Raw genomic sequence first — 72,089 nt, 5'->3', positions numbered from 1 at the left:
TAATAGAGCCTCTCTCAGCGTAAATGGTAATATCTGGTTTTCATGGGCATCCCCATATAGTTTCACCAAATGAGGTGCTAACTTATCCACAAAGGTTTTATAGAATTCACAGGTGAATGCCTTACCATTGGGCAATGACTTGATGACTTCAGTTACCTCCTCTACAGTAATTGGTAATGCCAAGTATTTTCTCCGCACGTCTGACAACCATGCTATGGTTACATCCGCCAGATATGCTAATATTTCCTCTGTAGTTACGGAGTGCTGTGTAGTGTACAAATCACCGTATGTAGACATAAATTCCTGCAGTATTGCCTGTGTATCATATTTTAGGAAGTTGGTGTCTCTAATCGCTTTCACCACCTGGGGAGTATGGCCAGAAAATATTTTGTCAGCCAGCGCTTTGCCAGGTCTCCCACATTCCCCATAGGTTCACGCAATCTGTCTTCTCATGATATATTTAAGCTCGTCAGCAGCAAACGTCTGGTATTCTGTCACGAGGACCCTTATATCACCCAATATCTTAGTCAAGCCTGTACGCCCATAATCTAGTTCCAACGCTCGCATTTGTTCTTCTCGCAGTGTTAGTTGCCTCCTGATGTCTCGGAGTATTCCTACAGAAGCCCAGGGTCCTCCGTGCTCGGCTGATTAAGCTCAAAGTATTCTGTTATAGCCTGTCTGCGTACACTGGGTCTAGCAGTGATTTTGCATTAAACCGCCAACTGTATGGTGGCGGCATGTACTGTGGTATTGTTATGTTTAGCAAGACCGGATTATGATCCGACAATGTGCGGGCCAAGTGCTTCACAGAGTTCGCCCACAACAGGACATCATCAGAAAACAGCCAGTAATCAATACGGGACCAACGATTATTTGCTACTGACATATGCGTGGATTCTAGTGACCCAGGATGACGGACCCTCCAGATATCAGTAAGTTGGTTCACAGACATAATATCCTTCAAATTACACAGAGCTCGCCTTTGTGGTTCAGTTGTCGTCCCCGAGCGGCCTTTGTCATCTTGCAATGCAATGTTAAAGTCTCCCCCCCAGATTAGTGGAATGTCTGGTAAGGCACCTATTTTCCTCTCTAGAGTGCTATAAAAATCAGGATCATCAATGTTAGGTCCATATTTATTAATTATAGCAAGTTTGCAGCCTCTTAATGTGCCTGTTAATATTACATAGCGCCCCATTGCATTAGAGTCAGTAGTATCTAAATGGAATTGTATCCCTTTTCTCACCAATATAATAACACCCCTAGCATAGGAGGAATATGACGACATATGTATGGATTCTGCCCAGCGCCTCCCCACATTGCTAGCACCTGTCGGTGTCAGATGCGTCTCCTGCAGGAGAGCAATATCTATCTGATGAAGATCTAGATATGCAAATACCTGACGTATCTTTTTCTGAGTGTTCAGTCCTCTTACATTCCAAGTTTACAAAGACAGTATTTTTGAGTATAGCAATTCAGTAGACATTACCAAACAGTGAAAATATACACGACAGGATAAAATGCTTATAGTACACTACATTTGCAACATCCAGAGTAAATCTATTGACGCAGCATTGCTTGGTGTGAACCTGTAACACAGCGATGTCTCTCAAGTGCATTGGTCTAGAAAAACTTACCCAACTCCCCACCTTCCACCCCCACCCACTTCAGCAAACCAACTATGTTAAAGACACGATCCCCTACAAATAGGTAACATAACTTAACTTTAACTTTAGTTAGGGTACACACGCCTAGGGGTCCACCAAGGTAACACAACTCCATCAAACGTAATGGATGTGGCCAGGTATAATACATAACTGCAGACATTTCTCTGTTATCCAATCTATGTATATTCTAACAACGTAGTCAAATTGTCCAGTTTAGGGTTTCAATGTGCATTGTATACAAAAGAACATACGCAACCCACACATCTGTTTAACAAACTGTTACTGCGTGGCAGCATATACTTATCTGTCCCCGCACTGCAGACGCTGCCAACTCCTAAGATCGGAAGTTATGAATGACCACCTGATGCAACCACATGTCCTTTGTTCCAACACGCGGCAGACAGGTAGAAATGTCCTGCATTTGGCATTCTCTCCGTGTCTATTCCACGTGCTGGTAGCCCTCACAGAGCAACAGAGCTGTTCATGATGAGCCGTGCTGTTAGTCGTCACTCTCTTACAGCATTGACGTACACAGTTGCAGACCCACTCACTTTGAAACAGTGCTGATAACATACAGTCTATTACTCTGAATCTTGATGTCGCTCTTCTCTGTGCTGGTCCTTCCGCCTGGTGTTGAGGTTCTTAAGATAGTCCTGAACAGCCTTCGGTGTTTGTAGAATTGTGGCTCGACCGTCATCGGCAACCCTCAGTTTGGCCGAGTATAGCATGGCGTATTCTATTCCCATGTCTTCAAGCTTCTTTTTCATGGGGTTGAACTCCTTCCTCGCCAGCTGGACCGTTATTGTGAAATCCGGATTATTATTACCCTGATAGTTTATCTTCTGTTTTCCACGAGCCATCCGTAATATTACATCCCGATCTCTGTAGTTGAGAACACAAGCTATTATAGATCGTGGAGAGGCACCTGGCTTAGGTCTTGGGGCCAGAGATCTGTGCGCACTTTCAAGTAGGAAGACAGTTGAGAGCAGTAGCGGTGGGTGAGATTTTAAAGTGGTGGGGCGCAAACTAATTAGCATACAGCACCGTAGCGAGCGAGCGCAGCGAGCTAGCCCGAACCCCAAAAGGGGGGTTTGGGGGGATAACCCCCCCCAAGAAAATTTTGAAAAAAAAGAAGAAAAATCGTGCATTTTTAAGCAAATTTGATAAAGCAGGAAGGTCAATAAAGCAATTGTGAAAGTGCAGTTATTACATTAATAGATGGCATAACATAGGTAGCTGCTTATTCAGTAATACCACAGAGCTTCATACATTCTGTCCTATTATGCTCAGGTGCTGATTCAGACTATAAGACTTTCATGGAAATCTCAGCTCTAAGAGTAGAAGAAGTTGCACAGCAGTGTAATGGTTTCCAGGCTCGTTCCGCAGGAGCGTCAGGAACTTGAAGAAAAGTCCACAGTCTTCCCCTACGGCCTTCCGACTCTATTAGACTCTAGAGTAACGAATGGCACGCAAGGGGAAAACAGGGAAACAAAACAAGGAAAGGCGGGGGAAGAAAAACAGTCTTGCAACATACTGAATATTAGACTCTAGAGTAACGAATGGCAAGCAAGGGGAAAACAGGGAAACAAAACAAGGAAAGGCGGGGGAAGAAAAACAGTCTTACAATATACTGAATATAAAAGAGGCAGCGCAATGCGCTGTTACCGTGATTCTGGTTGAGCTGAGCTTTGTACACACACTTCACATAGGTCCACGCAAATACCCCAAATATAAATGGTATAAAGGTTTTTGTAATTTGCCAAGGGGAAAGTTTTGATAGGCAACACAAGCAACGAATTGTTCACCCTGCGGGAGACAGGTCCGGCCAGTGAACAAAGGTGAGCAAATCTGTGTAGTTTCCAAATAGAACAAACACTACAAAACTTTTAAAAACAGATGCATTTCTTACCTCAATCAGAATTTTTTGTATTCAATAAACAAGTAGCAGCATTCACTTTTTGTAAATGAAATCCGCTCGTCTTTCTTTCAGTGTAGCAAACTTGTCAATTACTTTCATGTTGAAGTCCGGTATCTTTTGGACTAGCTTGCTCTCTACAGATAGCATCGCCAAAGCATTTAGTCTTTCCTCTAGCATGGTGTTCCTGAGGAATGTCTTTATGCGCTTTAAGGCTGAAAAACATCGTTCAGCTTCTACTGTTGTCATTGGAGTCGTAATCACAATTTTTAGTAAAGTCACTATCTCTGTAAGTGAGTTTTCCATATGCAGTTTATGAATTAAACTCAGCAAAGTCAAGGCGCTTTTGGCTTTTCGGTACACAGGCATTCTGTAGAGTACAGATAACTCAGTTCTCAGCTGCTCTTTTATGAGCATAGGATATGCTTCCACAGCCTGATTCAGAGCACGCTCAGGGAAGGATTCATCATATTGTGCAAACTCTTTACTTTGCAATAAAGTTGCACTCACCAAATGTTTTGTGAATGAAAAACGTTCTTTTGCCTGCACAATTACAATGTCACATACCTCCTTTCCAATTCGAACCAGAGAGGTGATGTTTTGTCTGCGGTTTGCAAAAATAGAATCCTCCGGCAGTTTGCTCTCTAAATCGTCAACCCCATCTCTCACTTTCATAATCTGTTGTACAAATGCAGATGTATTGGCTTTCACAGAGACAGTATCTAGGTCTTTTTTTTGCAACTGATCGTATAACACCTCAACAGGAGTCATTATGTCATGAAATAAAAACAGTAAGAACAGAAACTCTTTGTCTTCTATTGTTCTAATAAAGCCATGGGCTTCACCCTGAGTTGTGTGATCAAAGTCTGCTCTAGATGATATGGCGACAAAACATTTATGAAGGCCCTCCCTCTGTTCATAGATTAAGTTGACTGTACGAGTGTGAAAGTTCCAACGAGTTGAGGATCCCCTTGGTACGCTTTTGTCCACAATCTCATGAAGGGCTTCTGTTCTTTTTGGGGAACGTGTGAAGAATGCTGCTATGCCTCCGATATCCTGAAAGAAAACTCGTGTCTCTCTGATCTTTGATACCGCCTGTTGCATAATAAGATTGAGTTGGTGGGCGTAACAGTGCACAAAATGAGCATTAGGGTACACATCTCGAATTCGTTTCTGTACTCCACTAAGGCTTCCACTCATTACGGACGCACCATCATAGCTTTGGGCGATAAGTTTTTGTTTTTGAGGCAGGTCCGGGAAAATTAAGTCCAGTTGATCCAGTATTGCTTTAGTGATGGTTGCTGCACTAGAGTCACTTAAATGTGTGAAGCCATAAAATCTTTCCACAACGTTTCTGTCACTGTCAAGGTACCGAAACACTAACACGGACTGTGTTTGAGTGGACACATCAGTGGTGTCATCAGCCTGAATAGCCACAAAGTCTGTGTTTTGCAACTCTTGCACAATATGGCTTCTTATAACTTCGAGCATACAGTCAAGGAGTTCATTTTGTATTGTATTAGAGGTGCCCTTAAAGACTGTAGCACGTGCTAAATGTCTTTCCAAATCCTGGTCTATGGTTGACATTAAATCCACTAGGCCTCGGAAGATCCCAGGTTTTGAGGAAGTTTCTGATTCGTCATGGCCTCGCAATGCCAGTTCGAAAGCACCACAGAAACGAATGCAATCAATGATCCTGGATAGATTTTGTCTGTTCTTATCCACAGCTTCATTGTGTTTTTGAATGGATTTGCGATACGCATCATTTATCTGCTGCTCAATTGGTGCGTCTTCCCCCAACATTCCCAGTCTTGTCAGGTTTTCCAGATGATTTCTTGTGAGCGCATGCTTCTTTATTTTTTCAGCGATGTGCTTCAGGTCGACCATTCCTTGCCGTGTCCAAGAAAAGTCACCGTTAAACAGCAAGCAGGGGAAGCAGAACAGAGAATTTCTTATAGGGCACCCTGTAAGCCAATCAGCTTTTTTGTACCAGGCATTTGAGAATGTACGTTTTGACATTTTTCCTCTGTCCTGGGTAGTTTGCTGTAGGTTTATTTCAGGCTGATGAGGTCCTAATTGTTTTATCTGTAGTTTTTGTTCAAGTGGCCTTGACTGGAATGACTTTGTAATCAGCTCTTGTACTGTATTCATGATGGTGTTGCTGGCCTTACCAATATATATATATTAAAGAAACCTGTCAATAATCAAAGTACAACGTATAAGGTGCAGTGCAATAATATCAAATTTCAGTATAAATACATTATACATATATCTTGTGGATTATCCTAATACATCTCAAATGACTGCTAAAAATAGAGCCGTACTCGCTCCTGCCTCTCTGTGCCATAGTGGTTGCTGGAGGCACTGAAAGGGACACTGCTTCAGGGCCTGGAGAGTGACCCGATACATAGCCCTAACTCCCAGTTAAAAAAAAATATATAGCATCAGTTTCCTTACCTTTAACACTGGTCACTGGTGTTTGCTGGGTTGTAGTAGCTGGGGTCAGGTGAGAGCGCAGCAAAGGAGGTTGGGGTCCTCTTGCTGTTGTTGATAAACCTGTCAATAATCAAAGCACAACGTATAAGGTGGAGTGCAATAATATGAAATTTCAGTTCAAATACAAATACATCTCCAACAGCTCCCCTTCCCACAAAATGACTGCTAAAATAGAGTCGCACTCGCTCCTGCCTCTCTGTGCCATAGTGGTTGCTGGAGGCACTGAAAGGGACACTGCTTCAGGGCCTGGAGAGTGACCCGATACATAGCCCTAACTCCCAGTTAAAAAAAAATATATAGCATCAGTTTCCTTACCTTTAACACTGGTCACTGGTGTTTGCTGGGTTGTAGTAGCTGGGGTCAGGTGAGAGCGCAGCAAAGGAGGTTGGGGTCCTCTTGCTGTTGTTGATAAACCTGTCAATAATCAAAGCACAACGTATAAGGTGGAGTGCAATAATATGAAATTTCAGTTCAAATACAAATACATCTCCAACAGCTCCCCTTCCCACAAAATGACTGCTAAAATAGAGTCGCACTCGCTCCTGCCTCTCTGTGCCATAGTGGTTGCTGGAGGCACTGAAAGGGACACTGCTTCAGGGCCTGGAGAGTGACCCGATACATAGCCCTAACTCCCAGTTAAAAAAAAATATATAGCATCAGTTTCCTTACCTTTAACACTGGTCACTGGTGTTTGCTGGGTTGTAGTAGCTGGGGTCAGGTGAGAGCGCAGCAAAGGAGGTTGGGGTCCTCTTGTTGTTTGCTGGAAAATTGCCCCAAAATGCGGTAATGTATCAGGTTGTCAGGTGCTGAAAAAGAAAAGATAACAATTTATTTTTGAAACAGTAGGGTAATGAAACAAAGACTGTGGGGAAAAAACATAACGCTCCAATTTTTTCCTTGCAGTTTGCATCCAGCTCTTAGATGACAGTTAATAGCTCGCTGTTGTGTGTTAGGATTTTAACTTCGAAACTGCAAGTAACAAAAGGATCTCTCTGACAAAAGCAGTGCCTCACTGACCTATTTACATCATATGCATTTTGTGATCTGTATCAGGTATATATGTTCTTTGCAGCAGGCACATTAAGCTTCTGCGCTGCCGCCTGCTGCTAGTTCACTACTGGGACCAGAAACATAGTCTTGCAGACTGCCAACGCTCCTACATATATAGGCCAACAACTGATGTTTCTATTTTTTGTTTTATATAGCGAAGTAGACCCGAGACATCGGGCATCAGAGCGGTATACATGAGCACCAGTTTTGTAACATCACCATTATTGCCTAAATAAACATTAGAATAAAGCTTAAAATCCATGCCGGGGTAATGTGGCCCAACATTGTCAGGAACGTGAAAACCAGAAATCAGATGGAGCCAGGCAAGACATTCAATGGCACAGTTATAATTATTGTAACTTTATTTCACTTGTAATGAAACCTACTTTATCATAAAGCACTCTGACATCTTTGGGTAATGACCGCGATATGTAAAAATTAATAAATAAATGAATAAGCACTGTCTTGGATTTATCAGTGAAGCAAACACTATCTTGGTAGCATTAAAGGATACATGAGTGAAGGCAAAGCACAGGCGTGGATTCCATGCTCCAATCCTTGCCTGTGTAACTTGAGTCACGCTTGGGAGCAGAGCATACTTGAGTGTAAGTTCAGCCACAGGATATGTGTGCACATTACACACATAGTAACACCACAAACACTGTGAACTGTTGTCGCCTCATTACACACTGGCAACGCAGCGAAAATGGAGACTGCTTAGCCGGATGATGGAATGAATTTTCGAACAGAGAACTTCACAAAATTAATTGTGCGCCAACACATGTTGCACAGACCAAACTTTTTTAAACTCATATTTCTGTTTAAAGGAAAACACAAGCATAATGATGGTTTGCTGACTTTTCCAAGGGTTAAAGTTGGGTCTTCAGGAAGGAGTAGTGGCAAGTGACTTGGTTGTGACAGGTGGCGAGCAGAGTGCTGGAAAGTGGAAGATGTAAGAATGAAGCCAGAAGCTGGTGGTCTGTGAACATAAGGTACTATAAAGTGAAGGAGGAGGAGGGCAACATAGCATGTTCTGTGTGACCCAATGAATCACTCCATGCCCGATTCATATCATATAGCCCGTGGCCGTGCTAAGGCTTACTCTTGCAGTACACGTGATTTTCAGAAATACTAAAACCCATGGAGGATGCGTGTGTGTGTTCCTCGAGGAATTCAGAAGAGTGGGGTTGAGGAGAAGGGCCCGGGAGTCGGGATATGGGGGAGAAGCGAAGGAGAGAAAGGGGTGAAGCCGTGAAGGTCAAGGATTGCCAGAAACCGGTCCTTGGATGCTTGATTCCGGTCCAGGAAATACATGGATTGGCAGTTCGGGCTGGACTGTTCCCATGAGGCACAGGGTCAAGGCTGATTTGCATATGGCCATGTCTGAACTGGGGTGGTGTGGAGTGCAAAAAAACGATGGATTTAGGCCCAGATCTCTGTACTGGCTGGGGTGAATGTATGACATTGTTCTGCATTCTGTACATCAACTTGTTTTGCATGTGTACTTGAGTTTGCACCAGAACTTTGCATGGTGCAAAGCGCTGCATCAATAGGATCAGTTATTATCCAGCTGCTGGGTTAATCAAATGTAGATCTATAGAGATGTGCTATCAAACTTCACCCACCAAGTATTTCCAAGACAACAGAAAGACTGAGGCCAAAACAAGTGCTGGTCTCGTCACCTCCACTTAGAATTGTTGGCTTGCTCTATATAAGCATGTGCCTATTCTCAGGCTTTCCTTTTATACATACTTTACAGCTTGCCCATGACAGCTCGTGTGCTATTGCTGTGCGATCTTTTTATTTTTTAACAGTGTGCTTGGAGACCACCCATTGCTTATCATTGGTAGGCTTCATTGTCACTCTTGTGCTTGCTTTGCTCTATAAAGAGGACAGCACTGCCACGTCATATTTTCCCCCAACCACATCTTGCATTGTCCATATTGCCCCTCACACACCTTCCCTCCAGCCAGCATTTTTCAAAAATGCTAAGACACAGCCAGTCATAGCACCTGCGAGTCATGCCGGCCACGACTGCAAAGTAAACAATCTTTATGAACATAGAAGATAAGATGTCCCCATATAGGCCATGGAACAGCAGCCACAGTAGTAGCCATTGTCCGGAACCAACACCTGCAGTAGGTCTCCCAAACTCAGAATGAATTATCACTTAAATATCCTCCTTGCGTATAGATTTTGAAAATTAAATCCCTTTCTCACCAAACATGAGCTCACAATTTTTGAAAAGACACACATTTTGCTACCAGCACAATAATTTCTTTTTTTATACTAGACTCAAATCCTTAGAACAAAAGCTTGTCTTTTCAATAAACACAAATCTTTTGCCTCCAAACACTGTCTTTTTTAGTTAACATATGCTTAGTATCCAAACATCAGATTTCCATTTTCATTAAGCACATGCTTGGAATGCGTCTGTACCATTAAACCAGGGCCACCAATATGCTGGGGTTGGGTTCCATAATGCCACACAAGCTGACAATATGCTAAACATGGCCAACAGTAAGCCAAGAGAGGGTCCCATCAAGCCAAGAATAATCACCATTATGCCAGGTCCCACATTATTCCAAGAATGGGCACCATCTTGGTAAGTATGCACACAACCTTCCAAGAATAACCAGAGTTCTGTCAGGAGAACACTCACCCATCCCAGATATGGGAACAATATTATAACATAGCCACCATTATGCCAATGCCCTCATCAAGTCGTACAGTAACGACAGAGATCTTTAGTGGTTGGCCACTATCAGGTCATTGATAGGCTCTGTCGTCCTAAAGATGCCCACAGTATGCCAAGAATGTTCACCATTAAACCAAGGCCTGCGTTAAGTGGTAGGCACCATCACACAGGTATGAACACAGAAAGCCATGAACTGCAACCATTGTGCTAGGGTGGCCAGGTGTGGGCTTCGTCATGTCGGACATGTCCACAATTAAATAAGTATTCTTAATAAGGAAAATGTTTTATATATCCTTCAATGCAGATATGTTGTTTGTCTATGGTGGGGAATTTTACTTATATACATTTACTTTTGATTGATCAGCATTACAAGAGATACCACTGAGAAAACTCAAACTTCATTTGCTTGAAGTAGTTGATCAATAAAGCACATTTCAATTGTAGTGTTTGTAAATTATATGAAATGCTTTATTACCCAACTATAGTTAGTGTCTTCACAAAACATACACTGACACGCATATTCAGCACAAACACAACGCTTTGTAACTAAAATATATTGCAAACACATTTTGGGTCGTGGAAGGCTTAGTGTGTGTTATTTTATTTTTTCAAAGTCACAGAACAGTCCTTAATTTGTGGTGTTATTTATTCTGCACCTAGGTATATAATCCATTTGAGGGAGAAGCCAATCTGGGTGTCTCATTTATTTATTTTGCTTGTAAGATAGGATTTATGGAATCGTATGTCAATATGGCCAATATTAGCAATTCGAGAGCCTGCATCAGGACTGTGTGATGGACCTCAAGAGAAGCAACACGTCCACAGGAACATCCGGGCATGGATGAAGACAGACTGTTTACATATAAATGTTGACAACAGAGAGCCTATTTCCTGCATTTTTCAGAGTTATCTCCTGCCCTGCTGATTAGTTAGACAGAAATCGTATATTCTCAGAGGTAAAGAAGCTTGGTATACATCTGGACTGGAGGCTTCAGTGACATTCCAGATGAACACACAACCCTCTTTTTTAAAACTGCAGAAATAAGTCGTTTCCTTTCCAGGAAAGCAGGGCTGTCGTGACTGAGACATTGCTAACACAAAGGTGGATTAATGTGGAATGAGCTTTGCATTCAGTCTGAAGGCCCTCTTCAGCCAAGCCGCCAAGTCAGACGGCCATAATTGTGACTGGCAAGCCCAGGAGAATGATGAACCGCCTGTGGTGTGACAGCTTCAGTGCCTGTCAGTGCAGTCACGCATAACATAACCTTTGGAGGCTTTTAGTAGTTGAACATGGAGTCATTTTACAGCCCGAGTGTAGGAAAAACAAGATTAGGTTTTATAAATACCCATCCTGCAATACGGGGACTCTGATTGTGCCCAAGGTGAAGAGGATGAGACGTCACAGATGTCAAAATATGTCTAGAGAATATATTTCTAATAAAAAATGAGTTGGTTCTTTAGCCACATGGTTTTAAATTGAAATATTTAAATGGTCCGGTGTTGGTCCGTTCTCCACGTCCCACAATTTCCGATGCATGTCTCGGCCTCTCCAGAGATCTGACTGCACTGGCCCGTGTATGCCTTGACGGACTACTAATATATCACTTACAGAAATGCATGAAATATGCGAAAAGATGCGGTTGGCTGGACGCTGAGCATCCACTTCAGGGCTGCAATGCGCAAAAAAGTGAGACAAACAACCCCAACAGGCTAGTCGGGAAAGGAAGGCCCTCGTCAGCAGATCACACCAGGGGAACAGCTGAGGGTGCTACAGAAGCAGAGGGTAGGCAGGTGGAATCTAGCTGTGTAGTGTGTTTACTTCTGTACAAGCCTTTGTCCCATAGGGACTTATAGAGAGTTCACATTTGAAAAGCCTTTGTCCCATAGGAACCTATAGTGTGTTCACTTCTGTACAAGTCTTTGTCCCATAGGGACCTATAGTGTGTTTACTTCTGTACTAGTCTTTGTCACATAGGGACCTATAGCGCGTTCACTTCTTCACAGGCCGCGGTCCCATAGGGACCATCGCTTCACTCATGTCTGTATACTCCCCTGCGTGCAGCAGTACATTTGCCTCACATGGGCCTACAGGTGAGTCGGACACACCTGACCCATAGGCCACGCGTGCTCTCTGCCCTATGGCTCGATCAGTCATGGGTAACCGGTGTTCCTTTGGGAGAGCGCACCCTCTCTGTGGGCCCTACGGCATGTTTCGTGTGATACACATGTGCTTGTGCCAGCCGCACCCCTGCCCCGCCGTGACCTATCGCCCTGGGTTTGAACGGAGTCTCCATTGGCGTTGTTTCCGTCCATCTCGGACCCCAAGCAGTGACTCCGGGCGCAAACGGAGCAAAGCATGCTGCACACACTGCATAGCACACCCGCCTAGAGGCTGCGCCCTCGCCCAGAAGGAAGCTCTGCCCTTTCTATGCCCACCCCTACAACACCCAATGAATGTCCTCTAAGAATGTTAAATACGGGCAACACATGTGGGCTCCGTGCCTTTCACAGGCCCGGTCTGACCAATCCCTGCAGAGCATGGTAAGGCCGTGGATCCAGTCCAACTCTCTTAAGCTGGCACGTGCCGCTTCGGGTGTCGAAGCGCTACGTGAGGCCAACGGGCCTTTATTCGTTTATGCCGCTGCGGGTGTCGAAGCGCTATGTGAGGCCAACGGCCCTGTATTTGTTTATGCCGCTTCGGGTGTCGAAGCGCTATGTGAGGCCAATGGCCCTGTATTCGTTTCTGGCGCTTCGGGTGTCGAAGCGTAGCCTGTGTAGAAAGGTGCTATCGAATTTAAATGCACTTTTTTACGTCAAACAAGTGCTCACTGTCCTGCTTTTTAAAGTGGCAAAGTTTACTGAAGTCTGCAGTCTGGAAATATTCAAATACTTCTTCATCAAACATTACTAGTATTGGACAGTCCGACAGTGGAGACGACGAGCTGTACTCACATCGTCGACGATCACACACTAGAAGAATCAGAATGAGTCGACTCCACTCCAGAAAGAAAGGCGGCGGCGTCAGGCAATCAAAGGGCGCTGTCTGTCTCGTCTCCACTCCACTCCACACACCGTCCACGAGGCGAGTGAACCGTTACTTGGCTGAACCGGATCCAACGACAAACGACACTGCAGCAAATGATTTGCTGCGCAGGGGGCCAATCACTGCATGACTACAGAGACAGTGATTGGCCATTGCAGGGCACCCACGCTCGGCATCCAATGTGGATTGCCCCTGCTGTGCTGCGCGGTGACCGGCCAATCCTGGGCTTGGGGAGGGCACCCTAACTGCTCGCCCTGTCACCCTTTTGCTGCAGGGGGTGCCGCCAGCATAAACCTGCACCCCCCCCTCCCTAGCTAATGGGCCCCTGGGGACTTTCATGCGCATGCTCGGGCAAGTTGCTGCCCGAAGCATACATGCGGGAAAAGTAAAACAGTCAGCGTGACGTCGTGATGTCAATCAATCACCGGCGTGACCACACCAGCCCGCCCCCACCCCCGCGCACTCCCGATTCAGTCGGGTGCTGCCCGGCGGCGCCGAATCAATAACGTGCCAAATATAATTAATGTCACACAGTGAGTAAAAACGTTTATTTTAATTATTTTACGGCAGCCGCGGGTCCAGGCAGGGCTGGTGGGGCTACGCCCCTACGCCCCAATGGACGCACCGCTGCTGGTTGAGAGTTGCTCTTTTCCAAACACGCTGAAAATCAGTTCCTCTATATACGTTTACATTTTGCCTGTGTTGGTGGACTCCGGAATTCCCGCTATTCTTACGTTATTTCTGTGAGAGCGCGCTTCTAAGTCCTCCGCCTTGTTCTTTATAGTGTCCAACACCTTTTCCATTTCTCTGCATTTCTTGGTCGTGCCATGTGATTCGTCCTCTACTGCAGATATGCGCGTTTCGGCTTCCACCAGTCTCTCTCCATGTTTGTCCAGCTTCGTAGCCATATTATCAACTCATAGGGTGATGGTGACCAGCTTCCGGTTGATGTCTTGTAAACTTTGTTGGATAGCCTTCAATAATCCTTCCATGCCAGCATTTAGCCCCCCATCAGTATCTGGCTCTGCATCTGATGTAGCTGTCGAGTTTTTTTTTGATTTTTTAGATCGAAAGGGCAATTTAGATTGTTGCTTCTCTGGTTTACCCATGCTGGCTTACCACTGTGCTGAAGAGAAAGGGTTAGGACACCGTCCGTACATTGGGCGTGGACAATGTTCCACACAGTTTTCTTCGCTGTGAAGTCTGCTTGCACTCAGTCCCTGCACTCCGTCTGACTTCTACTCGCCTCAACAGGCAACCAATGCAAACAGCCGCTCAGAGAGGCACAATGACAGAACCTCGCAGATGACTCGTTGAAGTGCTCCGCGTACGTTATTGTAGCAGCGCAATGTGCACCACCACTCCACTATACTCCACAACTCCAGCATGTTCGAATGAGAAGAGCAGCACCACACCAGAATCCCCCGCTGTAACAAACAAAATGTGTACAATGTGTATCAAAATCCCGGCGTTATAGTCTTGCACAATCACCTACCAGGCATTTCAACAAACGTTTCGACACAGTGTAGAGTCTAATTCCAAGGCATATACTCGCCCCATAGTATGGTCTGAAAACACAAGCACTGCCCCTATTTCTACAGCTTCCACAGTGTTCGCTTTATGATCAATAGGTGTGTAGCCGCTTAGCGCTATGACCAAAGCACTTCCACGTCAAGTTTTGCATGTCGGGCACGGATCGTGATATTGATGTTGTCGGGGCCTCGTTTACACACAGGAGGGGAGCGCTCTTCACATGTCCAACAATCTAGTTTCCAGGCACTCTATGCTGGGGCGGCCGCACCGCATCCCAGAAACACGGCCTGAATTGCTCCACAGTTCCTTTACGCCTGGCCACCCGCCATTTTGAGCTGCAGGTGATGCTCTTCCTGTGGGCACGCTATACTTGTGGCACCAGTTTGAACATTAAGATATTTTCTCACAGTCATGAAGCTACACAATTTTTAAGAAACCTGAGACAACCCGATTTCACTCTATCTTGTTCACTAAGTCCAATTGCCGCGTTATACTTTATCTAAGCTCGGTGTAGTGGTCTTCTCTCCGGGGCGCCGGCATCTTTGTTGCGATCAAGAACATTCCCCGAGTCTTAGGTTTATCGTACGCCTGCCATCAGTGGGTGTTTTACACAGTACTAGCAGACTCCTCGTGCCCATATGAGAAGGCACCAGAGAATGCAATGGTTTCTACCGGAAACACATTTTGCAGTGTTCAACAGTGTCTGTCCTGCATTCGCCCATTATTTTAAGCACCATACAATGCGCCGACAGACAATCGCGCCACATTCGTGTCTCCTAGTCCGCACATTGGGGCAGTTCCTTCATGCTTGGGACTGCCGGACTGTAAAGAACATGATGCGTTTCGTGTACTCACTGGTTTATGTCCCGTATCCAAGCTCAGTCTTACTTTCTTCCCAAGCACAGATTGGTGTTCATCCCGCTAAATCGCCGCCATCTTGTTGAGACCACGACCGCCTCACAGATTTCAATTTTTCCCATTCTACAGCCGCCTCTACGTTTCTACACAGTTCCGACGGTCACACCCCGTGCCTGGTACCTTCCGATGATGATATCTGTTGTTTGCTGATGTTCACATGTCCGCTAGACGCTTAATTTCGTATAGTTAGTACTTGCCCGGCGGAGCTGTCTCAGAAGGCAGCCATCCTGCAGTGACCCTTCTAGCGCCCCCCCAGATTTAGCTAATATTGCTACCCCATGAGTCATTACCGTTTGCTGTGAGGCGACAAATAGCAAAAATCCTAAGTCTGCAAGCATATTGCGCTTCCCCCAGGGTAAATGTGTCTCTTAGATGCATACCAAATCTGGTTGCATTATACGGAGCTCTGTCGCCACCCTTTTTCTCTTATTAAGATTGTTTAAACCACACACATTTAAAGAACAAATTTTAACCCCCTATGAATCATAATTACAACCAATAAAAGCAACACCTAGTCTGAATACTACTACATTTATACACATCTTAGAATATCTTCGAAAATGCATCATTATTTTATTCCATTTTTTGATACTGTGGCTTTTTCCAATTTTACCCCACCAAGGTGCCCCCTGCACCACCCCTTATCCACCCGTGCCCCCAACCCCTCACCCCTCCCCCAACCCACCCTAGAGCCCCCCCACTTAACGAGGCTTTAGGACCCATGGTCCTGTAGATGACAAGCTTCCCATACTCCTCTTGCCATCACTGACTAAAACCCCCCAGACAGAGGAGAGGGGATTCCCCCCCCTCCCCCGTGGCTAAGCATGCACCTAATAATACGAACGCTTAACTGAGAAAAAGAGCTGAACATGTAGAAAAAGAACAAAGAGTTGCACCACCGGGATAGGGAAGGAGACAGAGAAAACCCCTGTTAATATAAATCAGATAGGCAGTTCTAACCCGCTTACACCATGTGCCAAATTCTTACTCCTTACTCCTTATACCCCTACCCCATACCCAGATCTCTAGATAGAGTTTAAATAGTCCTTCGCAGAAGCTTTATTTGTAAAAAAAACTAGTGCGCTTTTGAAAGATCACTTTGAGCTTTGCTGGGTTCAGCAGCAATGCTTGAGAACCATTTCCTTGAAACTGTGCAATTAATTGACGTAATTACCAGCGATTCTCTACAGTATACTGACAAAAATTGGGCCTCACAAAGAACTCAAAATCATGCCCTGATCTTTTCTTATCAGGATGTGCTAGCCGAAACACATCCGCCCTTGCCAAAAAACTGTTAAATGACACTAACATGGCCCTTGGTTTTACATCAGTTTGCCCTGGTCTCAAGCGGATATTAAATGGAAACCTGTGTACCCGTTCAATCTCCCTGTCCCAGTCCCATCTTGTTAACTGAGGGTGTAGTGTAGTTCCTATATTCCCAATAGGCTCTGCGCATTGGAATAATATATTCAGCAGTGTAGACGTAGGACTGAGGTCGACTAGGTCTCTGCTGACTATATTAGACTTAAGGTTTGCCAGCTAGCTCAGAGGTCACTAGAAACTTTCTCGAATAAACGAGGAGGAGTTTAACCTCCCTGGATAGACAAGAAGGGATTAGCTTCTGACAACCATATAACATGACAACTTTGCTCCCTCAGAATAAGAGTGTATCTCTAGAGTTGTGTGAAAACAATAGACAGCTATTTCACTCAGTCAAATGTGCGTACTTAGTTTCACCAGAGTGCAGAGAAAAGAGAGACGGGCGTTTTCAATAAAAGGTGTAATTTATTGAGCAGTCTTCTTTCTCATGCAAGAGAAATGATTTGCCATTATTGCAATACTTTATGTGAAGTAAAGTGCGTACAGTAAAAAGAGTATTATGAAGTAATACTGTAAAAGCATTGATATGGTTTCTTAGCCATAAGATACTTTAAAATGGATAAAATATATACATACATATATACATTGACTAACGTACTCAACTGGTGCTTCTAAATACGCCTACCCCGGTGTACCTGACCTAAGCCTAATACGTGGGAAGGAGTAAGTAAGTAGCAGTTTAAGTTAAGTTGGTTTTGCCAAGAATCTGACTCAAGAATTCTCTTTAAGGATTTAGTCAGCTCCGTACCTGGGTAATAGAATGTAGGAGGTCTGGTATCTCTCTTTCAGTACTCGATATCCCAGCAGCCCGCGAAGGCGGCTGAGAACACTGGAGCTGGATTTCTCGGCAGGAGAAAAGAAAGCATCTCTCTCAGTGCATCAAAGAGGAGGGGCAGCGTCCGTGGCTCTCGCATCAGCTGGGCTCTCGGACAAGTAGATAGCTGCTCGGCTCCAAGACCAACACTGTGTGTTTGCTTAAGGCAACGTTGGTATATTTATACCTGAAAGGTGCCGAGTTTGACGTAAGGTTTGGACATAAGACGTCAATAAAGATGTCACTAAGAACTGACTGTTCCTTTAGTGTTCGCAGGAGTTTAATGACAAATCAAAACAAAAGCAAATGGGGATTTCCCAGGTTGCTGGAGGTTTGGTGTGTCGAAAGAACTTGTTGTGCCTTCTAGGAATCCAAGGAAGTAGCTTCTGCCATGCTTTGGACTGCAAGGGCTATTTACTTAAATATGGATCTGATTCTTATGCCATTATAGGGATATTATTGATTATAGCCGTACAAGGGCGTAAAATAGCAATATTGGTTTGGGTTCCTAGATAAAACACAATACCCACTCCACGATCTAATGTCCATCATTACTAAAACTAAGCAATAGGAAACATTCAAAGGTGCATGTGTATTCCAACCCACCCCAAAATACATTTTATGCATTCGAAATGGTGTATGCGAAATACACGAAAATGATTATTGGTACTGTACGCTTTTCAAGCAGTGTAATCATTCAGTTAAACATGCTTATATATATTAGCTGAACGATTTGCGGAAATTACACATGAAATGGCTCTTAATACAGAAAAGAAGGTCGAGACCATTCCATCACATATAAATACAGTTGCTGTAAATATGCTAGGGGCTGAGGTAATATATTGTCTCTAGAGTTCCTAAAAATAGAAGCTCTGTTCTTTAAGAATAGTTCTACTTTAAGCAAAGTACATGTGCCAGAAAAAGGTAAATATTTTGGAAGTTTGAAAAAAATAATTTCACTTTCAGGGGAAAAATAGTTCCACATGTTTTTAGTAGCTTTTGTTTATCAAAGCTGAAGGCCGAATTCAGAGTTCAGGGGAACGCTGTGTGCTCGTTGCTTAAAAGTTATTCTTTCTGTTCAGGGGAGAACATCATTTCAGGCAGACTCGCAAAAAATTGGTCTACGACATCAAGTGAAAGTTCGACCAAGTTTGAAAGTGCCGCAACAGTGCAGTCGTGAGAATGATTGCTATCATCGATGTCAGGATCAGCAATGCTCACAGAAGGTCGTACCTGGGTGATGCTGCTCGCATCTCGTACTTCACTGCCACCTAATCGTAGTGGTGAAGTCTCAACGAATGCCGTCATCAGAATGGGTAGCCGCTGGGGACAACACGATGCATGAGCCGTTACAGGACTTAGCAAAGTATCTGTATCCAAAGGTACTGCTGATGGTAGTGTAAGACAGACGTCCAACACGCATTCTTCTCCGCATAGCATACATCGAAGCACAGGTAGGATGCAATTTTGCCAGATAGGTCTGAATGAGAGAAACCAGGTCATATTCAGATCTCTTAGCCAGGCTAATCCAAGGACTTTAGTTATGCAGTCCCGATAGCGTATAGCTAGGATCGGTTCTTCCATTGTTGCTTGAGTCTTGTCTGCGACTTGGCTTGCCATATCGGAGCAGAAGGGTAAAAAATAAAATTCCTGCTACGAGTCCCAAAAGTAGTGGTAGGTCGCCAAAGACAGAATGGACAAAATTGGGAAAAATGCCCAGAACTGCTTCAAAGGGTGTTAACAGTCCCGAGAAAATTGTCTTAAATATATGTGGGATACCACTGGCATCAGACATATTTTGGATTTGGCTTAGCATTTCTACGAAATGCACGGGGCAATTTGTTGATAAAAGGGTATGTATCTCTTGCAACCAGAAGATCATACGTTTCTTTTGATGACGTTAAAGGCACGGTTGTCTGTAAAAGAACAGACTTTATTCTGCTTAAAGTATCAATTCGTATAGAAGAGATATTCAAAGAAGGCCAAATCGTCGCGTCCGTATCTGGAGAGCTGTTTGGATACAATACTTGCATACAGCAAGTGACCATGGAACTAACGCTTACGAGATAGGCTTTCCCTGGCACCATGCCACAACAGCTGTGGTCCATTATTAGAATATAGCTCCCGTTAGAAAGCCGTCTAAAGAATGGCTCTATTTGTGTTGCAGGTTTGCCGTGCTGGTGACATGAAAGGTTATTTGAAGTCCCCTCACAGGCCACATGCAAATTAATATCTTGGCACAGAAGTATACCGCTTAGTGATTGTTTACAATTGTTACCACTAAGAAATACATTCTGTTTCTTTTCACTATAACATGTGTGTGTGTAAGGCAATTTCCATGATGACTTAATGTACCCTTTACCCAACCTTTTATACTGGCCCACTGGTATATACTCTTGGCAGTTTTTAAATTGGAAAGTTGTTATCGGAATTGTAATTATTCTGTGTATTATCCATTCAATGACAGGTCTTTCTGTCATTGTCAATGGTAATCTCTCAAGTTTTTCAATGCTCAGAATCGTATAGTCTGCTCCTTTTTTGTGCCAAACTGATTTGTTTATCAGTAAGGTTAAAGATAGAGAATATTGACGTTGTGTTTATCAAACGCCATGGCATGTAGCCTGAACGCAGATTTTGCAACGTCCAGCCTAGCTGTACAATAGAACGTAATTGGGACTGACCGTGTTGTAACATTAGTAAGTCCTGATCTATTACATCGATAGCAGATGATACAATACTGTCCAGTGAATATATTCTGGAGGACAGAGTCATTAACCCATTGTCCACAACAGAAAGTGAGTTTTCCAAATTAATACAATCAATTTCTCGTATTTTCTCTGCTGTCTCAATTTGAGTTACTTTCCAAGCTTCGTTGTTCGCAGCGTATATACCGGCCGCTATTAAACGTTTTTGACGCTGTTTGCGTGGTCCCATTACGAAATCATGCAAGTCAGCACCGTCTTTAAGTAAAGTCAAGTGTTGCTTAATTTCAGCCAGTGTGGATGTCTGTAGCCATTCAAGGCATAGTTTCCCTACACTGTATGTTGTTACTATCCCTGGATGTTGTCTCTGGGAGTATCTAGGGTCTGGTCTGGTCATTTTTAACCCCTGTTTTTTTGTTCAGGAATCTATCTTGACAGTTATTTGTGTCTGTTGGCCAGATCAACCACTTTTTCCAATCAGGATGTGTTCTGTTTTGGTGTAAAATATTGGATACGTCTATCTCCACATCTGTAGTGGTATTACTATCAGGTATTGGCTTTGGAATAGACGGTTTGTTTAAGTCTTTAATCTTAGCTAGGCCAAGACAAGTAGTCTGTTGAATAGTATCATTCAAAAATATTATTTGTTCTGGGATCATGCAGGCTCTAAATAATGCTTCTGAACCTTGGACCTGCCAATTTTTTGTACCCCAGATGGTTTTCGTTTCAATGTTTTCTTTCCATAAATCAAAACCAAATGTAATCATTTTTTCATAAAATGTTTCAGAATAAATCAATTTAGTATTTGTCAACATTGTTTTTATCCCTGTCTTATTTAACAGTTTAAAATAAAATGTTTCTGCATCACTTGTGTTAAACCATGAAAAGTATGGGAATTTTTCATAAAATGTTTTCGGACTGCCTTTTGGTGGAGTTGCACAATGTTCCCATTGATTATACTTAACCCCTTCAGTGCTGATGACAAAGCCAGCTCGTCATGGGCTTTACCTGCCCTGTGCTTATGACGAGCTGGCTTTGTCATGTAAAGTGGGATTTCGTGAATGGCAGCACCCAGCGGGAAAACCCCTAGCAGCCAAGGTGTTAAAAACATTTCTATGTTGAGCAGATTTATGTAAATAGTGATGTGCAAAGTGATTGTAGCAGTACATTTGTTCATAATTCTACGAACCCTGTAAGTAATCATGTTCTGTAAATTTTGCTGACATTACTAAATCTGACATCATATTATTTATGCTTTCAAAGTCCCAATCATCAGAGAATGTGCTTGGTTTTACAAAGTCACTTAATGAAACCTTGAACTGATGTGGATATTTCAAGAGTTCAACCGGACCATAGTGTCGTAATTTCACGGTGATCGGGTTAGCGTTAAGCTTTGCTACACGAATTTCCCCTTAACTTGACTATGGTGTTCGGAAGCCATTTTGAAAACACTAGCGTCAATTTTATATGAACGCGCTGCCTCGTGGTCAGCATGCCCTTTTGTCCTTTCTTTGTACCACTGACCACTTAAACTTGCCCAGCAACAGGCTATTTTTAGTGTTGGTCAAGCTCGCACATGCGCAGTTAAACCCTCTGTACTAGTGGACAGGCATCGCTTAGGAATGTTCTCCAAACTGACCAGTGGTGTTGTAACCCCTCCCATGAGTTGGCTGTGTTCCAAAAATGACCTTATATGTACCTAAACTGAGCAAATGTGTTCCGCCTACTCTTTTTATTACTGTAAAAGCTGTATAAAAGAGGTCTCACATCGATGTTCGGTGTGATACTTCTTGCATTGCCGAAGGGTGCTGTAGGAATGTACCACAACCCCATGGGGTCCTAATAAACTTGTCTTTTGCATTTTCCAGTTTCCGTGCCAACGTCTGTTTTATGGTGTAGCGGGTTTTGCGGAATATGTAGGCCTGGAGAACCCAATACCACAATAGATTTTGTAATCCGTTTTGTCCCAAGGTACCCCACCGGGTATTGGAATGGGTGTGACATTCACTGATGATAGTTCTCTTTTCTCGATGTGAAATGACTTGTGTGGCTTAAGGACCAAGTTGATGTTCTGACTTGCTGTGTCCATATTACTGTATTTTCCCTCAATGAATTTTCCCAAACAAAGTACCATGATGAGCCAAAGCAGGAGGAAAAGTACACCTAACACAATCCAAAATTCAATCCATGGAGAAATCAGGTTTCTTTGAGTTGATGAAAGAGTTCAGTTAATTTGTCTTTGAAAGATTTTGTTATTGGCATTTCTTCAGGTTCGCTTGGATCTTCAGAAAAGTTATCGAAATTGATGAAGTAGCCAGATGCAGTTCTGTCTATTGTTGGAATTGCTTCTGAATTTCCCTTTGTTTTTTCATTTTTTCTTTCATTAGCATAGTCTGAGGCTACATCGTTGTAGACTGGTGTTTCTTGACGAACTGTTTCAATTTGGGTTTCAAGATGCACAAGTTCCATGGCATTGTTGCATAGTCCTTTTTTATTCACTGTAGGTTCATCAAATGTAATTAGTCTCTCAGTTTGAACCTCTTGGATTGTAGCAAATTTTGGTATTCTGCTATTTCTTGGGAGTCCACTGGGCCTACTATTTATTATTGGCCACATGATTGTGGTTTTACCAGGTCGATGGATACAACTCGGTTCTCCTTTTTACCAGCAAGGGGCGGTAGTACAACTGATCTTGTTCCGCTGACAGCTAAGACAGGTACTGCTTTTCTGTAAGAAGGCCCAAATTCCTTCTTCACAGCGATCTTCTCTCTGACCAGATCCACAATCTTTGGAATCCAGACAGGCCTTGCTGGGACAGGTGATTTATCTTCAGTGGCTGTTGGCTGCTGTTTTAACTTTATGTTGCTCAGGTCTTTTCTCGTTTCATTTAAGTCCTGTAAAACAGCCAAACGATCTTTGATATCAAAGCATTTTCTTTCTACCACTGAAGTCTGACTATCTAAGTCCTGAATATGCATTCTAGTTCCGAACAATAGTTCGTACCGACTGAAACCTTTTAGAGAATTTCTTGGCAGATTGTTAAGACTACGTTGGACACGTGTTAAATGTTGGACCCACCCATCACCCGAACCTAATACCCTCTCCGTTATAGATTGCTTTATGTCCCATTTTTTTCTTTCCACAATCCCATTTCCCTCAGGATGGAAGGGACAAGAGTACCGCAATGCAATGCCCATTCTGGTCATGGCCTCCTTATAAGCTCGAGAGCTAAAAGCAGGACCTTGGTCAGAATGTAGCATGCCAAATGCGAATGTGCCGATAAAGACTCGCAAATCTTTTATAACAGTTCTGGCGTCAGCCGAGCGCTGGGGTCTGTATTTTTAAGTGAATCTAGTCTTAAAAGGAAATTAATGGGACACTGATCTTACGTATAGATAGCCTTTTGCAAACTACAAGAATGGCCATGGTAATACTCCGGTCGGTTCACTACTGCGATCTCTGTTGCAGTTTGGACAGCTCTTTGCAAATTTGTAATGTTGCAGGCTCATCCCCGGCCACCAGTATTCTGATTGTAATTCTTTCTGAGATTCCTTGATCTGTTTGTGCCTCGGACCTTCACCCATGTGTGCGTCTGCTATTAATAAGACTCTCCTGTTCGTGTTTGGAATTACTCTATCCCCCACTCCAGGGATTCGAGCAAAAGGAACGGAGTTTGCATCAATTATGTATGTGTAGTTGAGTGGATAGTTCACGGGTAGTGCTGCACAGTCGCCTTTTGAAGACGTTTTTACCGCCAGCATGGTTTCCCCGTCTATGTATTTTTCTGAACGCTTTTTTGGGGCTACGGAAGCCGGTTCAGTTGCTTCCGCTGTGGCTGTATTAGCCAATGAATTCCCTGCAACGTCAACGCCATCACGTTGATGACTCAGTGTATGTATCACGTGAGTCTTTCGTAGTTCTTTCTGCAAAAGAACTACCTGTTCCCAAAGCTTCTTATGCTTTATTGTGGCACCTGTGTCATCTTTGTAATCGTTTTGAACCCAGCTCTGCAAGTCCTTATTGTAAGATTTGACGCAGAAATGTGAATCGCACACTATTAGTGTCGGGAATTCCCGATCGGCATTTTCAAGCGCCATCTTTAAAGATCTGATTTCAGCTCGCTGAGCCGAACAGTTTCTCAGTGATTCCGTTTTTGTTATTTTTGGTCTGAATTTACCACAGCGCCAGCGACCTTTAACAATCGCGCTCGCTGCATTGTAGGATTTATTATCCACATCGTAATGTTGTGCAAATCTATCCATACAGATTACACAAGAGTACTGTTGGAGAGGTAGAATTTCGATTGGCAGAGGATATTCTTCTTCATATTTTAGATCTTTCCGTTTTTCATGTTCGGGTCAAAATAGTATTTCACGTCTTCTGCAGCAAGAGAATTTTTCCACTGTATCCATTTTGGATCTCATGCCACAGTTTTTAGATTAACGGCTTAATAACGCCTCAAGGGCTGATTCTGCTGTAAAAACAGTTATTCTTTTGCCTTGGGCTTGGGCTCTTTCTTTTGCTACAATAGTTTGAACCACATTTACAATATTCTCAGTAAGACTGAATGTTTTTTCAGCTTCTGTGTGCAAATGTGATTTGTAAGCTATTGGTACCGTTTCTCCCTCATTAGAGGTCAGGTACGTGAATCCGCATCTTCCTGGGATGACTCTGATTACAAGGTTGCGTGTGTTGTCGCGAGTTTGTAATTTTGTTTTAGCTAACATGTCTGTTTGCAATGATCTCAAAATTTCTGTGTGTTTCTGAGACCAGTTGATTGGTTTAAAATCAGGTTTTATTAATTCGAAGAGAGTTTTAACCCTCTCTGCATAATTTAGAATGTAAGTTCTTCCGAAATTCAGGAAACCTAGTATTGATTGTAAGTTCTTCAGCGTTTTTTGTGCTTGGAGTACAGCGCACTTCTCTAAGAAGTTGTCTGCTAGGCTTTTGCCTTCACTTGATATTTCATATCCTAAAAACAGGACAGTTAGATGGGCAATTCGTGACTTTTTAAAGTTGAATTTGTAACCCTCTGCTGCGAACCCAAGTATTATGGTGTTCACTCTTTTGAAGTGAGTATCCAGGTCATCATCTGTGAGATGGATATCATCTACATAAGATATTGCCTAATCATCATATATTTGTAGTAACTCTGTTACCCTTGCCTAGAATAATCCTGGGCTATTCTTGAATCCCTGTGGGAGTCGACAGAAATTTTTCTGTGACCTCATTATTGAGAAAGCGGTTAAATACCTGCTTTCAGGTGCAATGTTTTGACAAAAGAATCCATTAGAGATGTCTAATGTTGTTTTGTATTTTTTGCGAACGATGTTATTCATTAGTACTGCACTGTGTGAGTTTTGTACTGCAAATGTTTTGCAACATGAGTTAAGGTGTCTGTAGTCCAAGACTAGATGATATAAATCATCTGGCTTGGAGGCAGGAAACAAAGGATTGTTCATTTGAGAGGTGCATGTTTCGATCACCCCTTGGCATTCAAGTTGATCTAAGATCTCCCTGGCTGGTTTTTTAGCTTCTTGCTTAATTGGGTACTGCCTTTGTGCAGTTGGTTGACATTTTAACTGGATTTTGTGAGGAGAGGAGTCCTCATCCCATCCTACATGATTTTTATATAATGCAGGAGCTTGAGCTACTGCCCATTTTCTTGCAAATGTGTATTTTCTATGTATTGGAATATGATTTGAGAAGGCAGGCATAATCATTTCTTCGCCACGAGGGCCCTCCCTGACAAACTCTGGTGGCCAGTCTTTCTCAGCTAATAGGATGTCATAGCCTTTTGAAAGGTTATCCCAAAACAGACCCCTTACTTTCCTAGTCCTATCTCCCTCTATACGCAATGTTATTTCGTATATTTTATGAGGTTCGCTAACTCTGGTAACTGCAGTTTCCACCTGAATGTATTCATTCGTGTCCACTGTCTCCAGATGATTCATCAGGATCTTGCAAGCTATTGTCACTTCTGCTGCGCTGTCTAGCATTGTCTGGGCCCACTCTCCGTTTTTCAGCTGTGTCCTCAGTATCCTCGGCATGTTTGATTATTTTAATACTTGCTACCTTCTTTCTTGGAAATTGTAATTTTTTACTTTGAGCAGGTTCCTTGTCTTTGGACTTGACATGCTCTTCCCGGTGTTCTGACCGTCCTCTTCTTTCCGATTTCTGCGAGGAAGTCTGAAAAGATCGAGAGGGACGTGTATCAATATCTTGATATCTATCAGGCTTTTTCAAATTATCCCTATTTCTAAGGTTGTACCTTTTCTCAGAGGGCTCCCTCTGGGGAGACTTGTGTCCTTGGTCCGGAGATCTTTCTCTCCGCCGAGGAGACCTTCCTCTGGACTGGAATCTTTTTTCTTTGGGAGTGGATTGTTTATTTCCATCCCAGCTCTTCTTCGCAGTGTTTAGATTATTTTTAATAAATATCTTTTCAGGATTTTCAGTTAGTTGGGGTTTTACCGGTTTCCCACCCAAACTATCTCTACCTAGTTCTTCATAGGATTTTTCTATGATTCTGGCAAGTTCAATTGGTTGGTCTGCTATATCTGTTTCTTTCAATTTCTGGAGGTAAGTTATATCCTCCATTGCCAATTGAACTAACTCTCTATATGCCTTTGTTAATTCTTTGTTTTTAACTAAGAGTTCTTCGCTTGACATTTTATCAATGTCTGGATGTGGTGTGTAGCTGGCTAGAACCGGCCACGTTGCTACTGGTCTACCTAGTGGACCGAGCCTGGTTATGTGATCATTATGTTTTAGGGCGCCTTTAAACCAGAGCAGGGGCTCTTGGTAATTTAGTGGGATTTCAACGTCCTCGAAAGGAGTGTATTCATCCGGAGGTTCCTCTATTTTGTAATAGTGGAATTCGTGTGTTACAGCGTTTGCTGCTGGAAAGTTTATCCATGAATAGAATACCTCTGTCTGCCGATATTCATGGGCCTCTACCACGAATATGACTGTACCACCTCGTGATGTCAGTCCGTTTTCTATAAGTTTAATAGTTATAGCTTTTCTTATGTTGACCGGAATGAGTATAGCATTCGGGTCAGTCTGTAGGAGACTCTTGTCCTCCTCTAGGAGTCGAGCTGCTTTTCTAGCTGCCTCCCTCTCGTCTTCACTTTCCCCCATTTTACTGGCAGAAAGGTTTTTGTTGCAGATCAAGTTTCAAGGAAACAAAGATTGGGTGCACAATATTTTGGAACACTGTATCCTTCAACGTTGACTAAACCAAAAACTATACATAGGAATCTCTTCCTACTACGTTCCAGCAGATATTAACCTTTTACCCACTCCAGACGTCTTTTGGAGTATTTATGGGAAAAAAGGGTCTGTGTGAAAAAGCACGACTGAGTTACTCTAACGTCTTGCGTTAGTTTTATCACCTTACCAAACGTTGGGCGCCATGTAGTTTAGTTCCTATATTCCCAATAGACTCTGAGCATTGGAATAATATATTCAGCAGTGTAGACGTAGGACTGAGGTCGACTAGGTCTCTACTGACTATACTAGACTTAAGGTTTGCCAGCTAGCTCAGAGGTCACTAGAAACTTTCTCGAATGAACGAGGAGGAGTTTAACCTCCCTGGATAGACAAGAAGGGATTAGCTTCCGACAACCATATAACATGACAACTTTGCTCCCTCAGAATAAGAGTGAATCTCTAGAGTCGTGTGAAAACAATAGACAGCTATTTCACTCAGTCAAATGTGCGTACTTAGTTTCACCAGAGTGCAGAGAAAAGAGAGATGGGCGTTTTCAATAAAAGGTGTAATTTATTGAGCAGTCTTCTTTCTCGTGCAAGAGAAATGAATTGCCATAATTGCATTACTTAATGTGAAGTAAAGTGCGTACAGTAAAAAGAGTATTATGAAATAATACTGTAAAAGCATTGAAATGGTTTCTTAGCCATAAGATACTTTAAAATGGATAAAATATATACGTACATATATACATTGACTAACAAACTCAACTGGTGCTTCTAAATACGCCTACACCGGTGTACCTGACCTAAGCCTAATACGTGGGAAGGAGTATGTAAGTAGCAGTTTAAGTTAAGTTGGTTTTGCCAAGAATCTGACTCAAGAATTCTCTTTAAGGATTTAGTCAGCTCCGTACCTGGGTAATAGAATGCAGGAGGTCTCGTATCTCTCTTTCAGGACTCGATATGCCAGCAGCCCACGAAGGTGGCTGAGAACACTGGAGCTGGATTTCTCGGCAGGAGAAAAGACAGCGTCTCTCTCAGTGCGTCAAAGAGGAGGGGCAGCGCCCGTGGGCTATCGCATCAGCTGGGCTCTCGGGCAAGTAGATAGCTGCTCGGCTCCAAAACCACCACCATGTGTTTGCTTAAGGCAACGTTGGTATATTTATACCTGAAAGGTGCCGAGTTTGACGTAAGGTTTGGACATAAGACGTCAATAAAGATGTCACTAAGAACTGACTGTTCCATTAGTGTTCACAGGAGTTTAATGACAAATCAAAACAAAAGCAAATGGGGATTTCCCAGGTTGCTGGAGGTTTGGTGTGTCGAAAGAACTCGTTGTGCTTTCTAGGAATCCAAGGAAGTAGCTTCTGCCGTGCTTTGGACTGCAAGGGCTATTTACTTAAATATGGATCTGATTCTTATGCCATTATAGGGATATTATTGATTATAGCCGTACAAGGGCATAAAATAGGAATATTGATTCGGTTTCCTAGATAAAACACAATAAGGGAAGGCGTTAATAAGCAGGTCCACTATGAATTTCCGAGAGTCTTGGCCTTCCCGTCCATACGGAATCTGTAACACTCTTAAGTTTGTCCTTTGTGCACGGTTTTCCATATCGGCCAGTTATCACTGTGTATCTTCCTTAATAGAAAGTAATGTCTCAGTTAGTGCCTTCTGAGCAATCAGTTCATCTTCCAAATTGGAAATGCGAGCTTCTGCTTCATTAAATCGAAAAGTAAAATCCATACACGATTTGGCGAGACGCCGCAATTTGCAGCACAAGTTCTGCTCTCTCTGGCTTTCATCTCTTGTCTCCTCCCGATGGGACATAATAGATTGATAAATTAAAGAAAGAGAGATGTCTTCCACAGGCTAAGCCAGTTGTGCAACATGCTGTTGGTGTTCTTCAACATCACCGCTGTCCGCCATGTGTTCTAATCTCTTTCGCACAGTGTGAGGACTTTTATTCATAAAATCTCTAGAATCCTCCAAGCAGGTGCTGCTATGGTTGCTAAAGGCAAAAACAACAGTTGATGGACAGGGTATGCTCAGACGTCCCTTGCTCACTTGGCCACTGGATTCAAGATAGCCTGGCTGATGAGGATTATGAACCCGAAACCGGTCCCAGGATTCTTGTTTCCGGTCCAGGGAAGACATGGCTTGGCATTTCGGGCTGGACTGTTACCATGAGGCACAGGGTCAGACTGATTTGCATATGGCCACGTTTGAACTGGGGTGGCTGAGTGAGCTAAAGAATGGGGATGGATTAAACCCAGATCAGTTGACTGGGGGTGAGTGTTTGATTTGCTCAAACGCTCCGTCCATCATCCCCTTTTGTATTGCTTTGTTCGCCCTAAATTGGCAGGGTATGCTCAGACGTGAATCCCTTGCTCACTTGGCCACTGGATTCAAGATAGCCTGGCTGATGAAGATTATGAATCCGAAACTGGTTCCAGGATGCTTGTTTCCGGTCCAGGGAAGACATGGCTTGGCAGTTTGGGCTGGTCTGTTCCCATGAGGCACAAGGTCAGACTGATTTGCATATGGCCATGTCTGAACTGGGGTGGCTGAGTGAGCTAAAGAATGGTGATGGATTAAACCCAGATCAGTTGACTAGGGGTGAGTGTTTGATTTGCTCAAACGCTCCGTCCATCATCCCCTTTTGTATCGCTGCTATGGTTGCTGCCACCAACCCCATCCATCTGTATCGAATAATTAAGTGCTAGGTCCTCACATGATGATGTAGATTGTTCTGACAGGGGAAAAAATCCCCAGATTCCGCATCTAGTCCCTGTGATTGCATCTATCTGTACTTACAGCATGCACAGTACCAGCACCAACCAGCTCGGCGGCTCCCACTGTCAAGTCTCGCTCTGCAGAGTACATCAAACTTTGTGCTACCTCCTTGTCTTATTGTGCTGCCAATATGTCTATAAGCAGTAATGGGGCTGCTGCTAAAGGTACCATATTTGACGAGTGATCACTATTCAAACTACAACCATTCACAACTTCCAGTCCATCTGCCAGAGTTTGAGCGAGCGTTTTATCAAGATTTTCATCTTTCTTTTTCCTTTTATCTTTAATATTAATGAAATTTGCTGGTATAGTTTTTGCTCCCACGTGCTCCGCTCTCGCCTTCGCCTTGTTTAAATCAACTTTTGCGGCATTACCTGGTGTTTTGTCCGCCGGTACCTCCTTCAGTCAAGGCTTCCTCCTGACCTCGCTGTCTCCCCTGTACATCTTTCGGCAGCATCACTAACGGACGTTCCCGCCTTCTGCAGCAATCACCAGGCTGCCTCCAGGTGAGACTGATTTCCCTGCAGAGGAGCTCTCGTGGGGCGGACAACCAACAACTACGTAGGAGCCTGCCAAACCCAGCCGTGAATGCCGCTAAAGTCAAAAGCATTCAGTCTGCAGGCGGAGGGACGACCTTTGCACAGGTACAGGTGTTTAAATTCCGTTTTCCGTTTAGTGATTATTAGCCACCACTTCGTTCGTGCTGAGACCACGGTAAATAAAACGCACTAGAGTCAATTTAATTTCAGCAAGTTGGAGCCAGACACCGTGCAGCTCCTTCTCACCGTCACAGAACTAGGTTCAGGTCCGGCAGGAGCGGCTAGCTCGCACGCCATCTTGCCTGCAGCCACAATGACGATTTTATTTTTAATGTTTGAGCTGACTTGCCTTTACTTTGAGTGTAGAATGTTACATAATCAAGGGAAGTGGTACAAGGCCTGCCTAAAAAGTCCAAAAATACTAATTAGGAGCAAGCGTGCACATCAAACAAGTTATGCAGAGCTCAGAGCTGGGTGTCTGAAATGTTGCTCCTGTTTCTGTTTCAGAACGTGGCCAAACTGTGTGCACGTGGGCCTCGTTGGGGACAAACTCTTCAGGTATCAGTGACTAATGAATCTAGGCTACTGTGAAGTGTGAGAACTCCAGGTCAGGCAATCAAATGTTACTGGGCCCCAACTGTAAAAACAAGGTATTTTGCTTCTAGTGTTTCAGGGCCCCATGCAGACCTGTAAGAAATTAGGTTACTAGTTGACTAAGGTGAGAGCCCCGGACAAGCAGTGACCACAATCCATGTCAGGGTAAGGTACAAGAAAACCCCAAATTAACTTGTGCTCAGCTTTTTGGTAGTTTGGCACAGATCAGTCATGCTTAACTTAGAGGTAAAGTATAAAGTATTTGTGCAACACTTCAAACACTAAAATAGTGAAAACACCAAACAAAAAGACCCCACCCCAGTTCAGGAAAATGGAGCAGAAAAATAACTAAAACAGGACTAAAACAACAGAAATGCAATCAGTAGTACTGGAGTTAAGGAATTTTTTAAAGAACACAGTGTAAAATAGTGTGTAAAAGCACATAGCACCAACCACAGCTATCTGGTCACGCTGAAGTGGGTCAAATTCTAAAGTTCTGGCCAACTACGATTGATTGCAGGTCGGATACAGTCCCAGGTTTGTCCTGTTGAAGGTTTACCTTCTCAAGTTTTGTGCCAAAAGTCCCATTCACATTGGACAGGGCCTCGAGGACCAAGGAAAGCATTGCAGGAGGCTGTTGGCATGGAGTAAAGAGCAGGCAGGGTATCACGGACTGGCAGGCCGGAGCTTCATGTTGGCAGTCTCAGGTGAGCAGTCAATTCTGCCGTGCAAAAAGATGGGCTGGCAGCAGCTCAAGATGATTTTCAGTGGGAGCAGTGCTGTCTCAGTGATAACGAAGAGACCAAAAGCTTGATAAAAGCTTGCTGAGCCACACCTAGGCTCCAGGACCTGAGGGGCACCCCTTGAGGGACAGGAACTCGGTGCTGGTTCTGGAGCCTTTTCTGGGGCTCATATCAGGAAGCCAGCAGAGTAGCCCTTGGAATCACTCGGGGGCCATGGATTCAAGATGAAGTTGAAGGTCCAGTTCTTCTTCCCCAGTCAAGATGGCAGCACACAGCTGGTCAGCGCAACAGGGAAGCTGTTCCTTTAAAGCAGCAGTTCAGCGGAGTGCCAGTCCTTATAGCAGCTAAGCAATTAAATAGGCCTGTAGTTGTAAGGCTGATCAGGATCAGCATTGGCCTTCTTCAGAAGAGGAAGCACCATTGCGTGCTCCACTCTGGGGTAACTGTTGCTTCCTGTAAGGAGGCATTCAAAGGTTCCATGATTATCTGGAGTGAAGGCGTCTCAAGCTGCTGAAGCACCGAGATTGGGAGAAGATCCCGGGCTGAGCCAGATTTAATACTATCTAAAATCAGTTTGAAAGAGCTCATGTCTAGAAGAGACCAGGTTTCCAGTTTAACCATAGATTCAGAGACCTCCTTGTCTCGGTAGGTGATGGCTCTGGCTGCAAGAGGAGATGTAGATGTTTGCTGAAGGATGTTACCAAGTTTCTTGTCCTTCATTTCAGAATATATTTTCTCCACTTTATGGAGAAATAATTTAGCCACGTCTTCACATTGCCGACCATTCAGGGCAGGGGGCATAGCTTGGGTTTCAGAGCCCGAGAGCTCTTTGACCATTTTAAATAGTATCTTGGAGCAATTCTGTGCACTAGGAATGGTCTAAGAGACATATTTGGTGGAAGCTGACTTACAGAGAGTGTGGTAATCTCTTTTTGCCCTTTTGTATGCAAGTTTTGAATCGGACGTATAGTTCCACCTCCAGCGTCTTTCCAAGAACTTGCATTTTGTTTCCTCCATTTTTAAATTCTCAGTGAGCCAAGGTGCAGGAGGGCGGTGGTTGTTCACATTCTTAATGGAGGGAGGGAGACCGGTATCAATGGCCTTTAGAAGCCCCTTTTGGACGACACCCGAAAGAGTAGCCAACATTCGTTTGGTAATAGGAGCATTGGAAGATAAAAACGTATTGAGGGCTTCAATATCTAGTTCTCCCCAGTTCCTAGTGGGTTTCCTAATATTAGGTACAACTATTGGTAAATGTTCTAAGATCTCGAAACAGATCTGATCACAAATTGATCAGACCAGCATAGAGGGAGAGCTGGTGAGCATTGAATGTTGGACAAATTGGAGAAAATAGGGTCCAATAGATGGTCAGCCACATGAGTGGGACCAGAGTTGCAGAATGTGATATTTAATGCTGCCAGATCAGAAATAAAAGTAGTGCTGTTCACACCTGCAGAATCATCCAGGTGCAAGTTAAGGTCGCCCAGAATATAGAAAATAGCTGCATTTATGAGAAAAGGTGTTATTAAATCAGGGAAGGATGAAGCCCATGGACCAGACGGCCCAGGGGGACTATACACTAGTATACCTGAAAATGTAAACTTAGGAGTCAGGGCAAACTGAAATAAAGCTGCCTCACAGCTTGTGAATGACAGGTCTTCAAATTTACACAGATAGGATTTCTTATGGATTATAGCAATGCCACAACGTATTTTAAAACCCCTACATTTCCTGACTATAGCATAGTTAAATGGTAAAGCGGCCACTACATTAGGGCCAGAGCTCGTGTGCAGCCATGTTTCATTAAGAAACATGGCGTCAGGTTCTTCACTGACAACAGGTCAAAGATGTCCACTTCATGTTTAGGTAGCGAGTGACAATAAAGACTAAGGAAAGAAAATTCCTTTTTGACTGATGTGCTACAGCTAGAGGAAGGTCTGCCTGTGAAGTGGTTAGCCTGCTATGCTCTTTACATGGCGCAGTTTGAAAGGAAAAGCCGCAGCATAGACAATTAATGGCCCTGTCATCAAGGAAGAGTAAAGTACAATCAGGAAATTGTATGTCACGGTATTCTAAGAGCTGCTTAGCAGAATAACATGTTCTGTGGCCCTCATTTGGACCAGGGGTCATGGCGCCGGGTCCCGGTGGGGCACGGACATGCACAGACGGGTGCAGACGGGCTTGCCTTTGAAGCCCTTTCGGAGCGCCAGCGGCGCTCCTGCTGCATGCGTCTGCTGCATGTCGGTACAATCCCTGATTTAAATTTCAGCAGGGAGATGCTTCGCCAAAGAACTAGACCGTCTCTCTCTCCAAGATAGCACCTGCTAATGGCTACCAGGAAGTGAGGTAGCTAAGGCTCGGACTCTCCCTTCATACAATCAGCACAGCAGCTGTGGTGGACAGGGGAGTAAGCATTTACGGCGATTTTTGAAAAGACTACAGTAGATGTACAGTTTAGGTTAAAAGCGTTTTGCAGTAATGCCATACAATCAGAATTAAAATAATCCGCAGATAGCTTTAGGTAGCACACATGCAATATAGGAGCAAATGAAGTCATGTGCCACTGTCTAACTCTAAGCGCTCATGCCCTGGGTGACTTTGCAGGCACCCAGGTGCCTACCTAAGAGGTTGCCCTCCTGGTTGCCCTAGCTTCTCTGTTCTCTGGCTGGCAAGACTGAAATTTCCTGCGCCTGCTGTTAGGATTCTGACCTCCTGTCAGGTAGTGTGTTCACTTTCAGGAGTCAGGAACAAAGGTTTGGGCAGGGACCTCTATGGCAGCCCTCAGACTCCTGTGGACGAGTGGCACTATTCACCTGTAAAGAGCAAGTAAAAACACTCAAGAGATCTAAAAAATTACTGGCATCAGACCCTCTGTGGAATCGCCCAAATTCAGGTGGTCCAGTGGATTGTGGGAGTTGTAGTCTCGCCTGCCACGAAGTTTCAGGCTGCTATCTCTCTCCCCAGGACCCAGTGAAATGCTAGTACCTTTTCTCTGTACTTACCTCTGCCAAGGCTTGTTGATCGCCAATCTGAAACTAACCCTGGCACTCAATGCTGCATCTATAGGGAACATTGTGCAACTTAAATCTGATATAGTTCGCTGTGTATCTGTTGTCTTTTGCATTCTGTTTCTTGCAGCACCATGTAAGTAGTAAAACCATCACCTCGCAACTCCTGTTCAGCAACACGGGCAGCCAGGACAACTTTGCACCTGGACTCTACGGGCTAGGTAAAATTGATCTTACTGTCATGGCCTGGTCCAGGGCCCACATGACCATAACCCTGTAAGGGTTCATTGTAACTCAACCTGCAAGTAACCGAATGTCACTAGTGTGCAATGTTATATTTTTCATGTATTATTTTGAACTGATGTAATATTGCTTCAAAAATATATAACTCTGGTTATATGTATGCTATTCCATTATTTTGGTGGGTAAATTAAGAAGAAAATACACTCTATTTTTACAAATTTGTTTTGGATTTCTCTCTAGTCATGTACTTATCGTCCATGTTGATACTCTGGAATGCTTAACACGTTCTTTTATTAAGCCTGACTTCTCTTTGCTTGCCACACTACCAGGACTGAGCTATGGATTTATTAGAGTGAATCCATTGAATGTCTTTGAGGCATTGTGACAGTATTACATGGTGAAATTTAACCCCCACACCACTTAATAATCCACTTTCCTACACTGTGCATTTCCTCCGTGGACCTTCAATTTCTAAACAAATTAAACCTATGTGTCAAATTGCTAGCATCCGCCTCCACATTCTGTATTCTCTCCCCCTGCCCCAGTAGACAAAAATCCTATCTGGTGCACCTCCACCCTTCCACACCACCCATTACATATTCCCTCCCCTAAGCACTCTTCACTTTCACACCGGGTGTGGAGAGTCAGAACCATGTTGAAAACATCTCTGTGAGCAGCGACTGCATGATTTTTCCATTTCAGTGCGAGATAGCAGTGACCTGTTCAAAGGGAATGTGGCAGTTGGCGAAGCAGAGCGCTATCTGTGTTCTCCTGATTATTTTCAGGTTTGAGACCTAAGGGAGGCAGAGGAAGGCTGGTGAGGCCACGAGCCCCATTCTACTTCTTCACTGGGGTCTCTAGAGACCCAAGCAAGGTAAGGTTATTCAGGAGAAGCAAGCACTTATCCATACGACGATGCAACAGTGGGAAACAACTTTTACTAACTTATAGCAGGGGAGAACGGCATTTAGAATCTGAGATTCTTTGCAAATGGCTCTCTATCAGTCCCACGCACAGCACTGCAAGCATTCCGGGCAGACAAAATATATTTTAGCAAGATAGAATTCGAAACTGTTAATATTTCCTAAACGCAATATATTTGTTTTTGGGAGCTGTTTTGTGATCGTTTAGATTTATTTTCTAATTTCATTCAAATACATCCAGAGTAAAACTCATTAATCATTCAAAATATTCTTCTAGAGCAAGCACTAGAAATATAGAAAAGATAGTCTATACCAATTTATTCCATCTAAAACTTGGAATTTCAGTATTTTACTCACTCCCTCAATTGTCATATACACTCATTAAAAAGTAGGGTGAAAAAAGTATAGCTCCTTCAACTGTTGTCCCTCAAGTCTTCGGTCTAGGCCCAGTGTCTGATTAAAGTCTGACACAGACACCAGGTTTAGCTTGTGTGCGGATGCATCACTGACTCTTCGCCACACCCCAGACCATTTATTACCGACTACGAGAACTGCATAGGATCAAACCATTCCTCCCATGCACATGGGAGGGCAATCTGCAATCCCCCTGTGATGTGCGTGGGACAGTACATTCCTCTCCAACTTTAATCAAACATAACAAAACATTTGTCAGCAACACTTCATAAATGTACATTACAGTTAACATTACCATGCCTTGGTTTCAGTTTCTTGTCTGGAGGTGCACCTTGGGGTGTCATCAGGCCAGCAGACTAGGAAGTCCTTCAGGTAGGTGGCTGGCCTTGGGTTGGCTTGCAGGTGGTACCTTCTGTAGTTACCAAGGCCTGAGGACTGGATACATCTGATTGGGTCTCATCCAGAGTTGGGGAAAGTCCTCCTGGGGTAGCTGCTTCTGACAGAGAATGTGACCTATCCTCTTGCTCTGTCTCCTGTTCAGTATCACAGGAAGTAACTGTGAAGCCTGGAGGTGTTGTGTTGACCTTTTTGAAAAAGGAGACATTGCAGGTGATTTCGTCACCACCTCTTCGGCAAGTAATTATGGTGCCATGATGCCTAGTTATGGGCCAGGGTTGGCATTCAAAATGTAGTCAGAATTTGCTCCCTGGGTACCTATCCTTGATGAACACTGAGTCTCCTGGCTGAAGGTCCGAACGCTAGCCTCTCCCTTTGTCACTAACCTGCTGGTTGGTCGCAAGTCTTCTGCTGAGAACTCTTCCTTCATCGATGGGGCCCGGGGTCCATTGTGGGATATGCAGAATGGTGTTCTGGATGGCACGCCACATACTGGAATGACATGAAGCCCTGCCGCGTTGTAGAGAGTGGTGTTTGTTAGTATTCATGTAATAATCTGTAAATGACTTTCCCCAGAGGTTGGCTGTGGGCATGAGCGATACAGATTACTTTATTTAATATGCGCCTGAACCTCTCCACTTCTCCATTGGCTTGACGCCATCTCGGTGTTATTTTGTGGTCTTTGATGGTGTTGGAGTGGAGGTAGTCTGCAAATTCAAAGCATCGGAAGGGAGGACCATTATTAGTTTGCAATTCGTGCACAAGACCAGGAGTGACAATTATCTTTCCTATTTTTGCCATGACTTCATAGGCGGACTGCGACCCAATCAGCTCAATTTCAGGATATTTGGTAAAGTTGTCAATCATGACGAGGGCATGTCCTCCATCTTGTAGATGACCAAAATCCAAGCTGGTGATTTCCCACAGCTGCTGTAGGCCTTCCTCAGTGGGTACTGGCGATGGAGCTTCCAGAGACCCAGAGACGTGACACCGTGGGCAAGATTTTACTGCTGTTTCCACCATTTCATCCATGCCAGGGAACAATACTTTGGTGCAAAGTCTATTTTTGGTCTTGACAATTCCTCGTAGCCATCATGAGCTATTTGCACTACTCTCCCTGTGAGGCTGTTTGGGATTACCAAACGCGGTCCTCTGAGTAGGCATCTGCTTGCATCTGTTGAGAGTTCTTGATGAACATTGAATAGTTACTCCTTTGGCTACTGGGGATCTTTGCGACGTGTGTCTTCAGGGTTTTCCACTCTCTTGGTCAGGCTGCAGTGATGGCTAGCTGGAGGCCTTCATCCTCTTGGGTGACTTATCTGACTGACTAGCACGCTCAAACACGTGAAAAGAATCTGCCCCTCCCCCTGGTACACACCCGCCCTTACCACTCTTAAAAAACAATGCAAAAAGACAGAACGCACGTGGAGAAAAAACAAGTCAGCAGAAGAGAAAAGCGTCTATCACCACTCCATGAAAGCTTACAAACTAGCCTTACAAGACGCCAAAAGGACTTACTATGAGGAAAAAATAAAAAACTCCTCCTGCTCTTCCAAGGAAACCTTTTCCATTCTCAAAGATCTCCTCCATGTCCCGGACCCCCCACAGAAACCTATGGACCCCAAAGAAGCGGGGGAAAAATGCGTCAAGTTAGCCACCTTCTTCGACGAAAAGATTAAAAAAATTCTAATCTCCCTCCCACCCGCCAACTCCGATGCCTTAGAGAGAGACAAGGAGCAGATACCCAACGTCGACAAACCCTCCCTGGAGTCACTTGGCCCAGTTACAGAAGAACAAGTAAGAGTCATACTTACCTCAATCAAGAGCGGAGCCCCGAGTGACCCAGTCCCCATACGTTTCGCCAAAAACATCACGCAGACTATAGTTCCCCAACTGACAGCCCTAATTAATATCTCACTGGAACAGGGAGAGGTTCCATCTAATTGGAAGGAAGCTGTTGTCAAAGCGCTCCTCAAGAAACCGTCGCTCGACCCCACAGACCTCTCCAACTATAGACCTATCTCACTTCTTCCTTGGATAGGGAAAGTCGCCGAAAAACTAGCAAATAAAAAGCTGTCATACTACCTTGAGTCAAACCATCTCCTCAACGACTCACAGACAGGCTTTAGACCAGGTCAGGGCACGGACACTGCTCTTCTCGTGGCAGTAGAAAGAACTAGGGAAATCATCGACACAGGAGGATCAGTGGCAGTGGTCCTCCTAGACCTGAGTGCGGCCTTTGACACGGTCAGTCACCAGGTCCTAACCCACCGTCTAGGGACTGTTGGGGTTAAAGGCAGAGCTCTGAAGTGGCTATCGTCCTTTCTCTCTCGACGCTCCTACCAAGTATGGGAAGGCGAAAGTCACTCCCCTTCTATCCCCCTCCAGTGCGGCGTGCCTCAGGGCTCCTCCCTGAGCCCTACGTTGTTTAACGTTTACATGGCCCCACTGGAGGAACTCGTCGCACCCTTTGGAGTCACCATCGTCAGCTACGCCGACGATACACAACTGGTGGTGACACTCTCCCACCCCAAGCTTGAGCCCTCCAATCTCCACGACTGCCTTTCCAGCGTATATCAGTGGATGAGTGAGTCTGCTTTAAAGCTAAATGGCTCTAAAACAGAGATCCTGCTCTTAGGACAAAAAACCACGAACCTCCCCTCTAACATCTGGCCCGCCTGCATGGGTGAACCCCCTAATCCCAAGAAGGAGGTCAAGAGTCTCGGAGTGTGGCTGGAGACCGACCTGACTTTCAGGACTCAGGCAAGAAAGACGGCCGGCACTTGCTACGGTCTACTTAAATCTTGCAGGAAGGTAATTCCACTTCTACCTTTCCAGTCGCGCCTCATGCTGATCCAGGGCCTAATTCTATCGAGGCTGGATTACAGCAATGCCATCTACCTGGGTGCCCCAGAATCCACCCTGCAAACGCTGCAAAAAGCTCAAAACGCCGCAGCTCGTCTCCTGACAAACACCCCGGCCAGATCATCTGCCAAGCCTGCCCTGAGGAAGCTGCACTGGCTTCCGATCAGGGAAAGGGTCATTTTCAAAGCCCTCTGTCTTGCCCACAAGGTTCTCCATAACACTGGCCCTCCCATACTAAACAACTGGATCACCCCCTATAGACCCACGAGAGCGCTCCGCTCGGAGCACGGAAACCTCATTACGATCCCCAAGGTGAAAAAGGCCCGTATAGGTGGCCGCCGCTTCTCGGTAAACACTGGAAACAAGTGGAATGCACTCCCTCTGAGCCTCAGAACAGAACCCAACCTCCTCCGGTTCAGAAAAGCCCTCAAAACTCTACTCTTCCCTTAAACTGACACTCTCCCGAATTTCACCTTTCGTGAGTAAAAAGGTTTTTAGCGCTGGGATACCCACTGGGTGACTACGCGCTCTACAAAACAATAAATAATAAATAATAAATAAATCTGAGGGCATCCAGTGGCAGAGGCAGTGGCCGGGATCGTTCTGCAATGTCACAGACATATTGTTACGTCTCCTTCACCACTTTGACCTCATTGGAGGTTGCTGCACAAGGGTGGCGGGAGAGATAATCAGCCGGATTGGTGATACCAGGTCAGTATTCGACTCTACAGTCATATTCCTGGAGTTGTAGCATCCATTTTTCAATGCGAGGTGGCAGCTTCGAAACAGATGCTTGGAACAGGGGCACTAGGGGTTTATGGTCCGTCATGACTATAATGGGGTGCCCATACACATAGAGGTGGAAATGCCTGCATACCCAGTGTATGACAATGGATTCTTTTTCTATTTGGGAGTATCCCTGTTCTGTCTCCATGACCGAACGGCTTGTGTACGCGATTGGACTCCAACTTTCATCTGGTTGTTGTTGGGCAAGAAGAGCCCGAGTCCTTTCAGATTGGCATTCAATGCAATGTTGGTGAGTTTCTGCAGGTCGAAGTAGGACAGGGTGGTGTGCAAGGACAGAGCACTTTGGTGTTAAAGAATGCTTCTTCCTGGTCGATGCCCCATGCCCAGGGTGCGTTTCTTTTGATGAGCTCAGAAAAGGGTTAGGTGAGGCTTGTGAGGCCTTGGATGAACCTCCCACAGTAATTCACCATGCCGAGGAAGCTCTGTACTTCTGAGATGTCGGTGGGTGTTGGGGCTCCTTGTACGTCTTGGACTTTCAGTTCTGGTGCTATCCCTTCTGACAAATATGTGTATCCAAACAAGCTGATCCTTCATTTCTAAAACTTGCATTTGTCACAATGGACAGTGAGTCCAGAATCCTTGATCCTTTGGAGGACCACGCAGAGGTGTCTGTGGTGCTCATCCACTGTCTTGGCATGTATGAGGATGTCATCGCTGACACTGATGGCTCAAGTAGTCCCCTCAGCATTTCCTGAATAGTGTTCTGGACGACTTCAGCAGCACTTGCTATGCCGAAATTGAGGCGGCGATACCTTCGTAGACCATTGGGAGTTGAAAAGGTAGTGATATACCTTGACTCTGGGTGGAGCGGTACCTGATGATAGCCAGAGCAGAAGTCAACCTCTGAGAACCACTTAGCTCCATTCAGTTCCCCCAGGGTGTCGTCCACTGTGGGCATTAGGTGGTGTTCCCTTTTGATGGTGACATTGGGGAGTCACATATCCACACACATGCAGAGCTTCACTTGCTGTTTCTGTTTCTTCGCGAAGACGATGGGTGAGACCCATGGGGTGAGGCCCATCACCTTCTCGATTATCCCTGCTTATTCTAACTTCTCTAGTTCTTCTTTCACCTTTGGCCAGAAATGGAGGGGGATTTGTCGATGTTGTAGAGCTATCAGCTGGTTGGGATGGTCAATGTGCAGTCTCACTTCTTTACCCTTGAGACAGTCAATGTCTTTGAATAGTCTACCAGGACCATTTGCCATCCGGTGCCAATTTGATGCCTCGGGCCCTGCTGCCGACTGCCATAGTTCAGCATCACAGAGATCCCGGAGCCCCGGTGACTAGCACCTATGGGTGGGTATTTCTCCTCCATGCCCGAAGGATTGAATGATTCTCCTCCACACCTGGAGGACCGACGTCTCCTCAGATCTCATTAAGTGGGCAATTTCTACCGTACCCATATGCGCTCCAACTCCTTTTCGCTGCCTCTGGCACTGCTGCCTGCTGCCACCGTTCCGCGTCCTGGAAGACTCGAACGGAGCCCCGGCGGCTAGCTGGTCTCCAACCGCTGCAAGCGCTAACAGCCACCACATCTGATCCAAGGTAGGCACGAGCAGGGCTTTACCATGGCCTACACAATTTTCTACAGAGGCCTGGATATGACGTACCTGTCTCTGGATTACTCCCTCCCTTCCTCTTTACCTCTGCTCCCTAGTGGGGCCATGTTCTTCCGCTACCTGACTATGCATCTATTCTAAACTGCTTTTCCTGAACACTGAGACCTGAGCAACATGGCTGATGCCCGGTGGAGCCTGGTGGAGCTGCTAGATAGCTATAGAGGAGATTGGCCCTGGTTTCCCCCTCAACCGTCACCTACCCAGCCGGACATAGGACACAGTTCCTCCTCGTCTCCCTGCTAAGGCTCCTTCCTCCCCTTCCTCCTACAAATCCCAGAAACATTGTTTTGTTTACTATACCTTACTATGTTCTTGTAACTTACTTAACTTGTAATGCAACAATCCGAAATGTGAAGCCTTCTGATATCTTCTGGGGTCTGGTTCGCCCTATATAAAACTTTAAAAATAAAAATAAATTAAATAAATCAGTTTGTTAACTCGTTGAGGATAGTGGACATTTCTTCCTCTTGTACTCAAGGGAAATAGATCAAGTGGAGTGCTTCGGCAGTCTGTATGCTGACCAGCTTGCCGTGTTCTCTGCTACATAAATGACGTTGTTGATACTTGCACTTTCGCGGGACACCAGTAATCTGAAACATCCGAGGAGGGGTTTGGGGTGTGCCTGTCCATTCATGAAGACCTTTTGCTTTCTCCTGCTCTGGGGGAGTGACTAGGGAGCTATATAAATTCGCTGACATCAGTTAAATGGACGGTCCAGTGTTAATAGTTTTGATAACTCTTAGAGGCCCCATTAGAAGTTGGCACTGTGGGAGCAGGCAGCAAGGTGACGGGGACCCGCTGACTGCAAAGTCTGTGTAGACCGTGTATTCTTCCATGTCGTCATCCATGTGTTCTGCTGTGGTGGAGCTGCTGGCGATAGCCTGGACAGTTTCTCTCTGGAACGTGTTCTTTGATAATCTGCAGACTTTGGAGAAATGGTTATATTTTCCGCAGGGGAACATCTTTTTCTTTTGCAGGGCATTCTGACAGCTTTTTTGGGTTCCTCCGCAATACCGACATTTTTTGCGTTTTTCGGAAGGCTGTCTTCATGTTGCTGGACCTTGTTGAGGTTGGACAATATTGACTGGTTCGGTTTTGATTGGCCGGTAAAGAGCAGTTTCCATATGAGAAGCTGTCACTTTAGACAGCTCTTGCGACCGCGTGAGTGTCAGGATGCCATGGAGCAATTTCCCAGATTCTTAGAGGATCATCTCCCTCAATTTGGAAGAGGAACACCCTTGATTTACTTGACCCCTTAATTCTTCCTGTTCCTCATGGAAACCACAGATGCTTGCTAGCTCTTTGAGGCAACAGTCTATGGATGTGTCCGGTTCCTAGCATGCTTGGCAGAATAAAAGCGTTCTCAGTCCCTATTCACCATCAGTTTGAAATGTGAATTGAGAGCCCTGAGTAGTGTTGCATGTGTCTTGGGCGTGGCTTCAACCAAAGTCTTGTATTCTTTGTGAATGTCTTTTCTTGCCAGATGTAGGAGAGCTCTGCACCGTTCAACAGTGACTTTGGCATCCTCAAACTAGAATTGAAGGCATTCAACACAGTCCTTCTATTTCGGGGTTAGTGCGGACGGTGCTCTGTCTTGTATAAAGGGCTCTATGGCTGATATTCAGGCCATCATGCTGGGCGGACCTGCAGGGTACTTGAACTTCACTTGCTGTGTCAGAGGTTCCTCTCTGAATGAGCGCTGAGAACCATGTGGGGTAAAGTGGCACAGCTGCTTGTCCGAAGGCCTCTGTTACTCTGAGTGAAACTCGATGCAGGGTTTTGGTCTGCCCCCCAGGGTGCAGGGAACATAGTGCAGCGGTTGGACCATTGTGCCTAGGGGTTCTTAGCACCTTATTGTCAAGCAGTCTTGGTGCTTTAACAGTTGGCGGAGCAATGAGTGGGGGCTGGGGTCACTACAAGCTTCTTTGACCCTGCTGCTGGGCTGGGCGGACAGATCGGAGGGCATGGGGACATCAAGAGCTCCAAAAGCTATCATGCCCCTTCTCGTGGCCAGCAATTGTGGGGGGCAGGGCTAACGTCATAAGGTATAGGCTCGGATCCCAGCCTTGAATGGCTTTCGTGTGTGTGTTTTTTCTTACTTATCCCACATGTGGTTAGGAGCCAGGGGCTGGTGCTGCGGGAACCGGGGCACTCACCAGCGTAATAAACAAGCCATTTCATGCCACTCCTGTTGAAAGGCTGGATGCGGCATGGCATGAGTAATGAGCAGGGAGCAGAGACCAGTCCTAGCATCTCAGCCCCTCCCGGTGTGCCACAGTGCAGGATGCTGGGCGGGGTCTGTCCCTGCTCAGGCATTTCAGTTGGGCCAGTGGCAGACCCGCAATGCATGGGCGTGCAGCCACTCACTGGGGTAGGTGGCAGCAGGTGGTGTTGGGGCGCGTGGTCGAGTACCTGCTCATTGCCAGTGAACTGTTGGCCCTCGAATCTTCGACACGGAGACCAGGCTTAGCTTGTGTGCAGGTGCGTTACTGGCTCTTTGCCATGCCTCAGACCTTTTATTACCACCTACGCAAACCGCATAGGATCAAACTATTACTACCACGCACATGAGAGGGCATCCTGCGATCACCCTGTGATGTGCATGGGAGTTGGAAAAGTACACTCCACAAGCCAGAATGAGTATCTATCAAAAATATGGTCACCTTGGAATCTATTTCCTAGGAATCTATTTAAATGTTTTTGCTCAGATTAATAGCAAATAACAATTCATGGAATTCATACTTACATTCTTATTCTAAGCGTTGAGTGGAGAGACTGTGTTAAAAAAGTGTTTGTGCCTGGTTGGTGTTATTCAAGTAGGGACTTCCTGTAGTTCCCCCTGGCCAAGATTGTTGCTGTTGCTTGAGTAGGGTTTCACCCCTCTTGACCAACAACTCAATTTCTCACATGATAGTGTCTACTTTTATTGTGACCACAGATGTTATCTCCTTCCAAATGTATTTTCACTAAGCCATGCACATGGGTCTAATTGCTTTCTTTATGTGATAGGATTTTTTGCCAAATTAGATTTTGTTTTTCTTTTTGATGCATTGGGAGATTAGCTGATTAGCTCAAAATCACAGTGGTGTTGTGCTGAAAACTAACAAGCTTTGGCAAAGCTAATTGGTCTCACTTTGAGACTATTGGCTCTTCCATTTCCTTGTGTTCATGCTGTAAAGAATGGGTTTTGCAGACTTTGTTAATGATTTGTAGCCATTCTGTATACCAGTCTGACTGCTGTGCAATGTGACTGTAACACCATGGGGTCATCACGGGTACAAGACTCTAAACAACATGCAAATAGTCACGTGACAAATACTACCTCTTACTCCCCACAGAATGTCGAAACCGAGGTAGACACGCAATCGATACAGTGGCCCTTTAATTCCGACTGGAACTTTGACTGGGAGGAGTCTCGACAGGACACGGAGACCTCTTATGCCGAAAACAACGAATCACGAACGTGCTTGTTCACCAGGAGGGAGCAGAGTATCGAGGAAGACGGAAGCGGAGCGGAGCGAAGGAGAACAGCGTACGAGGGGAGACAGCGGAGAGACGACGAGGAGGACGCGGAGCCGGAGAAGCCAGGAGGCCACCGACACCACGAGCCGCCCAGCCATACACCCGCGGGAGGTGTATGGCTCAGCCAGGTACGTGATAAACTCAAGGGCTGGGTTACACGAAAAATAGCTACGACGGAATAAACCCGGGATATCCCCTCTTCCTGGTGTCCCCTTACCCCGAGCACCGAACCCTTCACCACGGCACTAGTTAAAGAGTGTGTCACGTGTGTTTGTTCCCTCACTCCCCTCCCTGTACCACGTTAGAAATATAGAACGGCTTACTGATACACCGTTTGCCTTTTCTCTGTTTATTTACTCGAGAGGCAAAACGGAAACCAAAGGAGACCTACCGCGACGGACACCCGACCGAGGACGTAGAGCGGCATCTACAGAATCAGGGATCCGGAAAGCTGCGAGGAGCCGTTCCCCACGAAGATCACAAAGCACGAAGAAGAAAAGCTCAGACTCGTTATATTATAAAATAAAACCTAGAAAGACTAGAATCAGTGTACTGCCTATTCTTCCCGCACCTGCTACAGTGACAAAAAAATTAAAAGGACCATGATGCATCCAGAGCTACTACACTAACACAAAGCATAATCACCATGTCATAGTATTTTTTTAGGTCTGAGGAGTAGGCAGCGCATGCATTACATGCGCTGTCTGGAAGAGATATGCAGTATCTAGGGTATGGGCTTCAAAAAAAGCTCATGTTTTTCATTGGTTCCACTGACTGTCCTTAAGAAATGCTGGCTCGTCATAGGTTAATACACTTAGAAGTCTCTCCTTTTGTTCCGCTGCCTGGAGACTGACCCTGCTACACAAATCCTTTCACTATGGGCTATATGTTTTCCTTCAGAGAACTACTTTGTATTTTGCTATGTCCTCGCTGATGCTTCCAGTTCACTTAATCTCCTGTGCCTCCCAGAACAACACCTCCGGCCCCTGCAGCTTGTTTGTATTCAGCTGTTCTCCACTCCCTCTCAAACATCCCTTCTGAAAGATCTAAGTCAGGGTTCACATTTGTGATACAGCGTGCACTGTGTGCTAAATCACCTCGAGGCGCTTCAAATTGACAAAAAAATATTGTATCACTTTCAACTATGGCACCTGAAAACATCTGCAGCTCTCTCCCTCCCTTTGTTTAAGTTAGACATGAAACACTGGCAGCCCCTCTCCTCCCCCCATCCTTTGGAATCTCATTCCATGTCTTCTTCTGTCGGGTGTCAAATTGGCACTTAGGCTCGGACTCCTGCTTCAAACAAAAGATGTGCGTTGGTGACAAGCTTCACTTTGCTAAAGGTTGTCTAATGGCAAGCTACACTCACACTATAGTATTTTACAGATACATGAAACGAATGTTTAACCTTTTACTTCAAACGGGGTACGGTTTGGCTATGCAATTACTAGAACGTTTATTTTTTTGATAAAAAGGCAGGCTAATTCGTTTTTGTTGGTCGCAAAGGGAGTGTGTAAACAATTATCTTTTATAACATTCTATATGAAAAACTCTCAATGTTCATTTAAGGGGAGTTTTACATTGATTGCTTATCATAAATAGCTAAGCATGCAACAGTTTGGGAGCTGTTACTTTCTTACTACTAAAAACGTCACTCTCCCCCTGCCCTCCAACCAGCGATGGGGCTCAGCTGGGAGGGGCAGCATTTGCACTGGTGCTTTTATCAGTGACTTATGCACGTGTGTGTGTGCATCTGTGTGAACGAATCCATATCAGCTCAATGGAACTTAAACCGTCATAAATAAGGATTAAAAACACACCTTACAAAGAGGCGAGAGGATATATATGTGTTGAATAAATGCTAAAACATCTAATATTTTACCCCAAATTCCTCTTATGGCAAACTGAAGGAATATAACGTGTGTTTCACTTTATATTCTTAAATGCATGCTTCTGCTTTATGTAAAATGTTTTAATTTCTGTGCGGTGAAGCAGCCATTGGTGTTTGCGCACTTAACTTCTTGAAAGATTTAAGTCACATTTGTGATAAAGCGTGCACTGTGTGTTAAATCGGTACGAGGCGATTCAAATTGACCCCAAAAATATTTTAGCACTTTCAACTGTGACCCAAAAACCTCTTTATACATAACAGAGCATTATTGGCAAAGCCAGTAGATCTATCCTTGACAAGCTGAGGCAATTGTTAAAAAAATATGTTTACTTTTTGTGGCAAGCATATGCCATAAAAATAAAATAAAAAAGAGAAAAATATATATATACTGACTCCAGGGGGTGGGCGTCTTACGCAATAAAATGTGTATTTATTTAAAAAAGTGTATATAATTTCAATAAAACAGCACATGTGCTACCTAGCAGGTAGGTATATAAATTCTTAACTTTCAATGCCCATCGGAGGAAAACAACACTTATTTGTCATTCATTCATTCAGTCATTTGGCATTCATATTTTATTTACATGCCCCAAGGCATACACTTGGGGCCATTGGTCTACCCACTTAAGCCATTGGCTTTCTTGCTCTGTCAGTGATGGCATTTGCTCTTCCTCATCGCAGGTGCACAAGGCAGGTGGGCCAATACTTTTATTTGCCAATGTTCTTTTTCCCCATTCCTGATCTTTATTTTTTGTTGTACTTGTGTGTTTAAACTGTTTTCAGAGTGGAAGGCCGCTAGTACATTTTATTTTCACAAACAAAATCCTATTTTGATGTAATGTGCATTTAACATAAAATGGTTTCTTTAGCTGTCCTAAGCAACCTACCTACCAGGTAGCACCCAAATTGTTATTTTCTATTTATTTGTGATTCTTTTTCATTTTTTTGATTTATTTAAATAATTATTTCCACGGACACAACTGCCACCGTTAGATGGTAACATGCTTTTTTTTCCTTTTTTATTTTTATGGCAAAAGCTCCCAATTAAAATCATCACACTAGTTAGCCAAGGCCAGACCTATTGGCTCTGATAAATACAGGTTTATATTTGTGTTTTTTATACAACACAGTCCTTAGCTCATGTACAGTGCTTCCGTTTGTTCTTGAATCTCGCAAGAAGCTGAAGTTCTGCCTTTTCATATTAACCTCTGCCCTAGGTTAGGCTAGGCACATACCTGCTCAGCGCCAGGATAATGCTGCAGGGTGATAGCGATATAAAAATACAGATATCATAACATGACATAACATATTCTGGTTTAGAAAAGGGGGTGGTGATGAACAGAGTGTCTGAGTTAAACAGACCACTCTTACCCAGTCCAAAGATCAGGGCTTGATCCATCACCGTTATTTATCTCACTGCCCCATCCCAGCTCAGAACCTGGCTATATGCAAATCAGTCTGTCCCTGGCCCAGTGCATCATGGGAACAGGGCAGACTAAACTACCAAGCCAATTCTTCACCAGAAAGGAGACAAGCTACCGGGGACCAGTTTCTGGCATTTCAGCCTTCTTCGGCCCGGCTTGCTTGAATCCTGATGGAGCAGTGAGAAAGGGACTCATGTCTGAGTATACCCTGCCACACCTATAGTGGCCAAAAACGATTTAGAAAAGGGGGTGGTGATGAACAGAGTGTCTGAGTTAAACAGACCACTCTTACCCAGTCCAAAGATCAGGGCTTGATCCATCACCGTTATTTATCTCACTGCCCCATCCCAGCTCAGAACCTGGCTATATGCAAATCAGTCTGTCCCTGGCCCAGTGCATCATGGGAACAGGGCAGACTAAACTACCAAGCCAATTCTTCACCAGAAAGGAGACAAGCTACCGGGGACCAGTTTCTGGCATTTCAGCCTTCTTCGGCCCGGCTTGCTTGAATCCTGATGGAGCAGTGAGAAAGGGACTCATGTCTGAGTATACCCTGCCACACCTATAGTGGCCAAAAACGATTTAGAAAAGGGGGTGGTGATGAACAGAGTGTCTGAGTTAAACAGACCACTCTTACCCAGTCCAAAGATCAGGGCTTGATCCATCACAGTTATTTATCTCACTGCCCCATCCCAGCTCAGAACCTGGCTATATGCAAATCAGTCTGTCCCTGGCCCAGTGCATCATGGGAACAGGGCAGACTAAACTACCAAGCCAATTCTTCACCAGAAAGGAGACAAGCTACCGGGGACCAGTTTCTGGCATTTCAGCCTTCTTCGGCCCGGCTAGCTTGAATCCTGATGGAGCAGTGAGAAAGGGACTCATGTCTGAGTATACCCTGCCACACCTATAGTGGCCAAAAACGATTTAGAAAAGGGGGTGGTGATGAACAGAGTGTCTGAGTTAAACAGACCACTCTTACCCAGTCCAAAGATCAGGGCTTGATCCATCACCGTTATTTATCTCACTGCCCCATCCCAGCTCAGAACCTGGCTATATGCAAATCAGTCTGTCCCTGGCCCAGTGCATCATGGGAACAGGGCAGACTAAACTACCAAGCCAATTCTTCACCAGAAAGGAGACAAGCTACCGGGGACCAGTTTCTGGCATTTCAGCCTTCTTCGGCCCGGCTTGCTTGAATCCTGATGGAGCAGTGAGAAAGGGACTCATGTCTGAGTATACCCTGCCACACCTATAGTGGCCAAAAACGATTCAGAAAAGGGGGTGGTGATGAACAGAGTGTCTGAATTAAGAAGACCACTCTTACCCAGTCCAAAGACGGTGTTGGATCTAGCCCTGATCTCTTGACTGGGTGAGAGCTTTCTGCTTAATTCAGAGACTCTGTCCCTCACCACCCCTTGTTGTAAATATTTTTGTCCACCCTAAGCGTGGAAGGGTATTCTCAGATGTGAGACCCTTGCTCATTGCACCATCAGGATTCAAGCAAACCGGGCCGAAGACGGCTGTAATGCCAGAAACCGGTCCCCGGGAGCTTGTTTCCTTCCCAGTGTAAGAATTGGCTTTTGTAGTTTGGTTTGCCCTGTTCCCATCATGCACTGGGACAGGAACAGACTAATTTGCATACAGCCAGGTTCTGAAACTGGGATGGTGCAGTGAGCTAAAAAACGGTGTTGGATCTAGCCCTGATCTCTTGACTGGGTGAGAGCTTTCTGCTTAATTCAGAGACTCTGTCCCTCACCACCCCTTGTTGTAAATATTTTTGTCCACCCTAAGCGTGGAAGGGTATTCTCAGATGTGAGACCCTTGCTCATTGCACCATCAGGATTCAAGCAAACCGGGCCGAAGACGGCTGTAATGCCAGAAACCGGACCCCGGGAGCTTGTTTCCTTCCCAGTGTAAGAATTGGCTTTTGTAGTTTGGTTTGCCCTGTTCCCATCATGCACTGGGACAGGAACAGACTAATTTGAATACAGCCAGGTTCTGAAACTGGGATGGTGCAGTGAGCTAAAAAACGGTGTTGGATCTAGCCCTGATCTCTTGACTGGGTGAGAGCTTTCTGCTTAATTCAGAGACTCTGTCCCTCACCACCCCTTGTTGTAAATATTTTTGTCCACCCTAAGCGTGGAAGGGTATTCTCAGATGTGAGACCCTTGCTCATTGCACCATCAGGATTCAAGCAAACCGGGCCGAAGACGGCTGTAATGCCAGAAACCGGTCCCCGGGAGCTTGTTTCCTTCCCAGTGTAAGAATTGGCTTTTGTAGTTTGGTTTGCCCTGTTCCCATCATGCACTGGGACAGGAACAGACTAATTTGCATACAGCCAGGTTCTGAAACTGGGATGGTGCAGTGAGCTAAAAAACGGTGTTGGATCTAGCCCTGATCTCTTGACTGGGTGAGAGCTTTCTGCTTAATTCAGAGACTCTGTCCCTCACCACCCCTTGTTGTAAATATTTTTGTCCACCCTAAGCGTGGAAGGGTATTCTCAGATGTGAGACCCTTGCTCATTGCACCATCAGGATTCAAGCAAACCGGGCCGAAGACGGCTGTAATGCCAGAAACCGGTCCCCGGGAGCTTGTTTCCTTCCCAGTGTAAGAATTGGCTTTTGTAGTTTGGTTTGCCCTGTTCCCATCATGCACTGGGACAGGAACAGACTAATTTGCATACAGCCAGGTTCTGAAACTGGGATGGTGCAGTGAGCTAAAAAACGGTGTTGGATCTAGCCCTGATCTCTTGACTGGGTGAGAGCTTTCTGCTTAATTCAGAGACTCTGTCCCTCACCACCCCTTGTTGTAAATATTTTTGTCCACCCTAAGCGTGGAAGGGTATTCTCAGATGTGAGACCCTTGCTCATTGCACCATCAGGATTCAAGCAAACCGGGCCGAAGACGGCTGTAATGCCAGAAACCGGTCCCCGGGAGCTTGTTTCCTTCCCAGTGTAAGAATTGGCTTTTGTAGTTTGGTTTGCCCTGTTCCCATCATGCACTGGGACAGGAACAGACTAATTTGCATACAGCCAGGTTCTGAAACTGGGATGGTGCAGTGAGCTAAAAAACGGTGTTGGATCTAGCCCTGATCTCTTGACTGGGTGAGAGCTTTCTGCTTAATTCAGAGACTCTGTCCCTCACCACCCCTTGTTGTAAATATAACATATTCTGGAGCATGAACAGGAGTATGTTGTCTAGGAAGAGCATGGGTGGAGAGTTAAAGATGCCATGATTGTAGAGGCTTCTGACTCTAAGACTTGGGGGTGATCAGCAAGGAGATAGCTGATGTGCACGTTATTTTATGTGTGGAATACCCACACAGCGCGTTTAACGATAGGTTGTGTAGGTGCTATAATCTCACTTTGAACCCCACTTTATTTACTGCCGACCCTGATCTGTTGAACGCAGTGCTACCTTTCTGTACTTCCTTTTGCTATGCACTGGTCCACCTCCCCCCTACAGGTTCCCCTCCCATTCGTCCCTCTCTCTCTCGTACCATCCTCTACCCCTCTCTCTCGATCTCTTACATACTCTTCTTGCTTCTCTCATTTGGTTCACTTCGAATCTTCGAGCACAGTTTATTTCCCTTGCTTTTTCAAGTTTTCCTTCCCTAAAACCCACCTTCTCGTCCTTTTCTTGGGGTGTCTGCTATGTACACGGGCACTCCCTCTTTATGGTTCTGTACCCTGCTCTTCCCTTCTTTCTAACAACCTCTTCCCGCTCCTCTATCTGGGGTTCATTCACCACTTAATGCACAAATGACTTATCCCTCTCTATCTTCCTTACTAACTCTTCTCTGCAGCTCTTATCTCCATCTATTCACCATGCCACATAATTCCACTTCACAAATACACTACACACCACACAATTCCTCCACACAGATTTCCGCAACTAAAAAAGTCAAATCCAACACACACAATTCCATTCCACACCACGTACATCCATTCCAAACCAAAAGACATTAGTAAAAACATTATAATTTACAATGCAAATAGCTCTATCTCTCTCAAATATGAGATCCATTACATTTTTCCTTCCTCACCCGCTCCTTTATCTTTCTTTAGCTGTCTTTTTCCTTCTGCTTCTCATTTCTCATTCTGTCCCTCTCATTTACCTATTGGTTCACTTTCTTTCCATCTTGTTTCTTCCTCCTTGTTTTGCTTATATCTCCCTCACATTTTTCTTTTACACTCTCATTTGTCCATTACTCTGCAATTGATATTTCTTTTAAACCCTGGTTCCTGCTTTTTTTCTCAGTTTGTGTCCCTTTCTGTCCTCATTCTTCTTCCTATATATTTGTATTCTTTCTCTTTCAGTCTCTGCCTATCACTCTTTCTCACTCATTTCTTATTCTGTCTAACTCGCTTCTCTTCTTTCATCACCCTGCATCTATTTCTTAATGTTTCCTCACCCCTCTATCCTCCATTTTTTCTTTCTCTCATTTATCTCTCAGTTTGCACCCCTGTCCTCTCCTGCTCTCTACTCTCCCCTATGGTTCCCACTTTATCCCTTTGCAGGCTTCACCTTGGACTGTTGCATAATGTGCTGCATGACTAAATACTTATAAGGTCCCAAAAGCGAGGGACTGTTACATAACTTTGCACTGTAAAACACAATTTTGCTCTAACATTTCCACTGATGGATTAATGCAGTAAATGTTTTTTTTGCTCTAAACAGCTCATGCACATCTAGTTGTTTTTTGCACTGGTTGATCGGTGTAAACTGTTATACAACGTTGACATACTTATGCAATCTGTATTGAATCGAATTAATGCATTCATATATGTTCATGTCTAGTCCTTGCAACAGTTGTCAATTTGAATGCAAGCTGCCTCCCTATAATGTGCTCTGATGCCTTTGGACCAAGTTAGGGCTAAATAAAACTTCAAACTAAAAGTCACTGAGGTCTATTATCCTTATGCATCAGTGCCAATAGTTAAGCTGCCCAGCCGCCGCCCGTGGAGGGAGTTACGGTGGGGCAGAAAGGATGGGTGGGGGAGGGGCAGGGTGGGGGGTGCTAAAAACCGGAATATGGATAATTGGAGGTAAGTAAACAATTTAATAAATAAAACGAATTTCGAAGCGCCCCTGCATCGCAAAATGCGATGCAGTGTGCTCTACGAAATTCTTCCTACCTACCTTCCTTCCTGCCCTACCGTAACTCCCTCCAGGGGCCGTGGCTGAAGCTGCCCACTAGTGCTCATCCCAGATCGTGTCCACCAGTGTTCAATAGTGCAATATCACATGTAGCCAAATCCACTACCAGAACTTGAAGTGCCCTTTCCTGGTGATTCATATCTTGGAAGGCTGGTGAACATCAACAAGCAGGGGAGTTTGTGGCAATAACAGATCTTGCGAGGAAGATTTCCGCCATGGATATACCCTAGCATGTATCCTCATCTTTGTTGGGAGCAAATTTCTTTTTAAGGTGGAAATGGGGCGGAAAGATTGTCAAAATTACGTGAGGTGTCCGGAGAGTTGTTTTTTTTATTTCTCTTGGGTACAATGAAAAAAGAGTTTGCAAGTGCAAATTCACATTTTATAGCTATTTAGACACAGCACAATTAGTAGACATCACTCTGCACCACCTGAGCATCGCCAAAGCATAATTCGGCAACACCTCAATATCACTCAGTACCACCTGACAACCATCTCCATCACCACCTCAGTATCACTCAGCACCACCACATCACCATCTCAGCATTAGTGCACTACCTCCTCATCAGTGCACCACCACCACCTCAGCGCAGCACCACCTCAGCATCAGCACAGCACCACCTCTGCATAGCACCATCTCCTGATCAGTGCACCACCACCAGGGCAACACCGCCTCAGCACGAGCACCACTTCAGAACCAGCACAGCACCACCTCAACATAAACACAAAACTTTATCAGCACAGCATCACATCTACATCAGTACACCACGTCCAGTGCAACACCACATCAGCATCAGAGACTCACTGTAGCACCAACTCAGCATCATTCAGCACCAGTGCAGCACCACCTAAGCAACACCACTGCACCATCTAAACATCAGCACAGCCCGCTGCAGCAATTTAGCATTAATGCAGCACCACTTCAGCATCAGTGCAGCACCACCTCAACGCAGCAGCAACTCAGCACCACCTGAGCACCAGCATCACTCAGCATCAAGCAGAATTACCTCAGTATCACTGCAGCATCACTTAGCATAAGCTGAACAGAACCACCTCAGCACCAGCGCAGCACTAGTGGTGCACCAGCGTAACACCACCTCAACATCAGCACGCCACCATCTCAGCAGCAGCACAGCACCACCTCCACATCAGTGCACCACCAGCGCAGCCCCACCTCAGCAACAGTACAGCTCCACAACACCAGCAACACTGCACAATGCATCACCACCGCAGGATCAGCGGAGCATCACCTCAGCACAGCACCACCTGAGCAACAGCTCAGCATCACCTGAGCACCAGCTCCGCACCACCTGAACACCAATGCTGCAGCACCCACCAGCATCACTCTGCACCACCTCAGGCTCCCTTGGCCCCAACTCAGCATCACTTGGTACCACCTGAGCACTAGAGCAGCGCCCACTCATTAGCAGTGGAGCACCCCCTCAGCACCAGCACAGTGCCACCTCAACATCCACACAGCACCATCCTAGCATCAGTATAGCACCACCTCTGCATTAGTGCACCATCACCACCGCCGCCCCACCTCAGCACCAGTGCAGCACGACCTCAGCATTACTTACCATCTCCTGCGCACCAGCTCATGACTGTCCTCAGCTTGACTCAGCACCACAGCATAACTCAGCACCACCTCAGCATCCCCTCAATATCACTCAGCATCACCTGCTCCAGCACACCACCGCTTCAGCATCACTCAGCACCACCTCAATCTGACTTCAGAATCTGGCATCTGTTGATTCTCCTCTACTCTCTGTCTACTGCTAGTGTTGTAGTTCAGGCACTATTGCACAACCAACACCCTCCTGTTGTTTATGCCCCCTATAAAAAAGTTTTTTTAAACTAGAACAAACCAGCATTAGAACAGGCAGGAAGAAGTTGTCAGCATTGCAGGGACAAGAGACCAAGAAGATGTTTTTTTATGTTCATTTTTTTTAATTGGGTTGTTCAGTTGTACACAATGTCTTTTTGGTTATATATAAGGTAACAAAAATGCGTGTAACACTTTTTATTATAACTTTTCAACATGCTGCACAGCAGCTACACTGCCCTACAACATAGCTTAAAGACATTGGCAAAGCCAATAGCTCTGTCTAAACACTTATAAAATCCCTTAAGGCGAGACCTATTGGCTTTGCAAATGATTGTTTATTAGTTTTAACCACACTACAAAACATCCTTGCCGCTGTGCAGCATGGCTGCAAAACATTGCCAATGTCAAATGCTTTCATAGAAGAGAGCTATTGGCTTTGCCAATGTTTGGTCCTTATGTTTCAATTATGGCTGAATGATTGTGCCCTAGGTATTTTATTGCATTTGTTTTTGACTAAGTGTCTCTCTAGCCCAACTTCCATTCATTGTGTGCAACAGTTTGCTATAAAATCCTAAATACAGTATAAATATATGAATTCTCAGTATATAAAATGAAGGCATGTCGTCATGAGAGCTACATACGTCACTCCATTTGATTATAGAGCGATAAAAAGAAATGGCAATTTTAGAAATGTTTGTATTAAAGATGTGCGTCAGAAGGTGAAACTAAAATGTCCTCTCCCCCTCAATCACTGTACACCGTGTACTCCACCCCCACGTCTGCAGAACACTGATGTCTGGCTTGCAGTGATTGCTCTCTTAGCAGTAGAGTGGTGCCCACCGCGTGCCTCATGCTGGGAGACAAGCGCTCTCTGAGTACGGAAAAGCTTTAGCCTCCTGCAAATTGCTAGTTATTCCACTGCGACAAGTCACCACTTCGTAGTTACCAAATTGAAGAGACTTCACTGCAACAACTGTGGAAATCAACGAAAAAACAATTTCCTTCGCTTGGTACTTTGTCTTCTGAACCTAATTTCAGTGTGATTGGTTTAAGGCTTCAGAGCACCGCAGGGCCAGGGAGGAAAGCGCTTGCAATGTAAAACACTTTAGCTAGTTACGCTAAATGGATGAGGCATTGGGACTTTATAAACAGGGTAGTGTTGAATGTGATGTTTGATAGGAATGTGTATTATAAATGTGGAGTTAAGATTGAGTCAGAAAATTCAATTTTCAACAATGAATCTGATAACACTGTTTTGAAGCCTATTCATCACTTATCGTGTGTGTGAAAGAATTACTAAGTTGAGGCAAACTCTGAAACAAATATAGAAAATGCAATACCCTGATACCATTCTGTTGTTAAGTTAAAACAAAATTAGAAAACAGAATGTGAAAATACACAACATTACAATAAGAAATATATAATCACATGAAATAATAATTAAAGCTTAGATAAAACCTTGTTTAAGTAAAAATATCAAGTATACATGACTGGAATGGAATGTCTGAACAAACACCGAAAGATAATAATACCATTCCTAAAATACTGTATTCTTTAAAAAATTTACAAAAGTGGCATGAATAGATGTAAAATAGTGTAGTATCAAGTTGAGGAAATTCACAGAGGTTGGGCAACTTCTTGTTTTATGGGAGTTTGAGAGAAAGATTGTCTAGCACTAGCCTCAATATGTCTTGTGACAGGTGACCGTACATTTAAGTATGTTGTAGCTAAATGAATAGGATGAACAAGAGCTGTATCCAGTTTATGGTTATAACATACAGCATACCACCAGGCCTGAAAGGACAGCTTGGTAAAATCCTTCCAGTTTTTGGTGATCTGTTCTAAGGAAACTGCTATCAACAAATCCACAATCTTGATATTAAGAATTGAACTGTCCCAAACAGATGATAGGCTTCCTAAAAATAGGTGAACAACAGAGAAAGGTATTCTGGAACCAAAAATCAAGCTATTTTGAGACCAGATACTTTTCCAGAAAGTATGCACACGTTGGCTTGTAAAGAGCAAGTGTTTCAGATCAGCAGAAGAGGATAAACATGTCCAACAGGTATGTGGGATGTTAGGATGCCTCTTATGCAAAGTGACCAGATGTAAAAAAGTCTATTGTGAATTAAAAATATTGTTTGTGTGGTGTTTGCCGCACTGGATGACTTCCTAATTTTAGACCATATTTTGTTCCAAAAGGAGATTGGCCAATCCACCTCCAAATCCCCCTCCCAAGATAATTCTACTTTGGTTTTTTCTCTATTAATATGTAGATTAGGAAGGTAAGTATAAATAGTCGAAGCTCTAGGACATGAGTATAAAAAAAGTATGTCACCTATTGTCAGGATGAGAAGTGGGATGGCTAAAAGATAAAACAAGTATAAGCAGAAGAGAGAGCTTGTTTTAGGAGAGTGTATTTAGGTTGGTAAGAAGGTAAAAAATCTAAAATTTGGCTAGCCTGTGAAAAAGACATAATTTAATTCTGAGTGAAAAGTTGGAGCGTCCAAATTAAACTTTTGTGTCTCCATGACCTACAATAAAATGATTTGCCATGAAGCAATATAATATTATTATGGCATAATGTGGTGTTAAGAAAATAATTTACATCTGTGGGAAGTAACTTTGGATTAGATTCCAGAAGCTTACAGGTATGTTTAAGAATGGAAGTGGAAACAGATTGTGGTTTGCCGGTGAAAGAGGGATACTCTTTAAAAGAGAAAGGAGAGAGATATGAACTGTAAAGTACCACCCACAAAGTACAATCCAATTGAGATTCAGAAAGCAATCTCGAGGATTGATGAAGTAGGAAAGATTTATGATAAATGGGGAAATCAGGAAAATTAACCCCACCTTCTGACTTTGGTTTTATGAGTCTTAATAATGACATACAAGGCTTTTTAGTGTTCCATAAAAAATATGACCGTATGGAATTAATTTTTATGAACACTTTTGAGAGGATAGGTACTGAAATATTAAAAAATTGTATACAATACTATGGGAGAGAGCATCATTTTAATGGTATCAAAACGCCCCCTCCTTGCCAAATATAAGGGATGTCATTTGAAAGTTAATGTGGAAATTCTCTGTATGCAATTTTCCATGCATAAAGAAAGTGTTGTTGGAATTGAAGGGGCGAAAAACAACCCTAGATATTTTATATGTTTAGAATTCCAAGTAAAGTTTGAAATAGCTAAATCTTCTTTGAATGTATATTTAGTCAAAGGTAATATTTCACATTTATCTTTATTTAGTTTATAGCCAGGGACGGAAGCAAATAGCTCCACTTCATGTAAGAAGGCAGGAATAGAGGAGTGTGGATTGGATATAAATAGTAATATATTATCACCGTAAGCTGACAATTTAAGTTGTTTATCATTAACATTAAACCCCTGGATATCTTTGTTCTGACAAATTTTGGACAGAAAGGATTCTAAAGCTAGGTTGAAAAGGAATGGAGACAATGGGCAGCCTTGACTCACACTTCTTGCCAAGTCAAAATAAGAGCATGTGTTACCATTTACACAGACAGCTGCTCGAGGATTAGAGTATAAGAGCAAAATCAAAGATATAATCTTTGGACCGACACTAAACCATTTAAGCACTTGAAAGAGATATGACTAAATGACACAGTTGAATGCCTTCTCCGCATCCAGGACCTTAGCTGCTAATGAATGAGGTACATCATTTAGATAAAATGTCAAAAAATAGGCGAATATTGTCTGAAATGAGTCATTCTTTAATAAAACTAGATTACTCTGCACGTAATAATTGAGGGAGATAGGATTCTAGATGCAATGCTAAGGTTTTAGAGAAATGTTGTAGTCAAAATTGACCAAAGAAATAGGTCTATAATTTTTGTAGTGTTTTGGATCCTTTCTAGCTTTCAGAATGAAACAGATTAGTGCTTTTAAAAAAGAGCGAGAGGCTTCACCGACTGCAAAAAAGAATTAAAAAGGGTGTGTAACTTAGGGAGAAGTAGTGGTGCGCACTGTGTAAAAAAATCCACTGTAAACTTGTCTGGTCCTGGAGCCTTGTCTTTCTTGAGTGTTTTTTGAGCACTGAGGAGTTCTCGTTGTGAGATGTTGGAGTCTAAAAGAGTGTAATCTATTTGGGAGTGATAGGAGCACTGAATGCCTGAAAGGAACTGAGAAATATCAAGATCTGAGGGCATGGATTCTGGCGTGTATAACTCTTTGTAAAAAAGGAGAAATTCATCAAATACTTCCTTAAACCTTAATGTGTCTTGGTTATCCAAAATTGATTCGATGTCAAGCTTGTTATTTTTAACTTTTTCTCCAAGTATTTACCAGCCTTGTTTTGGCCACCATACAATTTTGCACTCAACTTTAATAAATAAAGTGAGGCATTATCAGTTGAGTCCTTATTGAATTGAAGCTTAGCCTCAATAAGCTGAGATAAAGAATCTTTGGATTTTGAAGAATTATATGAGTGCTCCAATGTCTTTATTTTAGACAAGAGATCCTTGAAGTAATAATAGGTTTACCCGACAGAACCGCTTTTTCTTGAAACATTCACATGAGATTCTACATTTTTTAGATACAAAACCAATAATAAAATCTCTGGCAAAGTTTAAGTCTGATTTAAAGAAAAATATTCACTTGGAAAGGAGAAAAAAAAAGGAATAAAGAGGATCTAGGAGGAGAGAGTTGTTAAAATGCCATCTCCTGGGTGTATTAGATTTTGATAATAATTCCAATTTAATAGAAATGGGGGCATGATCAGATAATAAAATTGTCCCGATATGCGCCTCTCTCAAAGATTGAGCTAGGTTATGTGATACGAAAAAGTGGTCCATTAAGGATTGTGATTGGTGGGTCGGAGAATAAAAAGTATATTCCCTTGTAACAGGGTTACAAAATTCTCCAGGCATCAATAAGCTTATACGGTTGTATGACATCCAGAAATATTTTATGGGATTTATGTGACTTAAAGGAGGCCAATGGTTTACGATCTATAAAAGGGTCAACAATTTGATTGCAATCTTCAGCGAGAATAAAATTATCGTCAATGCAAGACAAAATTTGTTGGGATAGAGAAGATCAAAAAGATGGGTCACCGTTAGTGGGAGCATATACATTGAGCAAAGAAACTGGAGCACTTCCAATTTGCAATTTGGTATAGAACCATCTTCCATCATCATCAGATAATTGAGAAAGTAGTTTAACAGAAATCAATTTATGACAAATAGTCACTACACCATTTCGTTTACCATCTCCTGGTGAAAAGAAATCCTCTCCTCCACAATTTCTTTCTAGTTTTAAAGACTCAGTTGCCATTAAGTGAGACTTTTGTAGAAGAGCTATATCAGCCTTCAATATAGATAAATGTGTTATAACACGTTGTGGTTTTATTGGGAGAATTCAAACCTCTGACATTCCATGACACAAATTTCAGAGACATGGAGATAACGGTATGACTGCATAAGAAGGATAGTGATCTAGGCAAACCATCCAAAAACATAGAACAATTATAACATCAACCAAATCATGTGTAATTGTGATATGATTATTTGCACATCTTAAGAAGGAATAGTTCAAATGCAAACGTGAAACGTGAAACATAAAACCGAATAGGGAAATAAAAAGGAAGGGACAGAAAACAGAGATAAAAAAAAGAACAAAGGAGAGATGAAGAGAAGAGAGAAGAAGGCACAGCAATAGGGAAAAGGACAATCGGCTTAATAGTATCTTAAGAGGAAACAAAAATGAAAAAGGGGGTCAGAGATAGGACGAGCAATGCAAAGAGAACAAAGGCATAGAACATACGTAAGAATCCAATTAGGGGTGGGGGAGAGACCACGAGGAGCAGGTGAGACGCACAAGCATGACGAAGGGGAGGTTGAAGGAAGGCCACGGCTCACAGAACAAAAGGAAGGACAAACAGGAACGAGCATTGCCTTAAGGACAAAAATATTTTTGTTCAATTTAATCAGCTACAGTCAAGAAGATCCTGCAGCTCTACACAGCCTGAGATGTAGACTTTCCCAAGAAATCCATAGTCTCTATCTTGCATGAATAAAAAAACTTTTCAGTCTAATCTGGTTTTTATAAGTCATTGTTTTATTCTTATAGGTGACTTTAAATAGGCAAGGGGGAAAAAGGGATCTGAGATCTGATCTCAAATTGAGAAATTCTTTACGTCTGTCAACTGTGTTTTTAGTGTAATCCTGAGAAAAATATAAATGATTACCAGACCAAACGACGTGCTTGAGTGAGAGAACTTTAATTAAGACAGTGTACTCCAAAAAGTATAAAATAACACCTCTAGGACACCGTGAGTTGGCAAAGGAAGCCTGCCAATGTCCCAGGCGATGTGCAAGATGAATATTAACACAGGTCTCAGCTGGGGTAGTCAGGACCCTTGGAATGAAGGATTTGAAAAAAGCAAGAGGGACATTGCCTTCTGGGCCCTCGGGCAGACCATTAATGTGTAAATTATTTCACCCATTTATATTTTCAAGGTCCTTGAGGCAACTTGAGATTTAGGAGTATTAACTTTGCCATCAGCGAGTCCAAGTGAGGATACATTGTGTTCTACCACAGTTAGTCTTTACGTCATTTTTGAACCATTTTCAGTGAGGAATTGCAGTTTGGCATTAGTTTTCTCCATAAAAGGATGTAATGAGCGTATTTCCTCCAGTAACACATCCAAAGAGACAGGAGAGTATGACTTCGGAGGAGATGGTGGGTCTTTCTTTAGACGTTTCAGGGAGGCCTTCCCTGATGCAGCAGAAGCAGTTGTCGAAGAGGAGGAGCCCTTAGATAAAGAAACCAGAGAGTCTTCCATTCTGGAAAATTGCAAGAAAATTGTAGAATTTTTAACAGATGACTGTGTGGAGCGAACCAGGGAGGTAATTCACCCTTTTCAACCTTCCCATAAAAAAATCGTTATAAAATCTCTGAGATAACCAAAAAGGAAGTAGGACTGAGCCAGTACATGGGTTTCAGAGTATAATATAGGCACAGACAAAGATCCTAGCAGTAATAAATGCCAGACGGGTGAGTAAACCCCTTCATCTGAGGCAAAGTCAATTACAGATTTTGCAGATAAGCATTAACTTTGAGTAATGATTTTTCACAAAGCTGACGTAAGAAGTAAAGACAAAAAACTCAGCTCCTTAAGTCATAAGAACAGTTGGCACGCTAATACAGAGAGCCAGAATGGACAAATATCTTCTAATACTCCTGTCATATATAAGCATTGATATGAGGTGAAAGCATATCCAAACATGCGATCCTTTACAGCACTGCTCCAAGGCAAGAGGACTGTTTGACAGAGAGCGAGGGTATTTTTCTACAAGTGCTCAATGAAAGGAGGCTGTATAAGCTCTCCGCAATTCTCAGAACCAAAAAATAAAAAGGAAGCTCCAGAAAGGAAGAAGAGAAAGGTACTGCTGTTTCATTTTTGTTCGCAGGAATCTCGCCTCAAAGAAACATCTTACCCAAAATTGCGGCCGTGGTTGCTGTGGAGCCAAGGCAGAATCTCCAAATGGCAAATGCGGAGCCCCGGCTTCGTGAAAACAGCTGCAAAAGCTCTACCCTGAGTCAGGCCAGCATCTGAGTCCAAAAGAACCCTTCCACACAGAAGAAGAAATGATGGCACCGCGGAACCTGCCGGCGTCGTCCCACAGAGCCTCACTTGAGCACCGCCATCTTCCTCAGTGGATAAGCCATGCCCCCTACCTATCTATTGTGATTATAATACCCCCACAAATTGAATGAAGTTGCTAATATAGGAGATCAAAATTGTTTTAAATCATTATGCCTGTCTACAAAAATGGGAAAAATGCTCTGAAGTCAGATAAAATGCTCACTACTCAGTTATGTGAAAAGAATGTAAATGTGCTGGTGAACGCAAAAATGGCAGAAATCAACCATTTATCCAATTTCAGTTTCAAATGATTGAAAATGAAATTGAGATCAACAAATACAGTGGAAAAAGAGTTAATATTATACATATAGTATTAAAATTAGAATACATAGAAAAACGGTTAGAACATTTTAGAATACAAAAACAGCCTTGCTCGGTCCAAGCTTCCATATTTAACACAAGAACATCAATCTGTGATTTGATTGTGTACCTAAACAATTTTTGCCGGAAAAATGGAGGAAACACAATGTAAAAAATAAAAGACAGTAATGTCAAATTTATATTACTATATATAAAGTACAGCCGGAAATACCACTCTACATGCTGGCAGCACCCATCCTGTCCATCTGGTGATGAGTATCCCCTATGGTGAAATGTTGCGCCTTAGAAGACTGTGCAGCAATGATAAAGATCTATTGGAGGCACAGGCAGCAAGCACCAACAGGTTTTTAGAACGTGGTTACCACATCAGCGTCATAAACAAGGAAGTATTAAAATCCATGAGAATAGATCGTTCTACCCTGTTGGCCAAATATGATACCTCGGCTCAGATATCTGAACAAAGAATAGTAACTAGTTCAGGAGACACTGTTACAGTAGACCCTTTTCGAGTTATTATTGGTTATTGCAACCCACATAAAAAAATTTGGAGAATCATCAATAGGAACTGGCCAATAATACTTAAAGATCCTGTCATTGGCCATGTATTATCTAAAAAGGCCTCCATCACATTCATGAGGGATAGGTTGGTGGATACTGGACCTGAGATGTTGGAGAAATCTGTGTGGTTGAAGAACAACAAAGGTTTTTTCAAGTGTAAAACCAATTAGGCCTGTACATATGGCAGAAATAAACTCACATACAAGGACGGATTTAGTGATCACGAACAACAGATCAGCAAATTATTAACGTGTAAAACGGAATTTGCTATATACGTCCTTGAGTGCCCCTGCGGTTTACGTTATGTGGGGAGCACAAAGCTCCCCATACATAAACGTATTCTACAGCATCTAAGAGCAATAACGTCTCAGGATAACACCTACCCAGTTGCACGTCATTTTAAACAGTTGCATCAAAGTAACAACAAGGGTTTGAAATACTTTGTGGTGGACTCCATTTTAGCCAGTAGGCGCGGAGGTAATAGGGAGGCAAAGCTGCGCAAACTGGAAACTAAAGATATTCTAAGGCTCAATACCAAGCAGCCTTGTGGGTTATATCTCACAGAAGATTTGTATACTTGTTTACATTGGGATCTGGCAGTATATGATTAGATAGTCTACATTTGTAATTAATAGTACTGGAAACTGAACTTTTATTAAGGTGTTTTAGCTTTACTACTATTTATTATTTTAACATGACTATAGAGCTTTCGTTTTTAACATTGTGTACAGTATAATAGAATGTTTTCCAGAATTAACAATTGATAAAATTGAATTATTTGGCGCTACTTTGCACTAGACCTTCACCCCTCCCATGCTGGTAAATTGGTTGTTAAATGTCTTTACGGTAAGAGACATAGATGGGATGATATGAATTAACTGTGGTTTCTCCTTCCTCTTCATACCCATGATATATCTTAGATTTTCCTAATATTATCAGTATGTTATCTGTGACCAGTATTTTCCGTTTATGTCCAATAGGGATCTGTTGGACATTCTCCAATTAGTATTATTAGAGAGCACATAAGGTAACTACATGATGTCTTAGGATTTAAACAGACTGGGCTCAGTCTGTTAGTTGGATACTTTTTCATTTGCATATTTCACATACACTCATTTTGCACATTAGATAGGGGTTATCCGTTCTTTTGTATACAGTTTAGATTAACATGGCATTACACTGTACGTAGGGGATTTAACCCAGTATTGTCTTTTTTTAACATCAACGTCAAAATATATGACGGGTTATGTTTATATAAAGTATTAATTACATATTACTGTTTTTATTACAACGTATTAGTTTTATGCACTAGAAACAGTATTGAATTGTGATGGCAATATCAAAATGAATTCTGGGCTGTCTTCGCTGTTTACTAAACTGTGACCCAATCAATGGTTAGCACTTGCACTTTAAAAACGTACTCCTCACCTTAACACGCTGTCATGTGATGAAGGCTCAGGTAAGCCGAAACGTTATGGCGACAGCAGAAATAAAGAAATAAGCATCCGATTACCTTGGGTCCGTGTCTGCTTCCTATGAGAGTTCGTTAGGAGGACGAGCTTGGATTGGAAACCGAGGTTGCTGTTCATATATATATATATATATATATATACATATTTATATATATATATTTGTTTCTCGTGTTGCTCGTTCTGCCCCACACAGCCCGTGGTAAATGGAGTGTGCTTCGGCGAAGCCCACCAGAAATTCCAATCTTACACAGTCCAAGTAAATACGCTCTCTCAGGTCGTTTCAAGTGTAAAGTGTAAATACCAGTTGAGCGGTTTGGAGAACGACGTCCCCTTGCTCACACACTGCACAGGGGGTAGCACCGCCATACATATAATAACTAGACATAGTAGAAGGACAATCCACTTCTATAGACCAGGGACTGTTTGTTGAAAACACAGCATCCATTTTGTAATGGGTTCTCTTTGCATAGTATGTGGATATCACTTTCACGCATACATGTTATTCCTCTATAATATTGGTTACAAACAGTATTTCTATACATTTCATATGTTTTTTGTAAAGTACTCGACATAATACATGTGTAATTAACCTGGTACTGCAATATGACAATCTGAGATCCTAGATGGACATTTTAATTCCATAAAGGCGGCATCCATGTTGTGGTAAATATCACGCAGGGCACCATGACCTCACTAGCATCACTCTTCTAGGGCAAACAACCTCCTAGGCATAAAAACATTTTTAGAGGCATGGGCAAAAGCATTGCATCAATCACATTAGGCAGGCGAAGCATCTGCGCCAAAACATTACAGAACTGACCCCAGGCCAACCTGGCCTCTCTGGGGCTTATACGCCCTCTGTCCAGCAAAGTCAGGGCAGGCTGCGCAGGCAGCCAAAGGAGAACTGCTCCAGAGTTCCCCGCCTAAACGTAGCAGATGCCCACTAAGTGCTGGGCAGCTGAAATCACCAATGGAGCCAAACATGTGGGAGCCTCGTGGGCTCAAAACACACCCTGGGACCAGAACAAACACGGGAGCCTCCTGGGCTCGGAATGACCAGGGTGCCCCCTGAGCCTCGTGGGCTCTAGATACAAAACTGTGGCCTTGGAGCCTCGTGGGCTCGAAAAGAAATGCTGCCTATACTGGGGGAGAGGCCCGCTGCCAGCCGGGGCCACTCTACCACCCTAAATGCCCCTTTATTGTCGGAGTCCCTCTCGGGAGACTCGAAATCAAATAAATGTCCCCAAGAGCCTCGCGGGTTCTAAACAAACAAAATGTGCCCTGAGCCTCTCGTGGGCTCTTAAGAAATGCTGGCGCCTTCGGTGGAGTCCCCCCTCTGGGGACTCAAATGAAACAACTGCCCAACTCCGTGAGAGTCCCTCGCGGGGGCTCTGAAGAAATGCCCCAGCACGAAGATAGCACACGGGGCGGGCACCGGCAATGTGCCCCGACGCCCCCTCTACCCCAACGAACATCAGGCCGCACTCACCGGCTCTGAAGGACTCCTCGTTCGGTCTCCTTCTCACCCGGTCCCGCTTCTGGGGGCCGGGTTCTCTCACAGGTGGCGGGCAGGGCTCTCTCACAAGCGAGAGCCTTGCGGGGGACCAGACAGCTTTTGTAGGCTTCTTCTGTGGGAAGCGCGGGGCTCCTCTTCCACAACGGAGCCCCGCCTGCACCTTCAGCCGCCTCTCCTTTGCTCGCGCTGCGGCTGCGAGGGCGGGACTTCCGGCCTTCTCTTCCGGGTCGCACTGGCAGCGCCCCAACAATGTCCTGCACACTCCTGGGCTGCGGCGGTGATACAGGGAGACACAAGAGGGGTAGGCTCCCTCTTGAATTTAAATATAAATTGGGCTGGCCACTCGCTAGATAACCTACAAATGTCCACAAATAAGCAGGGTAGGCACCTGCTTCGACAACCAAAGGCAGGGGATCCCTACGCTGGGGAATCCCTCGTGAGAGGTGACAGCAGCTCTGGGCTGCAGACAAAAGTAGGAGTGCTCCCAGCACTCAGGAAACTGCGCTCCCCTGGCGCCTCAAAAGGCAGAGTCCTAGCCAAACGCCAGCAAAGTTCAGGACAGGAAGGCAGGGGGGGTGGCAAGGCTGGGCCCAGGATCCAGCTCACAGGGCCCTCCAGGCAGGGAGGCAGTCCCCAGTGGCGGTCCTCCTGGCGCCCAGCAGCAGCAGCCCCCTCAAGAAAGGGATCCAGGAAGAGAACCCCTTTCTGGGGACACAGCCCCTTTTTATACAGGTAAATTCTTTGTCTGTGTGCAGGGTGGGGGAAAAACCAGTTGCAGCTGGTTTTGGAGCACTGTGATGTGCTCAGCCCCTCTCACTATTCACTAGTCAGGCTAGGGTCATTAGACGCACCACAGGGGGCGGAGCCAGCATTGTGTGGGGAAAGCCCAGCCCTATTCAGGTCCCAGATGCACTCCTCCCTCACATCAGCATGCTAATCTCAGCACTCACCACCGGGGCAGACCCATCCTGACTCCTGGAGCCAGACTCACCAGCCAGCTCTAGCCAATCACACGCCGGACACAAATTACACAAACATGCCAACTTCTAGAAGTGGCACTTCCACGCTAGGTACATTTATGTCGCACACATCATCGCGCAGCATTTAATCACACGAGTCCGCACATACCAAACTCCCACCTACACTCCCCATGCATCAGGAACTAACATGGACACATACATTCCCCATGCATTCCTATGGGAGGGCAGCCCAATCTTACCACATGCACTCAGAGTGCGCATGCACTTTACACTGGGACCCAGTGGTAAAGTGCGCAGAAACCAAAAATCACTAACACCAAGTCCCCATTAAAAGCAAAAAGTTCAGGGGTGAACCAGCCAAAAAGGTCCAACAACGAGCAATAAATGTATTAATACAATTTACTTGTTGCTGTTAGTCCCTATGGAGATAGCACTATCTATGGTTGAATACCAAAAAAGATTCCAATGTGGAGGTTGCTATGCTCCAACATGGTACGAGAGGAAGGCAGAGAGGTATTGTGCTCGCTCCAGTGGCAAGGCCCTATTTAGTGTTCTGAAAAGTACCTCATGGGGCAAGGGCAATTGGTACTGTTATATGGCATCAAGTTGATAACTGGTCCTTGATGTAAAGTCTATATGTTTATAGCCTTTTGTCTCTCTATGATCGCCTAGTGGGAATAAGCATTTTCTGTATATTCTGTCTAAAATGGAAGTGGGAGTTCCAATATAGCAGTGAAATCAAGGTAGGTGGTGTACCCAGCGTCAACAAAGATATCTGTAAACTCTCTCACTCACTGTGTATATTGTGCAACTTTCTAAAGTTGTGATAATCAAAGTGCAAATTGTGTCAAACCATCAAGATTAAAAGAAACCAAAAATAGTGAATAAGTCTTATCTTTAACCGTGATGAATACTGGTTCCTCTCGTTCTTGAAGAAAAGGGTAGGTGACCTCTGCTGCTACATACAGATAAGTGTTTGGTCCCTTACTTTCCTCCTGTAAATAAGAAAAAAAGTGAAAGTTAAACATCGAAATCAGCTATGGGTAAAAAATCTTCTCTACATACATAACATATGACCATACAGTATATAAGCTCTGAATATCAGCATCTAACTGTGTCTGGATATTGTAAGGCTCGTAAAGTCTCGGGCATCCCTACTCATCCTGTAAGTGTATAATCATTTCTTCATCTTGATTATGGCCCCATAGGCTTCTTGTCTGCAAGTCAATTATATGCCATGATTCACGCTTTCTCAGGTGAAGCGTACGATTACCTCCTCTTTTTTTCATTTGGACTTGCTCAATGACAAAGTATCTCAAAACGGAACTGTGGAAAGATGGTATTCCTCAAAGTGGCATGCCACTGGGTAATGTTTGTCTTTGTTGTGTATATCATGTAGGTGTTCTTATATACACTTCTTAGCTGCAAAAGTAGTGCATCCTACGTATCTCATCCTTCAGGGGCATTCTAATACATCAATTACAAAAGCTGTGCTACATGTAAGAAATTGTTTAATGATTTTAGTGGCTTCAGGGGTGTCGTATGTTTTAACCATCACACTGGATTTGTACACTTTGCAATGGCCACAGGGAAAAATCCCTGTAGGTTGTGATGGTGTATACTCTGCTCTGAAGTAATGTCCCCTCTCACTAGGATATCTCTAAGGCTTCTCCCTTTCCTGTATATTATCATGAGGCGGTCTGGCAGGTCCTGTCCGATCACTGGATTACTTTTCAAGATGTTCCAGTTATCGTTCAAAATAGATATATTATCTAGTTTATAAAACAAGCCTTGCGGATAGTTGAAGGCCAGGCAGCAAGTAAAGCTCCTGTGCTCTATGATGCATCTCTTGTGTGCATCTCATTATCCAACAGGTTTGGAGAAATTGGGTCGGCAGATACCAGAAAACTGCTGCTTTTTCACTACTTCAACCATGGAAGGAGATTTGACTGACATGGGCCTTAAATGGCCCAGCTTGTCAATTAATTGAACCATATTTCTACGCTTAAACACCAGCAGGAATACACTCCTGTACTCCACTGCTCACATGTGCTTCTGGCTAACAGAGCGTATGGTGTTTGCAATTTTGCTGTGGAGACCTGTACTCCATGTAAGCCTTCAATCATTGTTGCCACAGGTTTTTGTTGCTTAAGGCTAGATCGAAATCCCCAAAACTGCTTCTCTCTTAGATCTAGTGATAGCCAAAGACAGTCTCAGGCAATTGTTCAACCTAGAGGAAATCAATAAGAGTAAGGCTTATAAATAAAAACTCTATGAGGAAATCCAACACATAGGACACTTTCTGGCCTGGGCTACTAAAGTCCATAGTAGTGTAATTGCGCATAGTACGAAATTCAAAGGATGAAATCGCTAATGTTTTTCTGCACAATAAAAAAAATGTTTTTTTGCCTCAAGTTGCCTTTTTTTGATTGGCCAGGTTGAAAGCAGTCTTGTTTCCATGCCCGTGTCACCTGCAGACGGTCCATATTCTGTTTTAGGAGGACGTTGCTGCAGATCCCCATTGTTTAAGACAGTGGTTCCTCTGTCTTCTGCTCTTCGTGTGAGTCTCCACCCCTCCTGGGATTTGTGCTAGACAATGAAATCTTGTGGGGTTTGGTTTACATTTTGGGCTTGGTCTATATACACAACATCCATACCTGCCTTCCTCTCTCGATGATCTGTACAAAAAAAGCTTGCTGCTCTTCCCCCACCACAGATTTGACCTTATCTGCTGCCCCTTCTTGTCTTGCACCTGTTGTCACTGGCCATCTTCTGCAAGTCTGATTTCTACAGGAGAGCCCCTAAACTGACACTGGTTGGAGTTTAATGTGCTCTAACTCCGAAAAGTAACTAAAGCATTGTTTGTGACAATACAAAGGATAAGAGATTGTATATATGCTAACAGCGAGTGGACATTGTTAGACCTGGCATCATTGGCTTGAGTCTCTCCTCCATTTTTTTCTGTTTGCCTCCTCTGTTTACGATGTTTTTGCTGGTATACTGCTTTGGGCACTGTGCCACTGCTGATCAGTGCCACAGTGCAAGTGCTCCCTATGAAAAATTGCTGTATTGATTGAATTCCATGTTTGGCTTATTTGGTTTACTGTCAGTCCCTAGTCTAGTGCACCAGGAGTGCCAGGGCTTGTAAATACAAATGCTGCTTCTGAGCTTGCAGCACGTGTTGTGCCACCCACAAGAGCGGCCTGGTAAAAGTATGTCTAAAGGTCTGCCATTGCTAGACCTACGTGCAGTCTGGTACTGTCACGCTGACTGCGCAAGTACAACTACTTACCAATCCCCAAACCTTCCCTTAGCTTCATATTAGTCACCCCTATGGTAGGCCCGAGGGCAGGGTGCATTGTA

The sequence above is a fragment of the Lissotriton vulgaris genome, chromosome 9 (genome assembly GCF_964263255.1).
Source record: "Lissotriton vulgaris chromosome 9, aLisVul1.2, whole genome shotgun sequence".
Classification (NCBI taxonomy): domain Eukaryota; kingdom Metazoa; phylum Chordata; class Amphibia; order Caudata; family Salamandridae; genus Lissotriton; species Lissotriton vulgaris.
Note: the sequence above shows the minus strand (reverse complement) of the source record.